The 72,089-nt window shown below is 36.4% G+C and overlaps 1 long non-coding RNA gene across 1 annotated transcript; it reads left to right on the top strand.

Moving 5' to 3' along the window:
* Positions 1-62,148: 62,148 nt before the first annotated feature.
* On the top strand, positions 62,149-64,043 carry LOC114370260. Its single transcript, XR_003657801.1, has 3 exons — positions 62,149-62,214; positions 63,763-63,816; positions 63,939-64,043. It is a non-coding gene; the product is annotated as an uncharacterized LOC114370260 (long non-coding RNA).
* The last annotated feature ends 8,046 nt before the right edge of the window (positions 64,044-72,089 follow it).

The following is a 72,089-nucleotide window of genomic DNA, read 5'->3' as shown; positions in this document are numbered from 1 at the left end:
TGGCTAGAGGCTTATAAGATCAAGATGCCTAAATCATCTCCCAACATGCATGTGAAGCAAGAAGTATCAACAAGAGTCAAGCCAAGGCTATTGTGCAAACAATCAATGGGGCAAAACACACCGAATAAAATAGATGATGATGGCTCAAATTCTCACTAAGGGTAAATCTATCACTTCCAATTCAAACTTTCAAAACTAACTTGACATGCAGAGAAAAACAAGGATTTCAATTCACAAAATGCCAAGAAACTCCTATTTCAAAAGCAATTACCCATTACCTATACATAACCTATAATTCAAAGAGAAACATGCAATGTTGTACATAAAACATAAAACCAAAATAACAAAATTAACCTAGAAAACCTAAAAGAATTAAGCTAGAAAACCCAACAAAATTAATCTAGAATACCCAACAAAATCAACAAAATTAAAGAACAATCTCCCCCCCCCCCCCACACTTAAGCAACACATTGTCCTCAATGTAGCACAATCACAAGATCAAGAGCAATCAAAACAATCAATAAAATTGGACAAGTGCAATAAAAGTAAAGAAGGAGACAGAAAAAAAAAACTCCCTAAGTCATGGCAGAAGAGAAGTAGGGTGAAGTAAGGAGGTCTCCTCCACCATTACATCCACTAAGGAAGGATTTGTGAGGAATGGTTTCAGCTGGTGTCCATTGACCTTGAAGCTCTTATCTGTGGATTCACTTTTGACTTCTTGGTCTTTTCCTTGTAGAATTTGGAATTCTCATAGGCTTCTAAACGGATCTCATCTAGCTCACTTAGTTGCAACTTCCTTTCCTCTCCAGCCTGATCAGTAGAGAAGTTGCAGGTCTTTACAGCCCAGTAGGCGTTGTGCTCTATCTCTACAGGAAGATGGCATGCCTTGCCAAAGACAACCCGATAAGGCGACATTCCTATGGGTGCTTTGTAGGCTGTCCTATGTGCCCAAAGAGCATCATCCAGCCTGGTGCCCCAATCCTTTATGTTCGGCTGCACAATCTTCTCTAAGATCCTTTATATCTCCCTGTTTGAAATCTCAGCCTGCTCATTAGTTTGGGGGTGGTAAGGTGTGGAAATTTTGTGCACGACCCCATACTTTTTGAGCAAGGCATACATGGATCTGTTACAAAAATGGGTGTCTTGATCACTAACGATGGCTCTAGTGACTCCAAACCTGCAAAACAGATTAGATCTAACAAAATCCACAACAACCTTAGCATCGTTAGTTCTGGCGGCTTTGGCTTCCACCCATTTTGAAACATAATCAATAGCAAGGAGAATATAAACAAAACCAAAAGAGACAGGGAAAGGCCCCATAAAATCTATACCCCAGACATCAAACACCTCACAAAAAAACATGGGTTGTTGAGGCGTTTGCTGTCTCCATGAAAGTGAGCCGCCTGCTCTCTGACAAGGCTCACAAGTGCTACAGATTCTCCACGCATCCTTAAAGATGGTGGTCCAATAGAAACCACAGTCAAGCACCTTGCGAGCTGTCCTCTGTATGCCAAGATGGCCACCATGTGCAGAAGAATGACAGAATTGCAGGACTGAGTCAATCTCATGGTCTGGAATGCATCTCCTAATAACCTGGTCACTGCACAACTTCCACAAAATAGGGGTCATCCCAAATATAATGCTTAGCATCGCTCTTAATTTTATCATTTTGATCTTTAGATGCTAAGGGAGGAAAAACAAAAGCAACCAAATAATTCACAATATTAGCAAACCAGGGAATGAGGAAGGAATCAGAAATACTATACAGAATGTACAAATGGTCATCCGTAAAATCATCCCGAATGGGTGAGTCCTCAAACACGCGCTCAATCCTACTCAAATGGTCAGCCAAGAGGTTCTGTGCACCGCTCCAATCACGGATCTCCAAATCAAACTCTTGGAGCCAAAGCATCCATTTGATCAATCTAGGCTTTGATTCAACCTTCTTCAACAGGTACTTCAGAGCTGCATGGTTAGTATAAACAATAACACGACTACCAAGTAAATATGAACGAAATTTCTCAAGAGCAAAAACTATTGCTAATAGCTCCTTCTCTGTGGTAGTGTAATTTGCTTGAGCAGCATCCAAAGTTCTGGAAGCGTAGTAGATCACCCGACGCAACTTATCAATCTTTTGAGCAAGGACAGCCCCCAACGCATAATTGGATGCATCACACATTAAAAGCCTCTTTGCATTAAAAATACAGTATCTAGGAAGTGATCCTAGGTCGTCTCCCAACGAGCAATGGTCAACCAACGTTCATAATAGATAGTGATAAAACAGTAACGAATTGGGGGGTTGTTTGTTTTTGTAAATTAAACAGCAAGAAAATTTGAATTAGAAAATAATAGAATTAAAACATGTTGTTTCCCCTTGATTCACAAGCAAGTCTCTTATCCTAGGTTACGAGAATTTATCCTTAATCAATTCAACCATTTCATCCAACCCTGAATTAAATTACTAAGTGAAAATTAACATAAGGCTGTCATTATGTGATTAAGCAACACATACACCAATTAATCATGAACGAAACTGATCATTAAGCATGAACGTAAATTAAGCATAGAGACAATTAATCAAGCACTAAGCATGCATGGATTAATAGCAACAAATACAGAGTAACTGGTGAAGAGGAAAAACTGATCATAATTCAATAGTAATAACAAAACCTCAAAGAGAGTTGTGCTTGATCCTCAAGAGAAAACAACGCTGGAGACTTAGCCTTCCATTAATCAGTAGAAAATGAAATTGTAGATTGAAGCAGAAACGAAATTACAGAAAACGAATTTTATTCTACGTGAACAGTGTGCATGAACAGTAATAAAAACTGGAATTGCGAAACCCTAAAATTATTCTCCTTTCCAGAAAACTCTAAAAACTAAAACCCTGGTGCTGTTATATAGGTCCTCAACCCCAAAGCTTACAAATCTATTTTAAGTCCAAGCCCATAAACGAAATAAAATAAAATCTGGACAAAATAAGATAAGATTGGATGAAATAAAATTTGGACGAAATAAAATCTAGATGAAATAAAATCTGGATAAGATAAGATTTGATAGAATAAAATTGTATGTTATCTTCAAGTCCAAGCCCAATTCCGGATTCAAGCCCAATTGCTTATAATTCTCCTGAAATTAAATTAAAAACAAAAAATTAGTCAAGTAGGCCCAAATGATAAAACTGCATAATTAATTTGACAATTAAGGCTAATCATTAATTAAAATGGTGACAAAAAGGGTTAAGAAATAGGAGAAAATAATGATACATCAGGAACCCCTTGATTACTATTTAAAAAATTAAGGAAAGTAATGCAATAAAACATACCTTTTCCTTTATTTTCATGTTGATTACTCCTACAAAAAAGTACGACAAACCTAAGGTGTCCCATATGAGCACCTAGGTTTGTATTGAAACCAAAAATAAGAACAAAACTACCTAATGAGTCCCTATGTACATGAATCATAAGGATGTTGGGTGCATAAGTGATTTTAGAAAAGATGGTTGCACCACTCAACACATTCGTCATATCACCTATTTTAGGGATTTGGTGCCTAATAATACCTATTTTGGACACCAACAAAGCACAAGGATTTAAGCTTTTATGAACAAAACCCTTATCCAATAACTCCTTTATTTGAGGAATAACCTCAAGCCCAAGAGGTGTAGCAGTACTAACAAGTATCTTTTTACAAAGGAGAAGATGTAGAGGTTGTCTAAGAGGGGAAGTTTCTTTAATGTTTGTCTTTATTACAAAATGACTTTCCTTCTTAGCTAACCTCTTGGAGGAGACACTTACCTCCTTAGACTTCTCCTTAACCATTAAAGGTTGTCCTTCTTCTTGGGGGTACATTTCTTCTCTATATTCTTCCCATTTTGCTTCTTCACTTTCACTAGAGAAAGGTGAAGTAGTAGTGACGTAGCTCCATGTGGAGCTTGTAGGCCTTGGATCTGCTTCATCAATGGAGTCCTTTGCTTCTTGAAGATCAATGGCAGTGGAATAGAGATGGATGAAAGATGATTGGAGACACCACTTCAACGAGAAGATGAATCAAGAAGAAGCTCACCATCATAGGAAGTCATGGATAAGAGCTTGAAGGTAGGAGAAGATGAGTGGAAGGAGAAGGAAAGAAGGAGCATGAAATTTTATGCCTCAAATGAGGTCTGAACTTTGAAGTGTAATTCTCAAATGATCAGTTGAAAAAAATGCACCCACATGGCCTCTATTTATAGCCTAAGTGTCACACAAAATTGGAGGAAAATTTGAATTTCTATTCAAATTTCACTTGAATGTGAAATTGAATTTGTGGAGCCAAATTTTGGAGCCAAAATTTCACTAATTATGATTAGTGAATTTTAGCTATGGTTCAGCCCATTAATCCAAGATCAAGTCCAAGATTCTTCACTAAGTGTGCTTAGGTGTTGTCTTACCCTAATTTCATCTGGGGACTATCGTTGGTTGATCTTTTGATCCTTGCTAGTCGACTTGTGTTGTTCAACACCAGTTACCACACAAAACGAAAGATCATTCAATGCTTTGATCAAGAATGCGAAAGATACCAAAAATGGGGGCAAAATGGTCTTTTCCTTGAGTTTCCTGGACCCTAGGTCGCCCAGGCTAGCCTGGGCCACCAAAAGACTTCAAGCTGAAGGAACCAGCTCGCCCGGACAAGCCAATTACTTCATAAGTAAGTCTCAGCTCGCCTGGGTGAGCTACCATTGCCCCCAAGTGCTTATTTTCCTATAAATAGGCATGCTAAGGAAGCTGAGGGGAGGTTCCAGGATCCAAAAGGTGAGGGAATTGAGAGAAGAGAGAAAGAAGAAGAAGAAAGAAGAGGAAACAAGGCCGAGGCGCTATCAAATCATGACCGCGATCATTCCTTATTTTGTTTCTTGTTTTGTGTTCTTTGTGCGACCGTCGGTTAGTTTGTTTTTGAGTTTTGAATGTGATCTATGTACCCCTAGGGGTCCCCCTTGTTATATTGCACTTTCATCTTCTCCATCTATCATCGGTGATCTCATTTTTCTTTGTAAAGTTCAATCTTAACCGATCACTAAGTGTTGTGAAGTTGTCTTTTAAAAAATTGAAAGTTAATAAACAAAACCAAGATAAAACCAACTCATAACTAATTTCTTTTTATCAAATATCACTTGAGATCATTTAAGGGTCCCACGCCTTAACGATTCTCTCTGCTTTTCAAATTGAAAAGATCGTTTCAAGGTCCAACGTCTTAACGATTCTCTTCGCTTTTCAAAATTTAAAACATCATTTCAAGGTCCAACACCTTAAACGACTTTTTCGATCGCAATTAAAATGAATCGTTCAAAAACATAAAAATCCAATTTAACACATAAACATTCAAACTTAAAGAACTACATAGGTCTGAATTCCCTATTGCACCTAAGGATACGTAAGAGCAAGGGAAACACCCTTTGTTGGATCGAGTGGCCTCAGAATAATTAAGAAGGGGGGGTTGAATTTATTATTCCTAAACCTTTACTAATTAAAAAATTACTCTTCTAAGGCTTTTACTTATGTTGTTAAGTTTCTCTTCTACTCCTTATTCTCTTAACAACTTAGTAAAAGCCTTAGAAAAGTAAATTTTTAATTAGTAAAGGTTTAGGAATAATTAATTCAACCCCCCTTCTTAATTATTCTGAGGCCACTCGATCCAACAAGTGGTATCAGAGCAGGTTTCTTGTAGAAAGTCTAACCACTTTAAGATTAATGGCCTCTTTAGATTCTTTGTCTTTCAAAAGTATTTTCAGGAACAGGTTACTCAAAGATCATGATGAAGACCAAGTCAACTTGCGTCTCATGACAAAATCTGATGAGAATAACAAAGAAGATTCTGTAAGGAAGAAATGGTACATAGACAGTGGATGTTCCAAGCACATGACGGGTGATGTATCCAAATTCACAACTATTTCCTCCAAGAAAAGTGGACATGTTACATACGGAGACAACAACAAGGGTAAAATTATTGGAGTCGGTAAAATAGGTACGAGTTCTTCTACTCCTATTGAAAATGTGTTGCTTGTAGAAGATTTGAAGCATAGTTTATTAAGTGTTAGTCAATTATGTGATAAAGGATATAAAGTATCTTTTGATTCTGAAAAATGCATTATTAAGCATGAGCATGACAAAGATATTGAACATATAGGTTTTAGAGAAAATAATGTTTACATGATTGATCTAAAACAAAAATCTGTAAATGATAGATGCTTTTTAAGTAAAGATTGTGATCCATGGTTATGGCATAAGAGAATTGCTCATATTAACATGGATCATCTAAATAGATTAATTTCAAAAGATCTAGTTATTGGATTGCCTAGATTAAAATTTGAAAAAGATAAATTATGTGATGCATGCCAAAAAGGTAAACAAACAAAAGTATCCTTTAAATCTAAAAATATTGTTTCTACCACTCAACCATTGCAATTATTACACATGCATTTGTTTGGACCATCTAGGGTCATGAGTTTTGGTGGAAGTTACTATGCATTTGTAATTGTTGATGATTATTCTAGATATACTTGGACTTTATTTCTTACTCATAAGAATGATGCATTTCATGCATTTAGAGGACTTGCCAAAGTCATTCAAAACAAAAAGAATCTCAAAATTATCTCCATCAGAAGTGATCATGGAGGTGAATTTGAAAACAATGATTTTGAAATGTTTTGTGATGAGTATGGCATAGAACATAACTTTTCTGCACCAAGGACACCCCAACAAAATGGAGTAGTAGAAATAAAAAATAGAGCCCTAGAGGAAATTGCTAGAACTCTTTTAAATGACACACGTCTTCCAAAATACTTTTGGGCAGAAGCAGTTAACACCGCATGTTATATTATGAACAGAGCCTTAATTAGACCTATTCTTAAGAAAACCCCATATGAACTTTTCAACAATAGAAAACCAAACATTGCACATTTACATGTTTTTGGATGTAAATGTTTTGTTCTAAACAATGGTAAAGAAAGTCTAGGAAAGTTTGATGCCAAGGCTGATGAGGGTATCTTCCTTGGGTATTCCTTACATAGTAAAGCATTTAGAATATACAACAAAAGAATTATGACAATTGAGGAATCAATACATGTTACTTTTGATGAAACTAATATTACCTCCCCAAGAAAGGAGTTTGTTGATGATATTGCAGATACTTTGGAAGATACTCAAAATGAAGAAAGAAATCTGAAAAGAAAGAGATGATGTATGGGAATTGTAGAAGCAAAGCTTCATGGTGAATCAAAGGTGATTCAAAGGTGTTTTGATGACAACAAAAGATGATGACAAAGGTGATGACAAAAAGCTCAAAGATCAATCAAAGAACAACTCAAGTGAATCAAGAATAATTCGAGAGTTCAAGAAAAGAATCAAGAAGAATTCAAGACTCGAGAAGAAAGCCTAGAATCAAGAATCAAGATTCAAGGTTCAAGATCTCAAGAATCAAGATCAAGATTCAAGACTCAATATTCAAGAATGAAGAAAAGACTCAATCAAGATAAGTATTAAAAAGTTTTTGAAATCTTTGAATAGCACGTGAGTTTTTGACAAAACCTTTTACCAAAGAGTTTTTACTCTCTAGTAATCGATTACCAGATTGTTGTAATCGATTACTAGTAGCAAAATTGTTTTGAAAAAGTTTTCAAATTGAATTTACAACATTTTATATTATTTTCAAAAAGCTGTAATCGATTACAATGTTTTGGTAATCGATTACCAGTGCCTTTGAACGTTGAAATTCAAATTCAAATGTGAAGAGTCACATCCTTTCACATAAAAGCTTTGTGTAATCGATTACACTTATTTGGTAATCGATTACCAGTGACTATTTCTGAATAAATCAAAAGATGTAACTCTTCAAAAGGTTTTTGACTTTTTCAAATTGGTTTTAAATTTTTTCTAAAAGATATAACTATTCTAAATGGTTGTCTTGACCAGATATGAAGAGTCTATAAAAGCAAGGCTATGTTTTGCATTTCAAGTATCTTGAATACTTTTCCAATCATTTCATTACAATCCTTTACAAGCCTTGAATCTCTTTGAACTTCTTCTTCTTCTTTGTACCAAAAACTTTCTGAAGTTTTCTGGTTTTCTAAACCTTGAAAACTTGTGCTATTCATCTTGTCATTCTCTTCTCCCTTTGCCAAAAAGAATTTGCCAAGGACTAACCGCCTGAATTCTTTTTGTGTCTCTCTTATCCCTTTTCCAAAAGAACGAAGGACTAACCGCCTGAATTCTTTTGTGTCTCCCTTCTCCCTTGTCAAAGAATTCAAAACGACACAGTCTGAGAATTCTTTTGATTCTTCCCTTTCCCTAATACAAAAGTGTTCAAAAGGACTAACCGCTTGAGAATTCTTTTGTATCCCCATTCACAAAGTATCAAAGGTTTAACAGCCTGAGATCTTTGTCTCAACACATTGGAGGGTACATCCTTTGTGGTACGAGTAGAGGGTACATCTACTTGGGTTTGACTTAGAACAAGAGAGGGTACATCTCTTGTGGATCAGTTTTAGTGGATGGTACATCCACTAGGTTCAAAGAGAACAAGGGAGGGTACATCCTTTGTGGATCTTTGCTTGTAAAAGGATTTTTACAAGGTTGAAAGAAATCTCAAGGACCGTTGGTCGCTTGGGGACTGGATGTAGGCACGGGTTGTTGCCGAACCAGTATAAAAACTCTTGTGTGTTTGTTTCCTTCTTCCCTACTTTTTTAGTTTCTACTGTGCATTTAATTTCCGATTTTACTTTCTGTTAAGTTTCTCTTCTACTCCTCATTCTCTTAACAATTTAGTAAAAGCCTTAAAAGAGTAATTTTTAATTAGTAAAGGTTTAGGAATAATTAATTCAACCCCTCTTTCTTAATTATTCTGAGGCCACTCGATCCAACAAGTGGTATCAGAGCAGGTTTCTTGTAGAATGGCCTCCTCAAATCCCTTGTTTCCTGAAGGAAATTCCATTCACAGACCACCCATTTTCAATGGTGAGGGTTACCATTATTGGAAAACCCGCATGCAGATATTTATTGAAGCCATAGATCTAAATATATGGGAAGCAATAGAATTAGGACCACATATACCTATTATAGTAGATGTAACCACAAGCACTACAAACCAAAAACCTAGAGATCAGTGGACAGAAGAAGATAGGAGAAAATCCAGTATGATCTCAAAGCCAAAAATATCATCACTTCAGCCCTAGGGATAGATGAGTACTTTAGAGTGTCAAATTGTACTAATGCCAAGGATATGTGGGATACTCTTCAGTTAACCCATGAAGGAACCACAGATGTAAAAAGGTCTAGAATAAATACCCTTACCCATGAATATGAATTATTTAGGATGAACCCAAATGAAAATATCCATAGTTTGCAAAAGAGATTTACACATATAGTAAACCATCTTGCATCTTTAGGAAAAATCTTTCCCAATGAAGATTTAATTAATAAAGTCTTAAGATGTTTAAGTAGGGAATGGCAGCCCAAGGTAACTGCTATTTCTAAAAGCAAAGATCTCTCTTCCATGTCTCTTGCCACTTTATTTGGTAAATTGCAGGAACACGAGATGGAACTTCAACGCCTTAATCAGAATGAAGAAAATGACAAAAAGGAGAGAAGCATAGCCCTTAAAGCCTCATCTTAAATACAAGAAGAAAACGAAGAAGAAGATTCAGATGATGAAGAAGAGTTTTCTTTCTTTGTTAAGAAATTTCAGAAATTCATCAAGAAAAGAAGAATTGACAGGCGTCAGAATTTCAATAATGGAAGAAAATCACAAGATGATTCTCAAGTCCTTAGGTGCTACAAATGCAACCAAATTGGTCACATCAAGGCCAACTGTCCGTCAAATGAAGAATGGTCGGATAAAAGTGAAAAGAAAAGATTTGACAAAAGAAGAACTAAGAAAGCATACATTGCATGGGATGACAATGATTCATCCGATGGTTCAGAAAAGGAGGTTAATCTTCTAACCAAAGATTATGAAAGTGACGAGAACATCTCTCAATGATGAAAAACAAGGAGAAAAAGCATGATCCTCATATTTGAAGATCTAGACACTTCAATCCTGAAAAAGGTAATGTCAAAACCATTATCTTATTAAAATTTCTCTTAAAGTTGAAATTTTTATTCAAACAATTTGATTATGATGACTAACAATTCTTTATTTGTTTGTCTTTTGATTGTTTGAAATCATGAGTATATTTGCTTGATTGATTTCATTTTATTTGCATGAAATATTCATTCATATATTTAAGTAAAATCAATATTCTTCATACTTGTGTTTTGATTGTTTTTTGATAAAATTGATTATCTTCATGTTTTAAATATTTTTGCATGACATGATATGTAAATTACATGATTGAAAATTATTCATAAAGTATTTTCAAATATAGTTTTCATAAAAAATACTTTGATAGTAACTCAAAACTTCTTCTCTCCTAGAAAGCCTTCTGTTTTTGTTTTCTGGCTAAAATAACCACTGGTAATCGATTACTATAATAGTGTAATCGATTACAAGCAGTTATTTCTTGCAAAGTTGCTCTCTGGTAATCGATTACCATATTTGTGTAATTGATTACAACACGTCCCTGCACCTATATATTCAAATTTCAAATTCTGAAACATGCAACCTTTCTCTCTCTCGAAAACCCTCGCCCCCAATTTTTCTTCCAGCCATATCTCACTCAATTCTTGTCCAAATCACTCCCCGCAAAGCCCAAACTTCATTTTTTTTCAATCTCTTTCATTTGAACCAATTGAAATCCCGAAAAAACTCCTCAAATGGCAGAACCATCGAAAAAGCGAAAAGGAACCTCGAGTCGAAGTCAGCGGCATTCAGGGTCACAAGAAGCCCCAATTCCTCTCTCCATTCCCTTTGGATCATTATTCTCATCAGAGGAACAGCGTATATGGTCCACAAACCTCTTTTCCTCTCATTCCATTGTAGACCCAAAATTCATTGATATGGAGTTCTTCTCAAATGATAATTTTGAATGCTTCCAAGCATTTGAAAACTCCAATCTTATTCCATTCATGTCTCTGAAATTACCTGTCTATTCTGAATTAGTCAAAGCTTTCTATTCTAATTTAGAGATCCATGAAGGTACCCTAATGTCTGAAGTTTATGGGATTAAGATGGTCATTGACCAATCCCTATTTTATGACTTAACAAAATTGCCTAGTGAAGGTGTACCTTTTGAGGGTGCACTGATTGATGAATGGAAATTTGATTTCTCTGTGCATGATGCCCGCCGGTTGGTTTGCACCAACCAAGCGGATATGACCGGAAGACTTCTTTCCGTTTCATTGGCTTTTGAGAGCCGCATCTTCCATTACCTTATTGCTCGCATCTTACTCCCTAGATCTTCAAACCTTGCTTAGGTTTCTGAAGAAGATCTCATTGTCATGTGGGCCTTTCATAAAGGTTTACAAATTGATTGGGCACACCTTGTTAGATATCGCATGCATAAGGCATTGCGATTGAATGCCCCATTGCCTTATCCTCATCTTGTTACCCTTTTCCTTCAACACTTCAACATCCCTCTTGATTCTGAACCTTATGTTCCAATCATGAGATCATTCCTTACAGGCGCTTCAGTCATAGCATCCTTTGGTTACATAAAGGAGCATGATGGCTCTTGGGTGAAGAAAGGTGCTAGAAATGTTGGTGAAGAAGGACATGAAGGAGAAGATTCATCTCTTCTTTCGAAGATTATGGAAAGGTTTGATGGTCTTCAAACCTTTGTTGGTGAGAGGTTTGATACCTTGGAATTGCAAGTGGATATGCGCTTCAATGAAATGGAGTCAAGAATGACAAAGGTTGAAGAAGATGTATCTTACATTCGGTCAAGCTTTGATCCTCCACCACCGCCGCCACCATCATCTTAGACTTATATTATAATATTATTAGTACTTTGATTTTCAGCCTTGTATTTTGGCTATATTATTATGATATTTGAACAATTTACTATTTCCCTATTTGCATGATATGTTTGAACAAATATTAAGTATGTTATTTGACTATATGGATTTTATAGTTAATCTATTCATGGTTGTTTGCTTCATGGTTTTTATGGTTCTTGCTTCTTGCTTCATGATTTGGTTGATATTTTTTCATGAACATTGTATGGATGTTTAGTTATATTTTGATACGCACTTTGGCTTTTTGTTGATGCCAAAGGGGGAGAGAAATGGGATTAAATCAAGAACTCACATGAGTAATCAATTTAATTTTAAGATAAGCATAAATTCAAAAAAAAAGGGGGAGAATTTATGAGAGTGATCGACTAGGAAAAAGTGTGTGTGTGTTTCTTGATTTCAGAAGTTGTCATCATCAAAAAGGGGGAGATTGTAGAAGCAAAGCTTCATGGTGAATCAAAGGTGATTCAAAGGTGTTTTGATGATAACAATCATGATAACAAAAGATGATGACAAAGGTGATGACAAAAAGCTCAAAGATCAATCAAAGAGCAACTCAAGAGAATCAAGAATAATTCAAGAGTTCAAGAAAATAATCCAGAAGAATTCAAGACTCAAGAAGAAAGCCTAGAATCAAGAATCAAGATTCAAGATTCAAGGTTCAAGATCTCAAGAATCAAGATCAAGACTCAAGACTCAAGATTCAAGATTCAAGAATGAAGAAAAGACTCAATCAAGATTAGTATTAAAAAGTTTTTCAAAACTTTGAATAGCACATGAGTTTTTGACAAAACCTTTTACCAAAGAGTTTTTACTCTCTAGTAATCGATTACCAGATTGTTGTAATCGATTACTAGTAGCAAAATTGTTTTGAAAAAGTTTTCAAATTGAATTTACAACATTTTATATTATTTTCAAAAAGCTGTAATCGATTACAATGTTTTGGTAATCGATTACCAGTGCCTTTGAACGTTGAAATTCAAATTCAAATGTGAAGAGTCACATCCTTTCACATAAAAGCTTTGTGTAATCGATTACACTTATTTGGTAATCGATTACCAGTGACTGTTTCTGAATAAATCAAAAGATGTAACTCATCAAAAGGTTTTTGACTTTTTCAAATTGGTTTTAAGTTTTTTCTAAAAGATATAACTCTTCTAAATGGTTGTCTTGACCAGACATGAAGAGTCTATAAAAGCAAGGATTTGTTTTGCATTTCAAGTATCTTGAATACTTTTCCAATCATTTCATTACAATCCTTTACAAGCCTTGAATCTCTTTGAACTTCTTCTTCTTCTTTGTACCAAAAACTTTCTGAAGTTTTCTGGTTTTCTAAACCTTGAAAACTTGTGCTATTCATCTTTTCATTCTCTTCTCCCTTTGCCAAAAAGAATTCACCAAGGACTAATCGCTTGAATTCTTTTTGGGTCTCTCTTCTCCCTTTTCCAAAAGAACGAAGGACTAACCGCCTGAATTCTTTTGTGTCTCCATTCTCCCTTGTCAAAGAATTCAAAACGACACAGTCTGAGAATTCTTTTGATTCTTCCCATTCCCTAATACAAAAGTGTTCAAAGGACTAACCGCTTGAGAATTCTTTTGTATCCCCATTCACAAAGTATCAAAGGTTTAACTGCCTGAGATCTTTGTCTCAACACATTGGAGGGTACATCCTTTGTGGTACGAGTAGAGGGTACATCTACTTGGGTTTGACTGAGAACAAGAGAGGGTACATCTCTTGTGAATCAGTTCTAGTGGAGGGTACATCCACTAGGTTCAAAGAGAACAAGGGAGGGTAAATCCCTTGTGGATCTTTGCTTGTAAAAGGATTTTTAAAAGGTTGAAATAAATCTCAAGGACGACAGGTCGCTTGGGGACTGGATGTAGGCACGGGTTGTTGTCGAACCAGTATAAAAACTCTTGTGTGTTTGTTTCCTTCTTCCCTACTTTTTTACTTTCTGCTGTGCATTTAATTTTCGCTTTTACTTTCTGTTAAGTTTCTCTTCTACTCCTCATTCTATTAACAATTTAGTGAAAGCCTTAAAAGAGTAATTTTTAATTAGTAAAGGTTTAGGAATAATTAATTCAGCCCCCCCCCCTTCTTAATTATTCTGAGGCCACTCGATCCAACAGGAATTAGTTGAAAAACCTTCAGATTATCCAATCATAGGAACTAAATGAGTATTCAGAAATAAATTGGGTGAAAATTGTATAGAAATCAGGAATAAAGCTAGACTTGTAGCAAAAGGATATAACCAAGAAGAAGGTATAGACTATGAAGAAACTTTTGCACCTGTAGCTAGATTAGAAGCCATTAGAATGTTATTAGCATATGCATCTATTATGAATTTTAAACTATATCAAATGGATGTCAAAAGTGCTTTCTTAAATGGTCTAATTCAGGAGGAGGTATATGTGGAACAACCTCCTGGGTTTGAAGATTCACAAAAACTAGACCATGTCTATAGATTAAAAAAGGCACTTTATGGACTAAAACAAGCACCTAGGGCTTGGTATGAAAGATTAAGTAAATTCCTATTAGAAAAGAATTTTACTCGAGGGAAAGTAGATACTACCTTATTCATAAAAAAGAAGGATAATGATATCTTGTTAGTACAAATTTATGTTGATGATATAATTTTTGGATCTACTAATGAATCTTTGTGCAAGGAGTTTTCTATTGATATGCAAAGTGAGTTTGAGATGTCCATGCAAAGTGAGTTTGAGATGTCCATGATGGGTGAGTTAAATTACTTTCATGGACTACAAATCAAACAAACAAATGATGGGATCTTCGTCAATCAAGCAAAATATTGCAAAGAACTCATTAAAAGATTTGGAATGGAAAACTCAAAACACTTGGCTACCCCTATGAATACAAGTTGTTATCTTGACAAAGATGAATCCGGTCAACCTGTTGATCCAAAGCAATACAGAGGTATGATTGGATCTCTACTTTACTTATCTGCAAGTAGGCCAGACATTATGTTTAGTGTATGCATGTGTGCAAGATTTCAATCAGATCCAAAGTTTTCACATTTAACGGCAGTAAAAAGAATTATAAGATATTTATTAGGAACAATGAGTTTAGGATTATGGTATCCTAAGAATTCTTTATGCAACCTAGTAGGATACTCAGATTCAGATTTTGCTGGATCAAAAACAAATAGGAAGAGTACTAGTGGTACATGTCAATTCATAGGGTCTGCACTTGTTTCTTGGAATAGTAAGAAACAAAATAGTGTAGCATTATCCACAGCAGAAGCAGAATATATTTCTGCTGGTAGTTGTTGTGCACAGATTTTGTGGATGAAACAACAACTATCTGACTATGGAATAGTATTAGATCACATTCCCATAAAATGTGACAACACAAGTGCCATAAACATATCTAAGAATCTAGTTCTTCACTCTAGAACCAAGCATATAGAAATTAGGCATCATTTTATTAGAGATCATGTTCTAAAAGGTGATGTTGTTTTAGAGTTTGTAGATACTAAAAATCAACTTGCAGACATCTTTACAAAACCACTAAGTAAAGATACCTTCTATAACATTAGAAGAGAATTAGGACTAATAGATGTCAGTGATTTATCAAAATAAATCTCTATATTATTATGGTATTTGAACAATTTACTATTTCCCTATTTGCATGATATGTTTTGAACAAACACTAAGTATGTTATTTGACTATATGGGTTTTATAGATAATTTATTTATGATTGTTGCTTCATGATTCTTGCTTCATGGTTTGGTTGTTAGTTTCTCAATGTATGAATTTTTAGTTATGATTGATTATTTCAAATTTGTTATGCACTTTGGCTTTTTGTTGATGCCAAAGGGGGAGAGAAATGGGATTAAAATCAAGAACTCACATGAGTAATCAATTTAATTTTAAGATATGCACAAATTCATAAACAAAGGGGGAGAATTTATGTGAGTGATCGACTAGGAAAAAGTGTGTGTGTGTTTCTTGATTTCAGAAGTTGTCATCATCAAAAAGGGGGAGATTGTAGAAGCAAAGCTTCATGGAGAATCAAAGGTGATTCAAAGGTGTTTTGATGATAACAATGATGATAACAAAAGATGATGACAAAGGTGATGACAAAAAAGCTCAAAGATCAATCAAAGAACAACTCAAGTGAATCAAGAACAATTCAAGAGTTCAAGATAAGAATCAAGAAGAATTCAAGACTCAACAAGAAAGTTTAGAGTCAAGATCAAGATTCAAGACTCAAGATTCAAGAATCAAGAGAAGGCTTAATCAAGATAAGTATGAAAAGGTTTTTCTCAAAAATTGAATAGCACATGGTTTTTCTCAAACCATGTTTACCAAAGAGTTTTTACTCTCTGGTAATCGATTACCATATTGTTGTAATCGATTACCAGTAGCAAAATGGATTTGAAAAAGTTTTTAAATTGAATTTACAACGTTCCAATTAATTTCAAAAAGCTGTAATCGATTACAATGTTTTGGTAATCGATTACCAGTGCCTTTGAACGTTGAAATTCAAATTCAAATGTGAAGAGTCACATCCTTTCACACAAAAGCTTTGTGTAATCGATTACACTAATTTGGTAATCGATTACCAGTGTTTGTTTCTGAATAAATCAAAAGATGTAACTCATCAAAAGGTATTTTGACTTTTTCAAATTGGTTTTAAGTTTTTCTAAAAGTTATAACTCTTCTAAATGGTCCTCTTGGCCAAACATGAAGAGTCTATAAAAGCAAGGCTTTGATTTTCTTTTCAATACACTTTTACACTTATTCAATCAATCCTTTACAAGCTTTGAATCTCTTTGAACTTCTTCTTCTTCTTTTTACCAAAAGCTTTCTGAAGTTTTCTGGTTTTCTAAACCTTGAAAACTTGTGCTATTCATCCTCTTCATTCTCTTCTCCCTTTGCCAAAAAGAATTCGCCAAGGACTAACCGCCTGAATTCTTTTTGTGTCTTTCTTCTCCCTTTTCCAAAAGAACAAAGGACTAACCGCCTGAATTCTTTTGTGTCTCCCTTCTCCCTTGTCAAAGAATTCAAAACGACACAGTCTGAGAATTCTTTTGATTCTTCCCATTCCCTAATACAAAAGTGTTCAAAGGACTAACCGCCTGAGAATTCTTTTGTATCCCCATTCACAAAGTATCAAAGGTTTAACAGTCTGAGATCTTTGTCTCAACACATTGGAGGGTACATCCTTTGTGGTAAAAGTAGAGGGTACATCTACTTGGGCTTGACTGAGAACCAGAGAGGGTACATCTCTTGTGGATTAGTTCTAGTGGAGGGTACATCCACTAGGGTTTCAAAGAGAACAAGGGAGGGTACATCCCTTGTGGATCTTTGCTTGTAAAAGGATTTTTACAAGGTTGAAAGAAATCTCAAGGACCGCAGGTCGCTTGGGGACTGGATGTAGGCACAAGTAGTTGCCGAACCAGTATAAAAACTCTTGTGTGTTTGTTTCCTTCTTCCCTACTCTTTTACTTTCCACTGTGCATTTAATTTCCGCTTTTACTTTCTGTTAAGTTTCTCTTCTACTCCTTATTCTCTTAACAACTTAGTAAAAGCCTTAGAAGAGTAAATTTTTAATTAGTAAAGGTTTAGGAATAATTAATTGAACCCCCCTTCTTAATTATTCTGAGGCCACTCAATCCAACACCCTTGTCGACCCAAAAAAAATATATAAAAAGGGAAAATACATAATTTTGAAGTCATGTTTTGCACACTCGATTAAAGGCTACCATCCCTTGTGACGGGCACATGGGGTGCTAATACTTTCCCCATGCGTAAACAACTCCTGAACCCTTATGTTCAAAATTCGCATACCCCTTTTTGGTTTTTCTAACGTTTTCCTCGAATAAACATTGGTGGCAACTCCCGCGCGTTTTGCTTTTTGGAAGACGCTCCTTTGGCTTTTTGCCTGCACTCTCGTTGAAAGGTAGGTTGCAACAGATGGCGACTCCACTGGGGACCTGTTAGAGAGTTAAGCCATTTGATCAGTGTGTAATTTTAATATCGTGACTTCTTCTTTATTTATGTTCCCTTTTCCCTTTTATCTTTTGTTTGTCCATGTTTGTATATAACTTTTGCTATGTTGTTGTGTTTGGTGTGTGTTTGTCAATCTATTACATTCATAGTTAGAAATATTTTTGTTTTATGCACACATGGTACCTTCACCTCGCATACATGTTTACATATTAGGCCCTATACCCGGGTCTATGTGAACCATAAGGAGTGAAGGTCGATCTATGGTCATGTTGGGTCTCTGATTCGCTTGATAACAGTGAAGCCTCATCTAGAGTTTTCCTTTTTTGGTGATGCACTATCGCTGATAGTCCCTATCGCCACAATGTATTACCTAAGAGGATGATATCTCTAGAAGCCAGTAAAGTTACATGAAACCACCCGTGGGAGTTATCACTAGAAATGGACTTTTGGATCCTTTCCATTAGGTTCCTAAAGTAGGGGGGCACATAGCAAACTCACTCTGGCTTGTTCCCTGATTGTATCATGCATCTCTTCATGGCATCGTAATGGACATATCATTCCTGCATTTCTCTTGAAAAATGATTGAAAATCACGTGAACATGGTACCTAATGCATTATTAACTAGGAAAGGATGGTTCTTCGGGTGTCTCATGTCGATCTCATCCTTACATTTGTCATGCATAGCATAAGTATGCCCTAATCATTCATTTCTATTATAGGTTGTCGATGTATTGACAATCAAAATTTATATTCCTTGGGTTATGGGGTCGAACCAAGCACATGCTTTTAAGAAAAGGGTTTCATCAAGTCAAGGTCAAGTATGGAAGTAACCAGCTTGCAAAAGTTGGGGCAGAAGATGGATTGAGTTTACATAGCTTCTTTAGCTACTGCCAACACCTGATTGAGCTAAATAATTTACAAAATTAGGGACTGTTGATGTCCATGTTTTATTTTCGGTTGCACTTTGAATTTGACAAGATGTGATGAACAATGTTGTTTTAATGAAAATCTGAATTGATTCGACATTATGTTCTACTAAATGTCTTGTGTAAAATTTGCAATACTTCAACAATGTGACATTCACATACATCCATGCTTTTCTCTTTTCACATTAGTTGCATTGCTCATTGTATTCTTTCCTTGAAATCAGAGTTGTAATCATTGTAATCAAAAGGAAAGAATGTGCTTTATGGTGCGCTTACCGAACGCGTGCCAAATCCAGAATGATGAGTGAAATAGAGGAGGCGCATGAACAAATGAAGGCCGACATGGTGGCCATGAAAGAGAAAATGACCACAATGATGGAAGCCATGATGAGTATGAGGAAAATGATGGAGGTTAACACGGCTACAATCATTTAATGATGGGGGCATACTTGAAAAATGAAAAATTGTTGATGCATTTCTTCCAGGAAAGTCTTACTGGGGCAACCGTCACCTGGTATACTAATCTGGAACCTTTTCGAGTCCATTCTTGGAAGGACCTAATGGTTGCCTTCATTAGACAGTATCAGTACAATTCTGATATGGCTCCGGATAGAATGCAACTATAGAACATGTGTAAGAGGGAGCAAGAATCTTTCAAGGAATATGCCCAAAGATGGAGGGATCTGGCAGCTCAAGTAGCGCCCCCGATGATGGAGAGGGAGATCATAACCATGATAGTGGACACACTATTGGTGTTCTACTATGAGAAGATGGTGGGCTACATGCCTTCAAGCTTTGCAAATTAAGTGTTTGATGGAGAGAGAATCAAAGTGGGTCTGAAAATAGGCAAGTTTGTCGTTCCTACAGGGCCAAATTTTCCACTATCTCAACAATATCAATACTCAGCCAACATCAGTCCTTCTCATTACCCGCCACCCTACCAGCCAAGAACACCCAATCATCCACAAAACCCTCCTGTTGCGCATCCGAGGCCAAACCCCCCCCCCCCCCTTAATACCAACCAAAACACCAACCAAGGAAGGAATTTTGCAGAAAAGAAGCCTGTAGAATTCATCCCAATTCCAATGCCATATGTTGACTTCCTCCCCTATCTGCTCAATAATGCAATAGCAATCATAAGCCTAGCAAAAACTTCTCAACCTCCGTTTCCCAGAGGATACAACCCCAATGTGACATGTGCTTATCATGGGGGAGTTTTGGGGCATTCCATTGAGCATTGTATGACCTTGAAACATAAGGTGCAAAGTCTGATTGATGCAGGTTGTCTGAGATTCAAGGAGGGGAATCACTCGTGAGTTCTGATGTCATCAAGAAATACTATGTATGATGCTTGGGGAAATTTGAAGGTTGTTGTTAGATGTCTCCAATGAGTCCTTAGGCTTTTCGGGTTTATGCCATTACTGTAAACAACAGTCACAATGCTAATAATATGGATAAATTTGATGTCCTTGTCTCTCATCCTCTCACAATTACATCTTTGCTTATTTAACTATCACTGAAATATGAATGTAAGCTGTTGGTTTGTTTGCTCAAGTGACCTATTGTTAGTCGATGAATACGACTAACTTTTGTGTATAAAACCTGTGTAAATTGTATCAAACTTCCTCAATTTATGGTTATTTTGTAGTGTTATAAGTACTTTCTATTAAGTATAGGTATAAATACTTAGTACTTCCATTTTGTGTGTTTAATAATCATTTTCTCTCAATTTCAGGTTAATTAGGCGACTTTGAAAAGTTTTGTTTTTCACCTTCTCGCTAAGCCAATATGCTGGCTTAGCGAGCGTCCGCTAAGCGCAACACTCATTGGCTAAGCGCGAGGAAGAATCTAGAAGAAGATGAGTTGTACAGGTTCGCTGAGCGCACCACTTCGTCTCACTAAGCGCACCGCTTCAGTCCATCCGCTGAGTGAGAAATGCACGCGCTAAGCCTAAATTCACTAATGTGCGCTAAGCGATTCAGAATTATGCTAAGCGCATGAGCACAAACAAGGCCACCTATTTAAGCCTAAAATCAGATTTTCTGAAGGGAGTTTGGGCTGAGAGCTAAAGCTTTGCGTGTCTAGTGATTCTAGAGAGAGAAAGGTCCAAGTTCCATAGAGTTTTGAGAGATTTTGTTGTGTGAAGATCTGCAGAGACCAGAGCTTGAAGAGGAAGCTGTTCTGAGAGCTTGAGATGAGTTTGTGAGTGGTTGTAAGATCCTAGAGATAAAGGAGACATCCTCACCACTTGTATTTTTGCAATCTTTCATCTTGTTCTTTTCTTTGTTGTAAAGGAGACTTCTTGGTTATGGAAAGCTAAAATCCTCTGTTGGATCTTCCCTGTAGGTACTTGATGTAAATATCTTTCTATCTATTTAATGATGTTTTGTGTGTTCTCTGTGCTATCAGCTTTTCATTCTAGTATGCATTTACCTTGATCACATAGATACATGCTTTGTTAGGGTCATTCAACAGTGGAAATTGGTCTGATTCTGATGACCTTGATAGGACAGGGCTAAGTTGTTGTACTATCACGAGGAATCGGGGTGCGATAATTTAGTTGTAGTATGTTTGTCTTAATGCGGTCCTAGTTGAGTTTAGTCCAACAAGAGGAATATGAGGAAGATGCTTGATCCGGATTAGGCTAAACTATCATGAGGAATCGGGGTTTAGCATCTCAGGAGACACCATAGGAACACATGAGCATTGTTAGATAGAAAATATCCTTTTAGCATCAGGCACCTATTAGGAAGACCAACGCGTTTTCTACTTGTTTTTACACATCATTTCTCTCACATGATTTTCCTTTTTGCATAGATAGTTTACATACCTGCTCATATTCACACTTAGATTTTCACATCAGACACCTATTCACTGAAATAGCTTACCAAGTAACAAAAGTTCCTTGAGAGTTCGATACTCGGTTCTTACTGTTTTATACTACTTGTGCGATCCAGTGCACTTGCCGGAAGCGAACACCTGCGCTCTTGAGTTGATCTCCAAGTTTGTTCAATCAGAAATTGTTGGTTCTCCACGTTTGGTAAGAGTGCCGTAAACGACGAGTAAAGTAAAAAGTTCAAAAAAACATTGATTGATTGTGTTTCAAATCAAAAATAAGAAGTACAAACATTCATGTGACCTCATTTTATCGTTCTTAAAAGTTGTCTTTTTGAGAGAAAAGTGAGTTATCAAGAACAAGAGTCATTTGACTTAATCTACCAATTGAAAATCCTTTAAATATTTCTCGTCCTTGAAAATTCATTTTCAAGAACCTGCACAGTTTCTTTCATTTTTCCTTGCTACAAGGTCATGACAAAAGACAACAATAGATGCCTCAGAGCCCTACACTAGGGCAATGAGAGGCACCATGCATGAGCCTCAAGTGAACCTAGGGGCAGATAAGAAGTTCTCACCAGGTAGGTCGAAAACCAGAAAGGGCGGCCTAGGAAAAATTAGGGTTGATAAAAAAAGAAAAAAAAAACAATCAGGAGCATGTTTATTAGAGGTTTTGTCCCAAAATCCAAACTACAAAAGTATCTGGTCAAGATTTGAAATGGCACATGGTCATGTTTCAACATCCCAAACACTAATTTATCCCTTGCTACCCCCTCCGAGCCAAAGCATATTTGTTTTGTAAAAATAACACAAAAAAAACAAAAACAAAATAGGAACCCTGAGTAGGAACCACAGCTAAACTGGTTGGAAGAGCAATGCAAACAACACATGCATGAAGTTGGGCAACAATGAAACAAAAAAAGAAAATAAAATCCGTCGAAGGCGAGTGAAGAAAAAAAGAGACAAAGATCTCTAGATTTTACAAGGAAGGCACAAAAGTGCAATAAGGATTAATGTATAAAACAAAAGGAGTAGGGTCCAACCCAAAAGTTGAAAGGAACAAAAGTACAAACAAGGCTCTCGAGGTTCTTACTCAATGTAACCCTTAAACACTCTTCGAGCCTCTCTGATCCTTTCTTTCATAGCCCTCTTACCCCCTGACAATGTTACAAGCCCAATAAAGCCCATGTGGATCAAGGAATGACTAATTTTGCTTTTAAGTTGGGATTCTGGAATGAAACCTGCACATGATTTTGATTGTTAATATATATATATATAAAGAGACAACCTAAGGTTTGCACTTGCACGTTTGAGAAGAAAGCTCATTTGACCAGGAGTTCATGAAAGATGCCCAAAGATAATTGTGATAGTGGGATACATCTGATGTTAGTCGCTCATGCAAAACTCCTTAGGATTCCTTTTAAATCTAAGGGTGACCTTTATTGTAATTTCGGGAGCAGCCCATGTCATAAAGTTTCGGCGGGATCAACTGACCCATGACATCACTCTATGATATTAAATCAGGAAAGTTTCACTTGGTCACATACCAAAGTGTGACAATTCATTTCCACCCTTCAATAGGGCACACGATCGATCCCAAAGCCATATATTTTCTTGCTATGCAGAATAATCAAAGTTTTTAAACAAAAATAAAGGGACAAACCCTAGGATCAATATTTCAATTGATTGATTAAATGTCAAACGGCTCCATTGTCGTCACTCCAAAATTGTCAAGTGATTAAATCAAATAAAACATACACTTTGAGGGAGTCCCCGAAGAGATTTGCAAAAAGATAGGATGAGCTCTCATGAGTTATCATGTCTTTTAGAAAAAGACAGTCAATCTGTGTTTTCCACAAAAAGAAAGCAGGAAAAAATCAAATCAAAATCAAAATAATAAAAATAGGAAAGAATTTCATGAGCATTACGCAATTTTCATGATTCAAAATCTTTTGCATTACTAGCATTTGAAGATGAAGGTTGCATGCATTTGCATCCTAAAATCATGTTCATATTAGGCAATAAGTGAGTAGATATCTCTTTACATACCAATTTCCCAAATCTAATGAGTTTAAGATGAGAGGCCCTCTCAAAGAGTCAACCTCTTGCTTTCTGATAAGGTTGAGCCCTTTGGTACTAGTACCTATTGGCTTGTTTCATAGGACTCAACGTCCTTAGCTTTATAATTTCTAATGCAATCCTACCCCCCAAGGGTATTAGATAGAAGACTCCAAGAGGATTAGGCTAGAGCTGCTAAAGAAGGCCTTGGGGTTCTCATGAACCCCAGGATAAATTTCTGAGCCCATGGACCAAGGCTGGGTCCTCTCTACTTTGTAAATATTAGAATAGGTTTTTCCTTCTTTTGGGCCTTGTATTTTGGCCATTCTAATAGTATAGGGTTTTAGCCTTGTATTTCAGGTCATTTTGAGTAGTCTTTGTAGTAGGGACTTTTTTTTTATATTTTCATGTATTTTGGCATGGGGTGAGCTTAGCTATTATAGGGGGTGTGTGTAGCTAAGCTGTAGCTTCTTTAGGAATCTTCTCAAGGAAGCTTCTCAAGAAGGTGAGCTTAGTTATTAGAGGGGTGTGTGTAGCTAAGCTCTAGCTTCTCAAGGAAGTTTTCTCAAAGAAGCTTCTCAAGGAAGTTTTCTCAAGAAAGCTTCTCAAGGAAGCTACCAAGTCTATAAATAGAAGCTTGTGTAACACTTGTTGTAACTTTGATGAATGAGAGTCTTGTGAGACACAACTCAAAGTTCAACTTCTCTCCCTTTTTCTTCCTTCAATTTCATGCTCCCCACTCTCTCTTTCTCTCCCTCTTTCTTTGCCTCCATTGAAGCATCCTCTCCAAGCTTCTTATCCAAGGCTCATCTTGGTGGTGAAGCTCCTTCTTCCATGGCTTATTCCCTAGTGGATGGCGCCTCCTCTCACCTCTTCTCCTTTGTCTTCTGCTACATCTCCATGGTGGAAAATCACCATTAAAGGACCTCATTGAAGCTCAAAGATCCAGCCTCCATAGAAGCCCCCCAAGCAAGCTTCCATCAATTTCATAGGACTCAAAGTTCTCGCTTTTATCTTTCACAGGACTCAAAGTCCTCGCTTTTATCTTTCACAAGACTCAAAGTCGTCACTTCTATCTTTCACAGGACTCAAATTCCTCGATTTTATCTTTCACATGACTTAAATTCCTTGCTTTTATCTTTCACAGGACTCAAAGTCCTCACTTTTATCTTTCATAGGACTCAAAGTCCTCGCTTTTATCTTTCACAGGACTCAAAGTCCTCACCTTTATCCTTCATACGACTCAAAGTCCTCGTCTTTATGCTTTCATAGGACTCAAAGTCCTCTATCTTTTACATTTCAAAGACTTCAATGTCTTTAGTCATTTACGCTTTCAAAAGACTACAATGTCTTCTTTTACATTTCAAAGACTTCAATGTCTTCAGTCATTTACACTTTCAAAAGACTACAATGTCTTCGTTTACATTTCAAAGACTTCAATGTCTTCAGTCATTTACGCTTTCAAAAGACTACAATGTCTTCATTTACACTTTATAAGACTTCAACATCTTCTGTCTTTTATAGGACTCAATTTCCTTGTCTGTGTGCTTCTTAGGACTCAACGTCTTCTATTTCTGTGCTTTGAAAAAAAAACAACTCCAAATGTTTTCTGCTTTACAGGACTTCAATGTCCTCCATTTTACGCTTTATAAGACTTCAATGTCCTCTTCTTTTTTTTTCGGTTTCACTTCCTTGGTTTTTTCCAGTTGCCTGGTCGAATAGCAAGGTTGCTCGAACGAAATAAGTGTCCTTACCTTTACTTCCCTTTTATTTCCAACAAAAGATAAGTAAAGAGGGACAACTGTCATACCCGAATTTCGTCTGGGGACTATCATTCGTTGATTTTTTGATCCTTGCTAGTCGACTGGCGTTGTTCGACACTAGTTACCGCACAAAACGAAAGATCATTCAATGTTTTGATCAAGAATGCGAAAGATACCAAAAATGGGGGCAAAAAGGTCTTTTTCTTGAGTTTCCTAGACCCTGGCTCGCCCAGGCTAGCCTTTGGCTCACTTGGGCCACCAAAAGACTTTAAGCTAAAGGAACCAGCTCACCTAGGCGAGCCTATTACTTCAAGAGGCTGAGGGAGGCTGAGGGGAGGTTCCAAGGCCTAGAAGGTGAGGGAATTGAGAGAAAAGAGAAAGAAGAAGAAAGAGGAAACGAGGCTGAGGCGCTACTGAATCGCGACCACGATCATTCCTTACTTTGTTTCTAGTTTTGTGTTCTTCGTGCGACCGTCAGTTAGTTTTGTTTTTGAGTTTTGAATGTGATCTATGTACCCTTAGGGGTCCTCCTTGTTATATTTCACATTCATCTTCTCCATCTATCATCGGCGATCTCGTTTTTCTTTGTAAAGTTCAATCTTAACCGATCACCAAATGTTGTAAAGTTGTCTTTAAAAAGATTGAAAGTTAATAAACAAAACCAAGATAAAACCAACTCATAACTAATTCTTTTTATCAAATATCACTTGTGATCGTTTGAAGGTCCAACGCCATAACGATTCTCTCCGTTTTTCAAATTAAAAAGATCATTTCAAGGTCAAACGCCTTAACGATTCTCTCCACTTTTCAAAATTTAAAACATCATTTCAAGGTCCAACGCCTTAAACGACTTTTTTGTTTGCAATTAAAATGAATTTTTCAAAAACATAAAAAACCAATTTAACACACAAACATTCAAACTTAAAGAACTATGTAGGTCTGAATTCCTCATCGCACCTGAGGATACATAGGAGCAAGGGTAACACCCTTGTCAATCCCAAAAAAATAAAAAAAATATAAAAAGGCAAAATACACAATTTTGAAGTCATGTTTTGCACACTCGATTAAAGGTTGTTGTCCCTTGTGATGGGCGCGTGGGGTGCTAATACCTTCCCCATGCGTAAACAACTCTCGAACCCTTATTTTCAAAATTCACAGATCCCTTTTTGGTTTTTCTAACATTTTCCTCGAATAAACGTTGGTGGCGACACCTGCATGTTTTCCTTTTTGGAAGACACTCCTTTGGCTTTTCGCCTGCACTAACGTCGAAGGGTAGGTTGCGACAGTTGTCATGAGGCATGTAAAGCATGCACAAAGTGTGACTATATGATGTGGCAATGGGCTGTAGCAAGCAAATTCTCACCTCCCCCTCTAAAATTTAATTGGATTGGGCTTCTCTCAATTCAGTTAAATTTAATTCCCAACACATACATCAAATATTCACTTAATGTATGTGAAATTATAAAACTACCCTTAATACAAAAACTAGTCTAGGTGCCCTAAAATACAAGGGCTGAAAATCCTACATTTCTAGAGTACCTTAACAACATTATGGAGTCCTAAATACAAGGCCCAAAAATAATGAAAACTTAATCTAATATGTACAAAGATAAGTGGCTTCATACTTAGCCCATGGGCCCAAAATCTACCCTAAAGCTCATGAGAACCCTAGGGCCTTCTCCTGCATCTCTGGCCCAATTTTCTTGGAGTCTTTTATCCAATGCCCTTGGGGGGTAGGATTGCATCATTCCCTCCCCCTTGAAACTTTGGGCTTTTTCCCTCAATACCTGTAAAAAGAATAAAAACATATATATTAGTGGTGTTTGGTATGTTGGAGTAGGGTAAGGTCTGAAAACCCCTTCCTGGGCATCTTCCCATGAGGGAACATGGTTCCTCACCAACTCAATGAGTAGTGCTACAAGTATAGAAAAATATGGGAAAAACCTTTTGTAAAAGTTTGTTAAGTCGTGGAAACCCCAAATTTTCCTTATACTTGGTGGAGTGGGCCACTCAGGAATGACCTTTATTCTCTTAGGGTCCGTGAGAACCCTTTGATCACTATATAAAAAATTAAGGAAAGTAATGCAATAAAACATACATTTTTTTGTATTTTCATGTTGATTATTCCTATCAAAAAGTATGACAAACCTAAGGTATCCAATATGAGCACCTAAGTTTTTATTGAAACAAAAAATAAGAACAAACCTACCTAAAGAGTCCCTATGTACACAAATCATGAAGATGTTGGGTGCATGAGTGATTTTACAAAAGAGGGTTGCACCACTCAACACATTCATCATACCACCTATTTTATGGATTTGGTGCCTAATAATACCTATTTTGGGAACCAACAAAGCACAAGGATTTAAGCTTTTACGAACCAAACCCTCATCCAACAACTTCTTTACTTGAGGAATAACCTCTTGCCCAAGAGGTGTGACAGTGCTAACAAGTGTCTTTTTACAAAGGAGAAAATGTGGAGGTTGTCTAAGGGGGGAAGTTTCTTTAATGTTTGTCTTTATTGCAAAATGACTTTCCTTCTTAGCTAACCTCTTGGAGGAGACACTTACCTCCTGATAGAAGCTTGCTTGTGGAGATTCTATGGAGGCTGAATCTTTGAGCTTCAATGAGGTCCTTTAATGGTGGTTTTCCACCATGGAGATGCAACGGAAGACAAAGGAGAAGAGGTGAGAGGAGGCGCCATCCACTAGGGAATAAGCCATGGAAGGAGGAGCTTCACCACCAAGATGAGCCTTGGATAAGAAGCTTGGAGAGGAGGCTTCAATGGAGGAAAAGAAAGAGGGAGAGAAAGAGAGAGGGGAGAGCACGAAATTGAAGGAAGAAAAAGGGAGAGAAGTTGAACTTTGAGTTGTGTCTCACAAGACTCTCATTCATCAAAGTTACAACAAGTGTTACACATGCTTCTATTTATAGACTAGGTAGCTTCCTTGAGAAGCTTTCTTGAGAAAACTTCCTTGAGAAGCTTCTTTGAGAAAACTTCTTTGAGAAGCTAGAGCTTAGCTACACACACCCCTCTCATAACTAAGCTCACCTCCTTGAGAAGCTTCCTTAAGAAGATTCCTAAAGAAGCTAGAGCTTAGCTACACATACCTCTCTAATAGCTAAGGTCACCTCCTTGAGATGAGAAGCTAGAGCTTAGCTACACACCCCCTATAATAGCTAAGCTCACCCCCATGACAAAAAACATGAAAATACAAAAAAAAGTCCTTACTACAAAGACTACTCAAAATGCCCCGAAATACAAGGCTAAAACCCTATACTACTAGAATGGCCAAAATACAAGGCCCAGACGAAGGAAAAACCTATTCTAATATTTACAAAGATAAGCGGGCTCATACTTAGCCCATGGGCTCGAAAGCTACCCTAAGGCTCATGAGAACCCTAGGGCCTTCCCTCCTCATTAACAATTAATGGTTGTCCTTCTTCTTGGGGGCAAATTTTTCACTAGATTCTTCCCCTTTTGTTTCTTCACTTTCACTAGAGGAAGGTGAAGTATTTGCCTCATCTTGGCTACTGTAAATGTCTTGGCCTCTCATAATCATGGCTTTCTTGGTGGGGCATTGGGAAGTAATGTGTCCTATTCCAAGACATTTGAAGCACTTTATAGAACTAGTCTTCTCTTGCATACTAGCCTTAGGGGGTTGATTGTCTATTGTCTTCCCCTTATCATCTTTTGGCTTAGAAGGTGCTTCCTCTAAGATGCCTAGACCTTGGTCTTTCTTTGGATAAGAGTGAGAGCCATAAGATTTTGAAGTAGACTTTCTTTTAAGTTGTTGCTCTACCCTTATTTCCCAATCTAACTAAGCCTTTACATTGTCCTTCCCATGGAAGTATGGGAGGTTAATGTTAGCCTCTTGAGGCTTTCTTTCCTTTTCACTCTTATGGGAGTGAGGTCTAGGATGTGACCTATGCCTTCCTCTATAATAGTCGCTAAGTTCTTCACTTAGGCTCTTGCAAGAGTCATGACTACTATAGGAGGCATATTTTTCTTTCTTTAACTCTTTCAGTATTTTGGTTCTTTCTTCTTCCCTTATCTGTTCCCTCTCATCTTAACATAAAAGCAAGCACGAAGTTCTTTCCTTTTAGTATTTTCCTTCTTTCTTCTTCCCTTATTTGTTCCCTCTCTTCTTGATTTATGACTACCCTCTCTTTTACTTTTTCTTTTCTTTCTAGTTTTTCTTTCCAAAACATGAGGTAACTCAACTCATCTAAGATTCTAGATAGAGGTTCCTTATGACTAGTACCCTCACCATTAACACTAGATGAATTATGACTCATGTTGGTTCCTAAGTTGTGGTTCTTTCTTGTTGGGGGTTTGCAAAAGGTAAAAGCTAGGGTTCCAAAAGAACTCAAGATAAGCGTGATAAGAAAGAAAAAAGTATGATGCAATAACAAGATAAACTAGGTGTGACTAGTAAAGAAAATAAGTTATGAAAGTATGCAAAAAATTTAAACTAGGCGGATCCTAAGAGTTTTTGGATGACCACATTTAAGGTTCCCAGCAAAACACTCACTATCCTAAGGGAAAATTTCCTAAAATTATTACACACAAATGGAAGTTTGGTAACCTATTGAAGGCTCCCAACACACTTCCAATGAAAGACCTTTTTGTTACAAAATTTGAAAGCAATAAAGGTAAGTAAATTGTCAATTACAAAGTTACAAAAAAGTCCTCAATTTTGGTGGTTGTTCTCTCTTTGGTGTTTCAATCAATTTGGAGTGCTTCTTAGTCCAATAGCTCTTAAGGTGGTTGGCCCCTTGCTTCTTAACTCAAATTCTTCAAGGGATGGCACCAATCCTCCTTTCCAATTCCTTATATGGCAACTCACAAACAAGGAAACAAATAGACAAGCAATAACCAAAGACCAAAAAATTAAATGAAAGCTAAACCAATAGAGTTTTAACAAGACAAATTTTCAAGGATTATTCAACAATTAAAGCACATAAAAGCAAGCTAGGACTCAAAGAGAAACCTAGAATGGCTCTAGAGTAGAGTAAAAATACTATAAAAAAAGACTCAAGAAACCTCTAGTTTTGACACTTTTTTTCACACTACTTCTCAATTGAAATTTCAGAACTAAGATTGGTATAAAATAGGCACCAATTATAAAACAAATTTTGAGCCAAAACAACAAGCACACTTCCCTTTCACTTTTTTTTTCTTGGACACTGATTTTCCTTCCAACTTGTGTGATTTTTCTTATTTTTTCCTTTCATCCAAACCACTTGGTTCTTTTTTTCTAATTTTTTTCTTGATGTCTAGAAACTTCAGTAATCATTTAAGCATGCTATATTGATTGCCTTAGGCTTACTTTCAACCTTCCTATGTATATTTAACTCACTAGGCTTGCTTACCAAAGTTTTAGGAGTTAAATGTTCACTTAGGATCAAAATTTGAGCCAGCAATTCAATCACCAAAACTCAAATTCACAATAGACACAATCATAAGGAAACCTAAAAGTTCAAGAAAAGGTTCACAATCAAAGACTCTCTAAGAATTTTGCATGAACATGTTAAGGACTAATTAACATGCAATATTTGACTCAAATCAACTAATAGGCTAAAAGAATTTCATACACTCATGAACAAATGAGTTAGACAAAGAAACAAGAAAAATAAAATTCAGCACAACATAAGAAATCTTATGTGACAAGTTTCATGACTAGACATGACTTCTATGACAAAACTACAATAGGTGAACAAGTCACTCTAGATTTTTGAGGTTTTCTTCTACTTTAATGTTTTTATAAGAAATTTATGTTTTAGGTTTCAGCCACAAATAATAGCAAGACAAAACTCAAAGGAACCTAAACTCAACACAATTCATGGTTCAAGAACAAGAACAAGAAATTTGAACCATAGAAAATCAAATCTAGCTTCTATGGCAAGTTTAATCGGTGGAAATTCTAAAGAATCATGTTAACAACACTTAGCATAAGACATGTGAGGATATACTTGGAGAAAAATGAAGAAACAACAATGGAGGAGAAGGAAAAGCTGAAAATTGATGGAGGTTTAAGAAGAACCTACTTGAAGCTCTTGTGCTCTGATACCACTTGATGGAAGCTTGCTTGATAAGCTTCTATGGAGGCTGGATCTTTGAGCTTCAATGAGGTCCTTCAATGGTGATTTTCAACCATGGAGTTGTAGCAAAAGATAAAGGAGAAGAGGTGAGAGGAGGCGCCATCCACTAGGGAATAAGCCATGGAAGGAGGAGTTTGACCAACAAGAAAGTGTCTTGGATAAGAAGCTTAGAGAGGAAGCTTCAATGGAGGAAGAAAATGAGAGAGAGAGGGGGGAGCACGAAATTGAAGGAGAAAAAGAGGGAGAGAAGTTGAACTTTGAAGTGTGTCTCACAAGTTTCATATTCATCAAAGTTATGACAAGTGTTACACATGCTTCTATTTAGAGCCTAGGTCATTAACTAAATGAAAGCCTCCTTGAGAAGCTTCCTTGAGAAACTTCCTTGAGAAGCTAGAGTTTAGCTACACACCCCTTCTAATAGCTAAGTTCACCTCCTTGAGGAGCTTCCTTGAGAAATTTCCTTGAGAAATTTCCTTGAGAAGCTAGAGCTTAGCTACACACACACCCCTCTAATAGCTAAGCTCACCCCCATGCCAAAATTCATGAAAATACAAAAAAGTCCCTACTACAAAGACTACTCATAATGCCCTGAAATACAAGGCTAAAACCCTCTACTACTAGAATGGCAAAATACAAGGCCCAAAAGAAGGAAAACCTATTCTAATAATTACAAAGAAGAATAGACCCAACCTTGGCCCATGGGCTCAAAAATCAACCCTGAGGTTCATGAGAACCCTAGGGCCTTCTTTAGCAACTCTAGCCTTATCCTCTTGGAGTCTTCTATCCAATACCCTTGAGGGATAAGATTGCATTAGGTTCTATCCTTTTCAGTCATAATCTTCTTGTGCTAAATGTTTGGATCTCAGTTTTCTTGAAAAATATTGATTAAAAAAGAAAACACAAAAATCTAAGTGTAATTCACTTCATTCATGTTGTCTTAGAGTCATGTTTAGTCATAATAATTGTCACATTATGTTCTAAGTTTTTGTTGAATTTTGATTTTGTTGATTGAATTCTAGATACATTAGTTCATGTATTCTTGCAATCCATAGCCTATCATTTGAATTTTGAGTCTAATTCATGCATGTTATTTAGTTATTAACATGTTCTAAATCAATTCCTAGAAGTAGTCTTGTTGTAGAACGTTTTTTTTTTTTTTGTTTTCTAAGTTTCCTATATGATGCCTATGAAGAAATTGAGTTGTGGTGTTGAGTTGTGGCTGGATTTATGAATCAAAATAAGCCTTAAGATCTTTTTAATTGTGTTATCCAAGACAATTGAGCATAAGCAAACAAAAATTGTAACTATCCAAGTCAATTCTGGCACATTGTCTTCTGAACTACGCTATGGCTTGAATACTTTGATTTTTGAGCTGAAATTTTAAATGGATAAAATAGACATATGGATGAAAACAATGAAAAAAGAATGAACAAAAACAAAAAAATAAATGAGCAAGAAAAGGTGATAAAGATTAACGTCAAAATAAATTGTTCATTATTTTGAGTTGTATTACAAGCCTATTTGACTTCTTGGAGTTGTTCATCTTTTAGATATGTTGCCAAATTGACATAACTAGAATTTTTCTTTGAGTCTTGTTTTTAATTGACATAATCTAGTGTCATTCAAGGACTTTCTTTGTGTTCCACCATGGCATGTGGTGCTGTTATTTTGCTTTATTTTTCCTTGAATCTCATTGAATTAATGTCATGTTAAATTTACTTTTGGTTTAGCTTTCATTTCATCTTTTGGTTTCTTGTTTTTCTTCTTTTTTTTGTGTTTAAGTGTTGCCTACAATAAGGATTGGAAAAGGAAATTGGTGCATTGCTTGAAGGAAGATTTTTGAGTCTTGGAAATTAACCATCCTAGGAGCACCATTGGATTTGAAGCGACCAAGGCCTCACCAAATTTTGAGTGAAACACTTGAGAAAATAAATAAGCATTGAAGATAAATTTGAAGACCTTAATTGTTTTGTTAAATTTGTTGTAATAGAACAATTGAGTGTTGAATTTTTTCTATTGCAATTCCTTGTATTTTGGACATTCTTCAGGGGTGTATTGAGAGTCTCCAATAGACCACCCAAATCTCTATTTGTGTGTAATAGCTTAGTGTAAACCGTGTAGACTAAGTGAAGAGCCAGTTGAGACCTCTAAAGGGTCATCCAAGCCTTCACATGGGAAACCGTCTAGCTTGCTTTAAATTTCTTTTACCTTCCATTGTCAAACCGCCTAGATAGCTTACTTTTTACCAATTAGTTTTTACTCCTAAGGACCCCATGTATAGGATATTAGATGAGTTGAGATTCCTTAAATTATGGAAAGAAAAACAAGAGATAAAAGAAAAAGGAAAAAAAAGAGTGGAAGAAATAAGTCAAGACGAAAGAGAGAATATAAGAGAGGAAGAAAGAAGAAATGAAAAGAAAAAAAAACATGTCTCCTATAGTAGTCGTGATTCTTGCAAGAGTTTAAGTGAAGAACATAGCAACTATTATGGAGGGCGACATAGGTCACATACTAAACATCACTCCCAAAGAAGAGAAAAGGATAGAAGGCCTCAAGAGGTTAACATTAGCCTCCTATATTTCCATGGAAAAGATAGTGTTGAGGCCTACCTAGATTGGGAAATGAAGGTTGAACAACTCTTTGCTTGCCATCATATTAGTGAAGAGAGAAAGTTCCATTGGCTACCCTTAGATTTCAAGGGTATGCCCTCTATTGGTGGACTTCCCTTGTTAGGGAAAGAAGGATTCATGGGGATCCTCTAGTAGAGTATTGGAATGATCTTAAGAGTGCCCTTAGGAAGAGGCACATTCCCTCATACTATGAAAGGGAACTTATGGACAAGCTCCAAAGGCTTAGACAAGGGAGTATGAGCGTTGAAGAATATAGACAACAAATGGAACTACTTCTTTTAAGAGCTGGACTTAGGGAGGAGGAAAGAACAACCATAGCTAGGTTCCTTAATGGACTTAATATGGAAGTAAGGGACAAGGTTGAACTCCTTCCATATAGGGACCTAGATGAGCTAGTCCCACTTTGTATAAGAGTGAAGCAACAACTTAAAAGAAAGTTTTCTTCAAAATCTTATTGTTTCACTCTTATCCATGGAAGGACCAAGCCCAAGGAATTTTGGGGGCTGCACCTTCAAAACCCAAGGAAGATAAGGGTAAGACCATAAAGAAATCCACCCCTAAGACTAGTTCCCAAGCAAGGACTAGCAACATTAAATGCTTCAAATGGCTTGGGAGAGGTCGCATTGCTTCTCAGTGCCCCACAAAGAAAACCATGATTATGAGGGGTCAAGATATTTATAGTAGTCAAGAGAAGACTTCTTCTTTCCCTTCCTCTAGTGGAAGTGAAGATGAAGTAAGGGGTGAAGAGTCTACTGAGGAAGTCTACCCCCATGAAGAAGGTGACCTCTTAATGGTTACAAGGCTCCTTGGAGGCTAATCTTGTGATCTATCCCAATCCAAAAGAGAGAACATCTTTCATACAAGATGCAAATTTTTAGATAAAACTTGTTCTCTCATTGTGGATAGTGGATCTTGTTGCAATTGTTGTAGCACAAGATTAGTTTCGAAGTTGAACCTCACTATCATTCCCCACCCAAAACCTTATAAACTTCAATGGCTCAATGAGCAAAGGGAATTGTAGTTAACCAACACGTGATGGTACCTTTCTCAGTTGGTACATATAAGGATGAAGTTAATTGTGATATAGTTCCCATGGAGGTTAGGCATATTCTCTTAGGAAGGCCATGTCAATTTGATAGAAAGATCATTTATAATGGCCTAACTAATGAGATTACCCTCACCCATCTTGACACTAAATTTGTGTTGCATCCTCAAACACCTTCACAGGTAGCTAAGGATCAACTACAAATAAAACTAAAAGTGTGTGTGTGTGTTTCTTATTTCTTGATTTCAAAAGTTGTCATCATCAAAAATGGGGAGATTGTAGAAGCAAAGCTTCATGGTGAATCAAGAGTTATTCAAATATGTTTTGATGATAACAATGATGGTAACAAAAGATGATGACAAAGGTGATGACAAAAAGCTCAAAGGTCAATCAAAGAATGAATTCAAGATGTTCAAGAAGGAATCAAGAACAATTCAAGACTCAAGAGGAAAATTTGAAGAACGCTTCAAGATTCAAGAGGAAAGTTGAATTCAAGAATCAAGATTCAAGACTCAAGATTCAAGAATCAAGAGAAGACTTAATCAAGATAAGTATATAAAGGATTTTTCAAAAACTGAGTAGCACATGGATTTTTCACAAAACATGTTTACCAAAGAGTTTTTACTCTCTGGTAATCGATTACCAGATTGCTGTAATCGATTACCAGTAGCAAAATGTTTTTCAAAAAGTTTTCAAATTGAATTTACAACGTTCCAATTGATTTCAAAAAGTTGTAATCGATTACAATGTTTTGGTAATCGATTACCAGTGCCTTTGAACGTTGAAATTCAAATTCAAATGTGAAGAGTCACATCCTTTCACATAAAAGCTTTATGTAATCGATTACACTGATTTGGTAATCGATTACCAGTGATTGTTTCTGAAAAAATCCAAAGATGTAACTCTTCAAAAAGGTTTTTGACTTTTTCAAATTGGTTTTTAAGTTTTTCAAAAAGACATAACTCTTCTAATGGTTGTCTTGACCAGACATGAATAGTCTATAAAAGCAAGGCTTTGTTTTTCATTTTAAGTATCTTGAACACTTATTCAATCAATCTTTTACAAGCCCTAAATCTCTTTGAACTTCTTCTTCTTCTTTGCACCAAAAGCTTTCCAAAGTTTTCTGGTTTTCTAAACCTTGAAAACTTGTGCTATTCATCTTTTCATTCACTTCTCCCTTTGTCAAAAAGAATTCGCCATTGAAAACTTGTGCTATTCATCTTTTCATTCACTTCTCCCTTTGCCAAAAAGAATTCGCCAAGGACTAACTGCCTGAATTCTTTTTGTGTCTCTCTTCTCCCTTTTCCAAAAGAACAAAGGACTAACCGCCTGAATTCTTTTGTGTCTCCCTTCTCCCCTGTCAAAGAATTCAATAAGACACAGTCTGAGAATTCTTTTGATTCTTCCCATTCCCTTATACAAAAGTGTTCAAAGGACTAACCGCCTGAGAATTCTTTTGTATCCCCATTCACAAAGTATCAAAGGTTTAACTGCCTGAGATCTTTGTCTTAACACATTGGAGGGTACATCCTTTGTGGTACAAGTAGAGGGTACATCTACTTGGGTTTGACTGAGAACAAGAGAGGGTACATCTCTTGTGGATCAGTTCTAGTGGAGGGTACATCCACTAGGGTTTCAAAGAGAACAAGGGAGGGTACATCCCTTGTGGATCTTTGCTTGTAAAAGGATTTTTACAAGGTTGAAAGAAATCTCAAGGACCGCAGGTCGCTTGGGAACTGGATGTAGGCACGGGTTGTTGCCGAACTAGTATAAAAACTCTTATGTGTTTGTCTCCTTCTTCCCTATTCTTTTAATTTCCACTGTGCATTTAATTTCCGCTTTTACTTTCTGTTAAGTTTCTCTTCTACTCCTTATTCTCTTAACAACATAAGTAAAAGCCTTAGAAGAGTAAATTTTTTAATTAGTAAAGGTTTAGGAATAATTAATTCAACCCCCCTTCTTAATTATTCTGAGGCCACTCGATCCAACACCCAAAACCTTATAAACTTCAATGGCTCAATGAGCAAAGGGAATTGTAGTTAACCAACACATGAAGGTACCTTTCTCAGTTGGTACATATAAGGATGAAGTTAATTGTGATATAGTCCCCATGGAGGTTGGGCATATTCTCTTAGGAAGGCCATGACAATTTGATAGGAAGATCATTTATAATGGCCTAACTAATGAGATTACCCTCACCCATCTTGACACTAAATTTGTGTTGCATCCTCAAACACCTTCACAGGTAGCTAAGGATCAACTACAAATAAAACTAAAATGGGATGAGGAAAATAATAGAAAAAAAAACAACCTTTAATGGTTAAGGAAAAGTGTAAGGAGGTAAGTGTCTCATCGAAGAGTTTAGCTAAGAAGGAAAGTCATTTTGCAATAAAGACAAACATTAAAGAAACTTCCCTTCTTAGACAACCTCCACATCTTCTCCTTTGTAAAAGGACACTTGTTAGCACTGCCATACCTCTTGAGCTTGAGGTTATTCCTCAAGTAAAGGAGTTGTTGGATGAGGGTTTGGTTCGTAAGAGCTTAAATCCCTTTGCTTTGTTGGTGCCCAAAATAGGTATTATGATGCACCAAATCCCTATGATAAGTGGTATGATGAATGTGTTGAGTGGTGGAACCCTCTTTTGTAAAATCACCCATGCATGAAACATCTTCATGATTCACACACATAGGGACTCATTAGGTAGGTTTGTTCTTATTTTGGGTTTCAATACAAACCTAGGTGCTCATATGGGACACCTTAGGTTTGTCATACTTTTTGGTAGGAGTAATCAACATGAAAATACAAAAAAAGGCATGTTATATTACACTACTTTCCATAATTTTTTAAATAGTGATCAAGGGGTTCCCACGGACCCTAAAAGAATAAAGGTCATTCCTGAGTGGCCCACTCCACCAAGTATAAGGGAAATTTGGGGCTTCCATGATTTAACAAACTTTTACAAAAGGTTTGTCCCATATTTTTCTATACTTGTAGCACCACTCATTGAGTTGGTGAGGAACCATGTTTCCTCATGGGAAGGTGCCCAAGAAAGGGGTTTTTAGAACTTACCCTACTCAAACATATCCAACACCACTAATATATATGTTTTTATTCTTTTTACAAGTGTTGAGGGAAGAAGACCACAGTTTCAAGAACCTTTGGATTTGAGGTTAAATCCTTTTCAAGGGAGAGGGGATGATGCAATCCTACCCCCCAAGAGCATCGGATAGAAGACTCCAAAAAGATTGGGCCAGAGATGCAGAAGAAGGCCCTAGGGTTCTCATGAGCCTTAGGGTAGATTTTGGGCCCACGGGCTAAGTATGAGCCCACTTATCTTTGTACATATTAGATTAGGGTTCCATTATTTTTGGGCCTTGTATTTAGGGCTCCATAGTGTAGGGAGGGTACCCTTGTAATGTAGGATTTTTCAGCCTTTGTATTTTAGGGCACCTAGACTAGTTTTTGTATTAAGGGTAGTTTTGTAATTTCACATGTATTAAGTGCACTATTTTATATGTGTGTTGGGAGAGAAATTTAATTGAATTCGGAGAAGTCCAATCCAACTAAATTTTGGACCAGCCTAAGGGGAGGTGAGCATTTGCTTACTACACCCCATTACCACATCATATAGTCACACTATGTGCATGTCCTTCATGCTTTACATGCCTCATGACACCTAAGCATACTTAGTGAAGAATCTTGGACTTGATCTTGGATTAGTGGGCTGAATCATAGCTAAAATTCACTAATCATAATTAGTGAAATTTTGGCTCCAAAAATTCAAATTCAAATTCAAGTGAAATTTGAATTGATTTCCCTTCAATTTTGTGTGATACTTAGGCTATAAATAGAGGCCTTGTGTGTACATTTTTTCAACTTTGATCATTTGAGAAATTACACTTCAAATTTCATACCTCATTTGAGGCATAAATTTCGTGCCCCCCCTCTCTCCCTCTCCCTCCACTCATTTTCTCCTACCTTCAAGCTCTTATCCATGGCTTCCTATGGTGGTGAGCTTGTTCTCGACTCATCTTCTCCTTGAAGTGGCGTCTCCAATCACCTTTCCTCCTTCCCCATTCCTCTACCATTGATCTTCAAGAAGCAAAGGACTCCATTGATGAAGAAGATCCAAGGCCTACAAGCTCTACATGGAGCTACATCAACATCAATAGATAATAATAATTACAATAATAAAAAAAATAATTCGCCTTTGCCACCCTTCTTGCCACCATCCTTGGCCTTGGCCATCTTTCTTTGCCTCTCTAAGCTACACCTAAATACTAAACCTTGTTGTATGAGCTGATGTTGACTTTTGCCCATTGGCATAACTCTAAGGTCCAACAAGCTCTGCATAGAGCATGACACCATCCAAAATTGATTGTACAATAACAATTACACTTAGTAACTATTTTTTTCAATGACAATTTATGGAAAAATATCAACAAAATCCAATTTGCATTATTTGACAGGTAAAGTCTCCACCTGGTACATAGTCTGCTAATGCCAGCCAGGTTATGGCGATACTAGGATGAGCTATACATGTACAGGACAACATGGTGGTTGTCCCTCCTTCAACAAAATGGCATAGGGGTGGGAAACCTTGTAAAACCAAGACAGATAGTCAGGGGTGCAAACCCAAGGACTCCTACATGGCACAACATCACCCAGAGGAATGATGTATTGCTGCCACTTCGCTCACGCCTAATGACAAAGCTGATATGTAGGAAGGTGAGGTGGCTGGCATGGAATCCACTATACATGGCCAAAATGCCTCAACACCATCTCTAAACGATAAGGTCAGACGTCAGTCCCGCATTTGATGAAGTCAGAGAAAAGGGTCTCTTGTGCGAAAGGCCTCACACCCCTATGTAGCTCATAAGGACACTTGACAACAATATCCTTCACATAAGACCCAGGTAGGGGTGTTCACAGGTATGAGTCACCCGCGAACCCGAGTTGACCCAAACCAACTCAAATAGTTTGGCTTGGGTAATTTTAGTGTTTTAGGTTAGACTTGAACCAAACCAATCAAACTCGTAGAGTTTTTGGTTAGGTCACGGGTTTTAATATCTAGATCGGTTATCCATTGACTTGACTCGTTGACACATTAATTTGTATTAAATTATTATTATTATTATTATTATTATTATTATTATTATTATTATTATTATTATTATTATTATTATTATTATTATTATTATTATTATTATTATTATTATTATTATTATATTTTAAATTTAAAAAAATCAATTACTAATTTAACTATGAATGAGTGAGACTGTGTCCACTCTCTTCTCTTCTTTTCTTACTTAGTTCTCACAAATCCAAATTTCACTAACAAAAATTAGGGTTTAAAATATTTTAGATTTAGTTGAAATTTTCATCTGTCTCACTCATTTGACTATTTGAGAACATTGGAATTTTCAAATTATGATGTAATAGTATTAGTTTTTCGATTTTTAGGCTTCATGGGTGTGGTGCTTGTTTATTATATTTCAATTTTTAAATCATGTTTAACATAGTATGCTAGCCTATATGATGATGACAACAATAATGGGATTTCTCCCATGATCTTTTTCTTTCACTATTTGATTACACGTAACAATTAAAACAAGTAAGAATAAAACACGTAGTAAAAAGAGAAAAAAGTGAAGAAACAACCACAATGTTGTTATGAGAATACCCAGTTTGAATAACCAATGTTGGACTTGGTTTCCCCCCTTTTCAATGTAACCACATAAATCAATATAGTTATTCATGTAACATATCTTCAATTCACAATAATATTCTAACCTTAATGTCTTAGGCTGAAGAGTCTAAGTCCTTTAAATTAATTCTCAATGTCTTGGCAAATTACTCTAAATGACCATCACAAACATTCAAGAATTTAAAGGAGCCTAATTGGTATTGACCTATGTCTAGAATCAATCTCAATTAGATACTTTTTTCAGTTCGGGAATCAAACTAATGTTTGTCAACTAAACTATAAATTTCTAAGATCAAGCAATAAGTGATCAATCTAGAACAAATATTAAGGGAATAATAATAATAATAATAATAATAATAATAATAATAATAATAATAATAATAATAATAATAATAATAATAATAAAACTGAATAACTGTATTAAAAGAAAAGTATTACATGAAATATGGTTCAACTGTTTCCAACCCCAACAGATGAGGAGATATGCTACTCATAGCTTGATTACAATAATCAAATTCAAACATACAAAAGGGTGTAATGATTCAAAGCTAAGAGCCCTAAAAATGGTTCTCTCTCACACAGAAAGTTGTAGTCCAAAATGCTAAGGATCCCTTCCTCTAGTGTGCCCCAGGTTTTTATATTCTGATGTGGGCTTGGGTCTGATGCGACTACCTCACTTAAGCATGAGTAACTGTGTCGCAACCTACCCTTTTGCGGGCGGGCGAGGCGAGGCTCACGGATGAGTCTTCCATGGGAGGAAAATGCGCGGAGTCGCCACCAACGTTTATTGAAAGGAAAATGTTAGAAAAAACCAAAGGAAACCGGCCATAAAGAATATTCCAGATTCGGGAGTTATGTTTACGCTTGAGGAAGGTATTAGCACCTCTCACGTTTGTCCCAAAGGACATCAGCCTTAGATTAGAGTTGTGTGAAATCATGTATCCTAAATTTTTTGTCTCTTTTTATTTTTGAGGTCGACAAAAACGTGGCTTTTACTCCTACGTATCCTCCATCGAAAAGGAAATCAGACCTACGTAGTTCTTTCAAAAGGTAGTAAAGTGATGTGTTGATTTTTATGCTTTTGAACAGTCCATGTTAACCGATAAAAGCAAAGAGGACCGTTTAAGGCGTTGGACCTTAAAACGGTTTTCAGTGATTTTTGCGGACAAAGCTTGATTTGTGAGTTGATTTTAGCCTTAGTTTCACTTTGGTTATTAGTCAATTCATTCGAGGAAACTTCCAAAGAAAAAATGTCCGATCGATTTTTTTATTATTTTATTTAAAGGTATTTTGATTATTTTATTATTATTTTGCTTTTTTTTTGTTTAACTAAGGTTACAGCGTGAACGATCGGTTAGATTTTGTTTAAACAGTGATCAAACGAGATTACAATGCAAATGATCGGTTGAAATTCATTTTATCATTTATTAGGCGAGAAAACGACTTAAACGATCGGTTAAAGCTCGTTAAAAACGGAAGAAAAGAAACTGAAATTGAATGAAATACAGATGAAAGCCAAAAAAACAAGACATGAATTAAAAGTCTCGGATTTGGAAACTTACCCGTTGAAGAACGAAGAACAGATGAAGAACGGATGAAGAACGGATGAAAACCTTCATAGATTTGCTTACGGAAACCTCTAGGAAGCGTTACGGAAGCACCTCGCCTTGGATTTTCTTCACGAAAACAATTTTTTTCACCCAAAACAGTTGAAATGCCTAGCCAGGGGAATCAGGAACCCTTAGAACAACCCCCTTCTGCCTATTTATAGGAAAAAGGGGAAGAGGTTGCCGCCCAACTCGCCCAGGCGAGCTGGGTTGCTTCCTCCAGAAGCAATCCAGCTTCGAAAATACTCTGGAAGGCCCAAATTCAAAATTTCAAAATTGCTATTTGCGCCCCCCATTTTGATAAGATCACCCCCTTCTTTCGTAATTTACGGAAAAGTTACGGAAGCCGATAGGACTTAGTTTTCTTCTTTTTTCTCTTCCTTCTCACCCATATTAAGTGAAATATGCTTATTTAAGGTTATGGGAATTTTACGGAAGCATTACGGGTGTCCCGGAAGCCCCGGAAGCCATTTTTAACAAAACAGGGGAGGTGGTTGCCACCCAGCTCGCCCAAGCGAGCTATGTTGCTTCCACCTTAAGCAAGAAAATGCCCAGAAACCTCTAAAAGGGCCCAGATTTGAAAATTGCTATTTGCACTCCCTATTTTACTTAATACACCCCCCTTTGCCCCTTTTTTGTTGATTCTTTTTCCTTAACGTTACGGAACCTCACGAATTACGTAACGATACTTTTTTTCTTTCCGTAATGTCACGAAACTTTACGGATTACGCAACCATCCCCTCTTCGGCTTCGGGAATGTTATGGAACTTTACGGATTGCGCAATAATGTTTCCTTTCGACTCCCGAGATGTCGCGGAATTTCACGGATTGCTTAACAATGGGTGTCAAGTTCCTCGAAGCGGTCAAGTGAAGGTTGCATGTCATCAAACAATGGTCCCCGAACGAAATTAGGGTATGACAAACTGCTTGCTTAAGCGAGGTCTTCTGATCTTGAATTCCTCAGCTTCTGACTCTTCTTGCTTAAGCATACAAAATGTCACGCTTAAGCGTAGGCCTTCAGTAATCCCATAGCTACTCACTGAGTTTGCTCGATTAAGCACATAGCATGTCAGGCTTAAGCGAGCTTAACTCCATCACTCAACTTCTGATTTCCTCTCGCTCAAGTGGAAGGCTCGCTTGATTGAGGCGTGTCAGTGACTCCTCCAATTGGTTTTATCATGACTCGCTTAAGCGCACAATAAGTCGTGCTTATATGAGTATAACTTTAGTTGTAATTCTAACTCCATTTCCTGCAAAACTTCACAAAAACATCAAGAAATTCTAAAAACTAGCGATCTAAATATTCTAAGTGTTAATTCCAAATTTTGAGGTAAAACAAGGTTTATTGTACCAAAAATGTTAGATAATCGCCTCAAATTATGTGTGAATTTAAAGTAAATTTGGTGATTATCAGTACAACACTTCCTTCTTATTCGGTTGCCCCATGAATTCATTCCAGTGGATGTTAGAGACAATTTGGATAGGAAATTGTGACTATTTGGATAAGACAAACCAAACTCAACAACATCATTTAGTTCAAGTTCAAGTAGCTAAAGGTTTTCAAAATGAAATCTTTTCTTAAAATGAATCCCGCCACCACCATTAAGCCTAAGAAGAATTAACGTATGATCAAATTTCCATCTAACCACATTGAGAAGCTTGAATCAAGAAAACATATTAATCCATTCAGGAGGGGTGAGAGCTCGGTCTAGCTTTCCCTCCACTGCATCGAGTTCTCCTCTTCTTCTAGCACATATGTACTAATAACCTTCCATTAGAAGATCATGGAGGTTAGAATCAAAAGTAGCTTCTCCGAAACCTCTGATGAGCTAGTTTGAGTGATCAAATATGTTTACCATCCTACGAGAGAATATCATTAAAATCATCAAATATGCACCAAGGGAGATTTGATAAGCCAATAGCAATAGATCTTAAGAGATCCCCAAGAGTTTCTTCTTCAATGGCTCTTATGAATTATGATAGCCATAGAATCTAGTTAAGTACCAAACAGGATTCCCATGGCAAAGAACTTTCACAAAAATAAAATTAGAAAATAAGTTTATTAAATGGAAGAGTTTTTTCCAAAGCAGAGCCAAACCCTTACTCCTACTATTAGAGTCAACAGAAAAAGAAAAATCAAACCCTAGCTTGACTTTGATGTCTACCATACGGCTTGAGTGAACCAATGTCTCACAAAAGGAAAACAATGATTGGATGGTAAGCTCGAACTAGGTCATTAAGGACATGAACTAAGCTCAAATTTCATTAATTTTCTGTAACTATTTTTGCTTTGCTCGTTGTCATGGAGGACTAACTCCGTCACCATGAAGGTATTTTGCAGCGCTTGCTCTGGTAGTTGTTGGATGCATTTCAACTCGTAGCTCTGAACTCTAATGTCTAGATCCATCATTTACTGTAATGGTGAAGAGATGATCATATAACTCATCTACATGACCCATGATACCACATAAGTAGCTAAAGGGTCCAAGTTTTTTATAATTGAAGAAAACTTCAGTAGAGTTTTTGCCTTTCTTCTTGACCTTGTTTGACTTTTTTCTATGGCTTTTGAACATCAAATAAGACCTTGATGCGCATGAAGGAACCTAACATATTGGAATTATTCTTTTCATTGTACTCTAAGAATTTTCAAATGTAGTTACCTATGCTTTGCCCAACTTCTCGAAGCATAAACCCTAAAGGCATATTGTGTAATTGAATCTAGAAGGAAACCAAGAACAAAGGGATGGTTCTTGGATTGATTCATTCTTTGATGACTGCAAGAATCAAAAGATGCTTGTTAAAACTCCAAGATCCACCTTTGAGAATTCTCCGAACAACCAAGTAGTGAAAAAATTAAAATAGGAAAACTCCACTTTAGACTTATGTAATTTCCACTCCATAGTTGGGTCTTCATATCAAAGTCATTCCTTCTTTCATTATTCAGAAACCAATAACGCAATCAGTGAGGAAACTACCAACCAAACATAGTGACTAGTGTATGACATCTTCAGGTGTTAGGGAAATGTTGAATTCTATATCTCCATCATCATCTTGTATGTTAAGACCATTGGCATTCGGTATTTCCATAGAGATGAAAGAGAAGGAAAAGTATGCATGCAGCTGTTAAACTAAGGAAGAGGGAATGCTCAAGAAAATAGAAGACTTAAAAGCTCATAAGAAAACTCATCTTGGAACACCCCAAGTTTTGAGTATGAGGTACATATCTCAAGGATAATCCTCATTAGGTTATTGTTATATTGTTCGTAATTTAATTGTTATTATTTTTATTTTCATCTTGGAGTGTTAGATACACTTGAAGAGTGTATGTGTTAGTCGGTTAATACGACTAACTTTTGTGTAAAAAACTGTTGTAAATTGTATATGACTCCTCCCATTTATGGTTCTTTTTGTAATATTGTAATTACTTTTTGATCATTTAGGTAATAGGTACCTTGTATCCCAATACTGTGTATTTAATGATCATTCCACTTCAATTTCAGGTAAAACAAGCAAGATTGGTGAAGTGCAGATTTCATGAACTCGCTAAGCCACTTATCTTTTGGCTAAGCGCGTCACTCGCTAAGCGCACAATCTAATGGCTAAGCTCATGGACAATTCTGGAAGGAGGTTGAGCTGTATAGAGGCACTGAACGAAGGCCAATTCGCTAAGCGTACCGTCTGCACCTTCAAACTGAGCGAGTGTGACTGGCGCTAAGCCAGAAGTCACTTACGTGCGCTAAACAAGCTCATCTTCCGCTAAGCGCACGTCCACCGACAGGAGTGCCTATTTAAGCTGAAATCACAATTTCTGAAGGGAGTTGAGTTTTTTGGGAGTTTTTGGTTGTGGAGCAACTAAGAAAGAACTAAGCTTGAAGAGGAAGCTGTCTTGCAGAACTTTGGATGAGATTTTGAGAGATTGTGAGGTTTCTAGAGGTGGAGGAGACATCCCCACTACTCGTATTGCTTCTATCTTTCATCTTCTCTTCTCATTGTTGTAACGGAAGCTTGCCCGCTATGGAGAGCTAAATTCTCAATTGGTTGTTCCTATGAGGTACTTGATGTAAATACTTTTATATCTATCTAATGATGTTTTATGTGTTCACTGTGCTATTAGTACTTAATTCTAGTGTGCCTTTGCCTTGATCATGCACTTGCATGCTTAGTTAGGGTCACTCAACATTGGGAAATGGTTTGATCCTTAGAACTTGATAGGACCAGGCTAGCTTATCATATTTTCACGAGACATCGGGGTACGGTAGCTTAGTTTTCGTTATGCTATGTCTTAATGCGGTTCTAGTTAAGTTTATTCCAACAAGAGGGATATGAGGACGACGCTTGATTAGGATTAGGCTAAACATGCACGAGACATCGGGGTTTAGTAGTCCAGGAGACAACATAGAACACATGAACATTGTTAGATGGAGAACATCCTTAATAACATCAGTCCTCCAGTAGGAAGACCAATACGTTATTTATCTGTCTTCACACACCATTACTCACGTGATTTACTTTTGAATAGTTTAGTTGCATACTTGTCCATACCATGCACCAAACTTTCATCCAAAGGCACTTATTTACTGAACCACAAATTTACAAAGTAAAACAAGTTCCCTGAGAGTTCGATACCCGGTATTCACTTACCATTTTATACTACTTGTGCGATCCGGTGCACTTGCCGACCGTCGAACAAGTTTATGGCGTCGTTGCCGGGGAACTTTTTTCTATTTGGGGAGTTTAGTTCAGTTCTTTAAGTGTCTATTTGTTATTCATTTATTACTTGTGAATACTTGTTTTGTTTATAGTTGTTTTCTTCTTGAATTGGATAACCGCTATTCCTGTCAGTGTTTTGTATGCATAGATCTCTTACAGGTAATTTAGTTCCTCTGGACTTGGAAATTGAAGCCACATTAAGAAGGAACAGAGCCAAAAGGAGAAGGAAATTGTTGCAAGACAGGACAGTAGCTTCTATTCTGGAAGAAAAAGCTCAATCCTATGACTCTACATTGTCTTATTCACCATCATCAAGGGAATCCACTACATATTTACCAAAAGCCTCTGTCATGGCTGATGAACATCAACATAGGGTTACCTTTGAGGATTATTCTAGTAGTTCAGTGCTGCAATTCTTTACAAATATTGCAAGGCTAGAAGTCCAAGCGCATAATATAAACTACCCTCATTCTTTGATTCATCTGATACAGGGGAACCTATTTCATGGATTACCAAATGAGGACCCCTATGCACACTTAGCAACATACATAAAGATTTGTAACACTGTAAAAATTGTAGGAGTGCCAGACGATGCCATCAGACTCAGTTTATTTTCATTTTCTTTGGCAGGAGAAGCCAAGAAGTGGCTTCATTCATTCAAAGGTAACAGTATGAAGACATGGGAGGAAGTTGTTGAGAAATTTATGAAGAAATACTTCCCCGAGTCTAATACTGCAGAAGGGAAAGTCGTTATTTCATCATTTCACAAGTTCCCTGATGAGTCCTTGAGTGAAGCATTGGAGAGGTTTCGGGGTTTGTTAAGAAAGACTCACACACATGGATTCTCTAAGCTAATTCAATTGAACATGTTTATAGATGGGTTGAGACGGAAAACCAAGCAGTCGTTAGATGCTTCAGCAGGAGGGAAGATAAAGTTAAAAACCCCTGAAGAGGAAACTGAATTGATTGAGAATATGTCTGCTAGTGATCATGCCATTTTGCTAGATAGAGTGCATCAACCCACCAAGAAAAGCTTGTTGGAGTTATCATCACAAGATGCTTTGTTGGCACAAAATAAGTTTCTTTCTAAGCAACTTGAGATCTTAACAAAAACACTTGGTAAGTTGCCAACTAAACTGTCTACCGGTCAACCTTCATATTCTTTTGTTTTGCAGGTTACAGGTTATACCATTTGTGGTAAGGCTCATGAATCAGGTCATTGCATTCCCATTGAAGAGCATACTCAGGAAGTTCATTACATGGGAAATCAACAGAGACAAGGATACAACCAAGGAGGATTTTCGGAGTTCCAGCAAGGTCCCTATAATCAGCAAGGGCAATGGAGATCACACCCTGGCAATCAATTCAATAAGGACCAGGGTGGACCTTCCAATAGGTCACATCAACAAGGGCCAAATATTTTTCAAAGGACCACCAAACTGGAAGAGACACTAGCTCAGTTTATGCAGGTGACCATGTCCAACCATAAGAGTACTGAGTCAGCCCTGACAAACCTTGAGATCTAGGTGGGTGAACTGGCCAAGCAATTAGCTAAGAAGTCATCCAGCAGCTTTGGAGCAAATACCGAGAAGAATCCCAAAGAAGAGTGCAAAGTTGTTATAACAAGAAGCAGGAAGCTTGTGGCGGCTGAGGATGAGGATATTGTTTCTTTGAAGGAGCAAGTTGCTTTGAAGGACACTACTGATAAAAAGAAGAATGAGGTAAGAGATGAGAGGAGTCATTGGAGAGAAAAACCAATAATTGTTGGAAGGGAAGAAATAAAAGACAATGAAAAAGAAATAGAGGGAGGAAAACAAAAAGAAAAAGGAGAAAAAGAAAAAGTTGAAAAAAATAAAGAAGAAGAAAAGAGTAAGAGTGAAAAAGCAAGAGAAAAAAAGTAAAGAAACAGCTTCAGATGAGGGGAAAGAAGTGCCATACCCTTTGGTACCTTCCTAGAAAGATAAGGAATGCCACCTGGCGAGATTCCTAGATATTTTAGGAAATTGGAAATAACTATGCCATTTGGAGAAGCTCTACAACAAATGCCACTCTACTCAAATTTTTTAAAAGACATGTTGACAAGGAAGCTCAAGTACATTCACCAGGAAAATATAGTTGTGGAGGGTAATTGCAGTGCTGTGATTCAGAAAATTCTTCCACCAAAGCACAAAGACCCTAGGAGTGTGACCATTCTTTGCTCAATAGGTGAAGTCACAGTGGGAAAATCTCTCATTGACTTGGGAGCCAGTATCAATCTAATGTCACTCTCCATGGGCAAAAGACTGGGAGAGTTGGAAATCATGCCCACTAGAATGACTCTACAGTTGGTTGACCGCTCCATTACCAAACCATATGGAGTAATTGAAGATGTTTTGGTCATAGTAAAACATTTTATCTTGCCAGCAAACTTTGTTGTAATGGATATATGTGAAGATGATGACATTCCCTTAATCTTGGGAAGGCCATTTATGTTAACTGCAAGCTGTGTAGTTGACATGGGAAGAAAGAAACTGGAAGTGGGCTTTGAAGATTAGAGAATTGATTTTGATTTATTTGTAGAAGACTGCCTGTGCTAGAACAAAATGTTTGCTTACAGGTAAGGGAGGTTGAACAGGAGGTCCTAAAAAGGAGGGCCAAATTTGATATCACCTATTAAGTTATATGCGTCAAGCTAATGACGTTAAAAGAGTGCTTCCTAGGAGGCAACCCAATTCTAATTCCTTTCATTTTGTTTTTCATGCATTGCATAAGATGGAATTTGCTTTATAATCATTAGAAAAGAGGGATATCGGCTTATAATGATTCATAGATATTAGGGGGTTGTTCTACATGTTTTGAGAAAGTGGACTAAAAATAACCTAAAAACATTTTCATGAAAACAGTCCACTTGCTAAGCGCATCTCCTTCTTTCACTAAGTGAAGCTAGCCTGTGCTAAGTGCTCAAACCCTTGCATCTCAAGGCGATTGGCTCGCTAAGCTAGCCATGGGCGAGCTTATCCCAATTCAATTCGACCTGAATTGGGCTAAGCGAGAGTACACTCGCTAAGCACATTGTGTTTGTTGGCTAAGTGCGATTTACCCATGCTAAGCGCTATTCCTTGCGGTCAAATTACTAGTTTAATTGAGCTAAGTGTGATGTACCCGTGCTAAGCTCAATTCCTTGCGGCCTAAATAGCGCTAAGCTAGCAACCACTCGCTAAGCACAGGCCCCCCTATATATAGGATGCATTATATTCGCTAAGCCTGCAATGAGCCAGGCTTAGCCAGAGTTGGAGGTTTCCTTATCTGCACAATTAGCTTAGCGTGCTGCTTTGCATTCAGCGCAATTCAAAAAAAAATAATTGAATTTTAAATGGGCCCATGTCGGCCCGCCAAGAGAGGAGGCGGAAAGCCAAACACCTCTCTCACTTAGCGGATTGACTCGCTAAGTGAGTTGCTCGAAATATGGATAAGTAAAGTGTAACAATAGTTACACTGACACTTACCCCATTTTTTTCAAAAGCTTTCCTGCAACCTCTCTGTCTTCTTAAATTCATGCATTGCATCTTCGAGTTCATCTTGCATTGTGCATTCTATTTTCACAAAGCATCTTCAATCCAAGTAAGTTCACAACTTCATTTATGCTTTTTCTTTTGTTAATACCTTAGGATAGAAGACATTAGGTTAGCAATTTGATTTTTAGGTTTAGATTGTAAGTAGAATAAATAAAAATTAGGACTTTGTTAGGAGTTCAATGTGTAGATAATGTAGACAATGTTGCATGTTTGATAGGGGCCTATTAGAGGCCTAAAAGAGGAAGTCGAAAGACTTCTCCGTCTGTGTTTTTCTGGAAAACATGACGAACTCGCTAAGCACAGCTGATGCGCTAAGTGAGTTCATCAATTAAGCCTTGAATGCATACATTTCCAGACGAACTTGCTTAGCCAGCATGCATGCGCTAAGCGAGTTCAACCAAGTTGTTGAATGTTCATCTTCATTATGAACATCGCGGCTAAGCGGCATTTGTGTGCACTAAGCCACTGTACACATCATTAATGACAAACCTATGGCTAAGTGAGTGTTGTCTCGCTAAGCCCAGGTACCTTAGACAGATTTTTAGTTGACTGCCTCATGCTAAGTCGTGCCTATCCCGGCTAAGCGCTATTAGTTGCGGCAATGGTTGGGCTAAGCGAGCCTAGTCACTAAGCCCACTTAACTTAGTCAAATTTTTTAAGTGTTGCTCGCGCTAAGCGCCGCCCCTGTGGGCTAAGTGCTATTCGTTGCGGCATGCATAAGGCTAAGTCGGTGCTGCTCGCTAGGCCATTGTGTGAAATAAAATTGCTCTGCGCTAAGCGAGTGCCTATCTCGCTAAGCCAATTATGTAGAGAAATTATTTTGTCATGACTGGCTAAGCGCAACTCTGTTGCGCAAAGCCAGTGTGTTGTTTTTCCTAAGGCGCGCTAAGCTAGCGCTGTCTTGCTAAGCGCACGATGCCAATTTCAGTTTTTATTTTTGTTTCAATTTTGATAACTTCTGGTCTAATAAACTGATGGGTTCTTATTATTGTAAATGGCATCCAGGAAAAGGAAGAGCACTGCTTCCAGACCTCAAGCTCAGTATGATACTAGGCGATTCCATTCTTTGGACGCTTGGAATAGATACCCCAATAACATTCTCGGCTGAAATATCCTTCCGGAGAGAAATGTGCAGATTTATCATACTGAGTTTGACGAGTTTAAAGCAGAATTGGAGAGGCGGAATTTACACAAACGCCTCGCTAATCTTCAAGATGGAAGCATAGATGTAGCTATGGTGAAGGATTTTTATGCTAATTTATACACCATAGAGGATCAATCCCCAAAGCAAGTCAAAGTATGAGGACACCTGATCAAAATAGATGCAGACAGCCTGAATCAGTTCCTTCAAACTCCAGTGGTATTAGAGGAGGGGGAATCTTTACCCACCTACTCTAGATTTTGTAGGTTGAGGACTAATCCTCAGGAGATTAAAGCCAGGCTCTGTATTCCTAGCCATGGAAGCTTCTTAGAAAAGACCTGATGACACTGGCCCAGACATCGAGTGTCTTCTCTTACTCCAACCTAGCTCCCACATCCCACACCTCAAATTTGAATATGGACAGAGCTAGGTTGGTCTATGACTTGGTAACCAACATGGACATGGACATTGGAGCCCTTATCTCTGGTCAGATTTCTTCTATTGCTCAGAGTAACTCCTCTAGGCTTGGATTTCCAGCCTTGATCATTGCCCTATGCAGAGCTAGAGGAGTTACCTCTGATAGTCTGACCTATGAGAGCCTGAGTCCGGCCATTAACTTGGCTTACATTAAGAAAAACTGTTGGAATATGGATGATCTAACAGTTAACTTCAGAGGGGCAAGGAAGGCAAGGGTTCGACTAGTTGATGTTCCTTCTTCTTCTACTCTACCAGCTCCTTGCACTTCTGCTACTCCTACACCAGTCCCTCCAGGCTCATCTACTCAGGACTCTCAGCGCTTTGAGTCCATGCTTTAGAGTCTTCATAAAGGATAGATTTTGTTAATGCAGAGCTTGCAGGTTGTAGCTCCTCCAGGATCCATTCTGACAGTGGAGCAGTTTTTAGAGAAGGTATCCTAGCCAGGAACCCTACCTTCTCTTGAGAGAGAAGGTGGGGTTCCCAGTGCTCAGGTACCTCAGCAGGTACAGGATGCATCATTCGAGGCCACCATCCCTGAGCCATTCATTTTTGAAGCAGGTAAGGCAGGAGGATGCTACTCGAGAGAGATCACCACAGATTTCACCAGATCCACCCTCTCCAATGGTGGATCAATCTTCTCTTCAACAGCCAGTAGACCCTCCTACACCAGTGCATGAGATTCCAGCAGACCCGTCTACACCATTACTTGATCTTCCAGAGGACCCTTTTACACCAGTCTTGGGATTGACTACCACTCCTCCGGCCACTCTTGTGCTACATCTTACAGATGAGGAGGGCACTCAGGATGAAGACACTCAATCACAGGACATGTCACAGGAATTTTAAATTCCTGCTTTTGTTTTTATGACAATTATAATTATTATACTTATGTCTTTAGTACACTTTTCTTTTTTGTGATTATATTGGGTTACTTTTGATTGTGAATAGTAGTATGCATGTCTTGAAGCATACTGAACAGTTTGACTTGATTATCTTAGTATGCAGTGCAAACATAATTATTTTTTGTGAAATTGGTGTTGTGAATTGGTTGCATGAAAGGGTGAAGCATGTGTTGAAGTCATGAGTTTTGAATGAGCATGTATGTAGATGAGAAACAACAAGAAAGTAGGATCACAATTAGAAATGTTAGTCAGTGGACAGATTGATTGAGAAAGAAAAGCTTGAACCATAACCCGGTGAGAGTGTGAACTTAATTGTTGAGAGAACGACTAGCATAGAGATGATTTTTGTATCAATCTCTGAATTTAGAATTAAATGCATAAATATGGATATGATATCATTTGCACCCATCTTTGACCAAAAGCTTACCTGTTTATCAATGATGATATCATTTGCACCCATCTTTGAGCTGAATTGTAATTGTCAAATTGAACCCTAAGCTTTGAAATTATTATCTCCATTTACCTTGCTTAGGTTTTAGGAGAGCACATTGGTTTAAGGCAATTTTGCCCCAAATTTGGGGGAGTTTGTTGGATGGATAAATTTAAAGGTAAGAAACTACAACACACATAGCAAATTAATAAAATTTTATGTGTTCGAAAAAAAACTGATGTATTTAATGAAAAAAAAAATTGTGTAATGGTGTGTGAAATTCAAATGAGTGTGTGCTATTAAAACTAATCAAGTGAAAGGCTGGTGAATGGGCTAAGCGGATTGAAAATACAAACTAGGTTAGTCTAGGATTTGTGCTTTCTTAGAACTCAAGCTTTTGCATCCTAGAAAAACCAATATTTTTGTAGCCCAACCTCATTACAAGCCAATAAAAGTCCTTATGATTCAATTTGTGTATTTGGACTTTATGGCATGAGATGAAGTACAAAGATTGGACCTATTGTTAGTTGTTATTGCTAAATAGCTTAAACACTTGTGTGTGAGTGATACAGTGGCCGTGAGAATTTGGTTAAGTATCTTTCCATGAAATTTGTCTCCTGCCTAGCTTCATTTTGTTCTGTTCCTAAAACATGTTCTTTTCTCTGTAAAATTGCATGTCTTGTGAAAAGCAATTGATAAAGGCATTTTTGTTTCATTTGTTATCATGCAACTAATATTTTGGGAATTACACACCTTTGTACATAATCACTGCATGTTTTGTCACTTGGGGACCAGTGAGTTGTTCTTTATTTGCTTGAGGATAAGCAAAGCTGTAAATTTGAGGGAGTTTGTTAGTCAGTCAATACGACTAACTTTTGTGTAAAACACTATTGTAAATTGTATATGACTCCTCCCATTTATGGTTCTTTTTGTAATATTGTAATTACTTTTTGATAATTTAGGTAATAGGTACCTTGTATCCCAGTTCTATGTATTTAATGATCATTCCACTTCAATTTCAGGTAAAACAGGCAACATTGGTGAACTTCAGATTTCATCAACTCGCTAAGCCATCTTCTGGCTAAGCGCGTCACTCGCTAAGCGTACAATCTAATGGCTAAGCTCATGGACAATTCTGGAAGGAGGTTGAGTTGTATAGAGGCACTGAACGAAGGCCAATTCGCTAAGCGTACCATCTTCACCTTCAAACTGAGCGAGTGTGACTGGCTCTAAGCCAGAAGTCACTTATGTGCGCTAAGTGAGCTCATCTTCCGCTAAGCGCACGTCCACCGATAGGAGTGCCTATTTAAGCTGAAATCACAATTTCTGAAGGGAGTTGAGTTTTTTGGGAGTTTTTGGCTGTGGAGCAACTAAGAAAGAACTAAGCTTGAAGAGGAAGCCGTCTTGCAGAACTTTGGATGAGATTTTGAGAGATTGTGAGGTTTCTAGACGTGGAGGAGACATCCCCACTACTTGTATTTCTTCTATCTTTCATCTTCTCTTCTCCTTGTTGTAACAGAAGCTTCCCCGCTATGGAGAGCTAAATCCTCAGTTGGTTCTTCCTATGGGGTACTTGATGTAAATACTTTCATATCTATCTAATGATGTTTTATGTGTTCACTGTGCTATCAATACTTAATTCTAGTGTGCATTTTCCTTGATCACGCACTTGCATGCTTAATTAGGGTCACTCAACATTGGGAAATGGTTTGATCCTTAGAACTTGATAGGACCAGGCTAGCTTATCGTATTTTCACGAGACATCGGGGTACGGTAGCTTAGTTTTTGTTATGCTATGTCTTAATACGGTTTTGGTTAAGTTTATTCCAACAAGAGGGATCTAAGGACGACGCTTGATTAGGATTAGGCTAAACATGCATAAGACATCGGGGTTTAGTAGTCCAGGAGACAATATAGAACACATGAACATTGTTAGATAGAGAACATCCTGTTGGACAAGTGGCCTCAGAAATTTTAAGAAGGGGGGGTTGAATTAAGATTTCGTTGACTATTCCTAATTGAAAATTTCCCTTTCTTAGATATTCTCTAGATTCAATTATTTCTTTAATTGTAAGTTACTCGAATAACAAATAAGGAGAAGTAAACATAAAAAAAATATAAACACAACAGAAAGTAAAAGAGATTAAGGAAAGAGAGAATGCAAAACCGGATTTATACTGGTTCGGCCACAACCTGTGCCTACATCCAGTCCCTAAGCAACCCGCTTGAGATTTCCACTATCCTTGTAAAATCCTTTACAAACAATGAACCACAAAGGACTTCCCTCCTTTGTGTTCAGTGATTACAACCAAGAAGTTATTCCCACTTCTTGCAATGAACCCCGAGGAACGTTGGTCCCTTGTATCCAGTGATAACAACCAAGAAGTTATACCCACTTCTTGCAATGAACCCAAAAGACGTTGGTCTTTTGTGTCCAGTGATCGACCAAGAAGCAAATCTTGCTTCTTGCAATGAACCCAAGGAATATTGGTCCCTTGTGTTCAATGTTTGTAACCAAGAAGACCTTCTCTTGAAAATAGTCACCAAGAGTAGGTCTCTTGAAAAGCTTTTTGTAAGATTGGAGGAGAGGAAGAAAATAGAATAGCACAAGTTTTTGTCCAATGAACTTTTCTTGACAAAGCAAGTGTTGAACAAAAACTCTTAGAAAGATGTTGAGAATAAGCATTTTGAAATTCGTGCCATGGTCACATATTTATAGCTATTTGATGGCTCTTGAAGAAACCATGTTAAAAGTTGTGACTTTTGGCAATTTCTTCAAAACCAGTCACTTTAAAAAAGTTATGACTCTTGGCAATTTCTTCAAAAACCAGTCACTTTAAAAGTTGTGACTCTTGGCAATTTTTCAAAACCAGTCACTTTAAAAGTTGTGACTCTTGGCAATTTCTTCAAAATCAGTCACTGGTAATCGATTACCATAATGGTGCAATCGGTTACACAATTTATTTTATCAAAAGTTGTCACTCTTCATGTTGAGGTTTGAAATCCAACGTTCAAAAACCACTGGTAATCGATTCAAATATTGTGTAATCGATTACACTATTTTGAAAATATTTTTGAACATTACAAGACAATGGTAATCGATTACATGCCCATGGTAATCGATTACTACTTTGTAAATCAGTTATAAAATGTTTTGGGCTTCTGGTAATCGATTACTACCTTATGGTAATCAATTACCAGAGAGTAAAAATTCTGGTAAAAGATTTTTCTTTGAAAAATTCTTTTGGACAAATTGTGCTATTCAATCTTTTCTTTAAAAAAATCTTTTTATACTTATCTTGATGCTTTTCTTGAGGTTCTTGCATATCTTGAGTCTTCTCTTGAATTTTCCATTGAGTCTTCTTGATTCTTTAATCTTGTTTGAATGGATCTTTAATAATCTTTGGCATCATCAAAATAATCTAGGAAGCTTTGCTTCTACACATCATTAATAACATCAGTCATCCAGTAGGAAGACCAACACGTTCTTTATCTGTCTTCACACACTATTACTCACGTGATTTACTTTTGAATAGTTTAGTTGCAGACTTGTCCATACCACGCACCAAACTTTCATCCAAAGGCACTTATTTACTAAACCACAGTTTTACCAAGTAAAACAAGTTCCCCAAGAGTTCGATACTCGGTATTCACTTACCGTTTTATACTACTTGTGCGATCCGGTGCACTTGTCGGTCGTCGAATAGTATGTCTAGTGCAGTTTTATGATGAAAAACCTAAACAGGCTATGTCATATCTTAAGTGTATGCATCTGTTTAAGGCGTCATTTGTGTTGTTGGAAAGCTTGCTATAAAATCTATAATTCATCGCTACACCTTAGAAACCAAACTTATATGATAATAACTTAATTTTGGATTTTATGGTGTAGGAAAAATTTGAAAAAAAAATGAATTATCCTCTCAAAATTCCATATTCATTTTGGCAGAGGATGGAATTGACAGCCAACCATCCAATGATCACTTGCCTTTTGACTTGAAAGTATGGGTACGTACAATTGGAAGAAAAAAAAAAGGAGTGTTTGGACTTGGATATGTGGGAAGATCATTACTTATGTCTTCAAGTCAACCATCAAAGTGTTCTATTGATGATGTTAATGTTTTAAGGTCTCAAATCCATGCATTAAATGAACCATTGCATAAATAAGAACAAGATAAACTACAAATAAGAGAAAAGTTGAGTGACACCAAGAAAACATTACAATCTTTAATGGAACACTTGGGATTTGCTCCCACTTCTTCTCATTCACCTTCATCACCTCAACATTATTATGACAGTGAAGACGATGAAATTAGTGATCATATTGGATGGGATTGTATTTCACATCTTGCTTTATTCTTTTTCTTCTTTTTTTTTTTGAAAGAGGTTTGTCTCCTTAACATACACTACTACAAAAGTAGTTTTTTAAGTCGCGAGATCTACGACGGTTCTGAAGAACCGCTTTAGTATAAGGCGCGGTGGCAATTTTGTAATTAGGGGAAGAAATTCTGTTTTTTAAGTCGCACATTCTAAGGCGGTTACAAATAACCGTCTTAGAATGTTACGTTAATGTAAGACAACGACGGTCATACGGTAAGCCCATCTTTGTTCCTCACCTGCCCGTACTACGACCTTTCGAATTAAACTCTTGAACCAAACACTTTTGTAGCTCCAGCATTGTTGTGCCCTAGGTCTAACCCCTCTCTCCCTGAAGCTCTATTGCCTTAAACCTCAAGGTCTCTCCCTAGGTCTCCCTCAAACCTCGCTCTCCCTCAAACCCATCTCTCCCTATCTTAAACACCACTCCCTGAAGGTCCCTCGAAACGTCGCTCTCTCACCAACGTCCATTGTGTGCAGTGGAACTCGTGTCGTGAGTACGCATAGTGAGGTCGCCCCTGTCTGACCTGTGTGCCATCTCGAAGAAGTGTAGCTGTTGTGCGCCTTAGGTCATTGTACCTGTAAGTTTATGAATCTCGTAGCCTGAACATGCTATGATGAAATGTTAAGTGTTTTTGCAATGATTCTAGAAATTAACTTAGATTGGTGGGTTAGTTCCACTTAATAGTTATGGCTCAGGGGTTGTCTATGGCTTTGTTTTAGGAGCAATAAGGGAAGTGTATTTGTATTACATAAGTCAGTGAGAAATGAATCACTTAGCAAAAAAAGTACATCGAACATTGTTAAGTATTTCAATATGCAGTTTGATCATATGTAAGTTTACTTCGTTAGAAGAATGTTTCTAATTAAGTTGAGAATAAAAAAATACTTATATATACCTTTTCATTCTCTGCTTCATGAAAGGAGGAATTTCAGAATTGGTGTTAGGTGTGAAAAATTGAAGGGTGTCACCCAGAAAGGGGAAACCCATTGAACCTGGAGGGAATTTGCCATTGCAACTGGAGAGAGAAACAATGAGAACCGAGAGAAAGAATTATCCAAAATAGTTGTGTCAGTGGGTGATTCAGTACTTTGACAAAAGTATTAGATATAGAACACGTGCTTTAATATGTTTATTAGCTAATGATGGAAAACATGTGTTAGAGTTTCATTAATGACAATTGATAATCATGTTTCATCATGTACTACAAATTCATGTTGAACAAACTTCTTCCTCAGTTGGGACATGTTTAACAAAGTTCTTCCTCGTACATGCTGGTCTTTTCTTTCTCTATTAAACTTGAGTTTGTCTATTGTTGTAAAATTGTAAAATTCTTAGCCACAAACATTTCAAGTGGACCAAAATTATGCTGACTTTTTTCTTGAAAATTAAATGGTCTTACAAATGATTTCGCAACTACCATGTAGTAACAAGTTTGAGGTATATTTTTCTGTTAACAATCAAGTGTAACCAATATTTTTTAAGTTAAGTCTTTGACTTGCTCTCTTTGAACATAGCATTCACACCACTCTCCGAGCCTACGGCACAGTGTTACTTGTTTCTTTCATTAGAGCTATTAAGTGATTAAAAATGAAGCAAACAACATATAAAATGAGGCTATGCTGAAATAGTAGAGAATGAAAAGAAAGGGATTTCATAATTAAGATGGCAAATGACCTATGGGGTAATATAAGAATACGATATATGAGCTACAATTGGAACCTGCTAGAACAACAAATGATAGGGGTTGTACATAGGAGAGGGGAGAGCTGAATCAGTAAAGGACTAAAGAGGAACATAACAGCAGTAGAACAACTCCAGGTGCTCTGTAGTCTGTACACAGCCAATAGTGTGTCTATTTCTTTCTTTGTAAAGTCCTTTTTGAACCAAATATCAATGCACCCCTCTTACTTTTCTGTGAAGAATTGAAGTAAAATCTCATGTGTAATATTTTCTAGCTCTCCCTATAATCTAGCTTATGTAATTAACATTACTAACTTTATTTAATTACAGTCAACAGGTGGTCATATTTGGCTAACAGAGCGTGAGTTCATTATCAATTAAATATATGCTGATCTGGCCTTCCCCTACCATAGCCCTTGAAAAATCTTGTTCAGTTATTAGTGGAATGGTGATTAATTTATTGATGTGAAACAGGATTGATGTGAAACGGTATTTGGTTGCGGTAGCTGACTTTGAAATTGACAGTGATGTAACAACTTTCAAGATTTGCTAAATCTATTTCTGATGTAACAGCTTGTGAGTTTGCTGGTTATTTACTATGACAATTTGCTATAAGCAATGTCTTAGCAACCACACTGACGGAAAAACTAGCAACTTCCTTAATTATGATGAAATCACTTATTTCATTTTTATAATTTTGGAATTTTCTTACAATATTAAGGGGGAAATCATTTAAGAAATAATATAATAATAAAGATGAAAAATTGCACAGGTTTAACAAGTCCAAGACCAAGTTGTGTTGAGTTTTTTCTTATTTTGGAATTTTCTATCAATTCTATTGACACTATGAAAGTCTGAAAAGTTTCTCATTCTACTTTTACTTATTAGGAATTTACTTGATGAATCTGTTTATTCCCTATGGTCATTTGCTTGAACTTCTTTCTAACTGCTTCTTTGGGATAAAGTAATTTTTTATTTCTGGAAAGGTGGTTTGTATATTGATACTAGGGAAAAGATGGTCTGTATTCTGATTTTGAACCAAGTAAATAAGCAATAGCACAGGCACTATCAACCTAGCTATTTCTGTTAACATAACTATCTCAGCTATACCCAGAAGTTGATAACTATTACGATTTATGACACAACTTAACAATGATGTTGTTCTAACTTATAAATTCTAATCATAGTATAATCACCTAAGCATGACAAAACATAATTAATTTCTATTATCGGTGGCAATAGTTGGAAAGGATCAATTATGGCCATTTCTGGCTTTCACTCTATCTCCAGGAGGAAGATAATCATATTTTAATTCTTGAAAACACAACCTACAAAAAGAATATAGTTTTTCATCATACATTGAGCTTAACATTCTTTTATTGTGGTACAATATTGTTTCTTGAATTGATTCATTTGTGCGTATGGCTAATAGACTATTCTTCCTCTCTTGTAGTTCTTCGGCAATTTTTATTGGTGTGCAAAGCAGCAATTGCTAAAGTCATTGGCTGAAAATATCAATGTTGTGGCTCATTTTGTAAGTTGCCTCTCTTTATTAAAAAAGACACAACCTTTTAAAATTATGTATGTGGTGACATTATTTGCCATGTGGCACCAACTTTCACCTTAGATATTGTTGTAATGATGCATTTTCACTCCAGCCACCTGCAAAATTCTTATTTTACCTTATTATGTTAGTTGATAAATCCTAGGATACACAAACCAAGAGTGGCAGGAAGGTCGGTACATGACCAAAAAAAAGAAAGGTTAATAGTAGAAAAACTCATCTTTTATTTGTAAAAAAAATTTAAGATCCCTTTAGAGTGCGATGATTGTATGTTTAGGTGAAGACACGTTGTATTACCTTCTTTGTTTATGGTGTCTTATCTGAAGGAGGTTATTGACTCTAAGCTCTTCTTGCTTGTTTTCTTATTGTTCATTTTTTCGTTAAAATGGACATAAATTGTAATAGTTAATATCTCTTGGGATGATATTAACACATGTCCTGGATGGAGTACTAAAAAAAATTGGGGATAAATTTTCCCAGTCTATAAATGATGTGCTTGAATACTTCTTATCCTTATTCATATGGTAATGGATGGTTATTTTAATCCACCTCATAACTTTATCATTACAGTGGCCAAATTTTGTTCTCAAATATATGATGTTTTCTCCTTTGTCACTGATTGTTGAAATTTTCAATTTTCTGACTTACATAATGGCAAGATCAAATTCTTAATAAAAGTTATGATTATTTTATTTCTGCCACAATTTCTGAACTTCTTTTCTTTATATGACCAGAAAGGAAAACTTATTTCAAGGGAGGAATTTGACAACATTATGGCCAAGGAAAAGACTGAACAAATTGAGGTAAGGAAGTTTGAACTTTATAATACTAATTGAGTGGATTGTTTTGCAAACAGATGAGTTTCATTTAGGGAATTACTTTCTTGAAGAGATTTATTGTTTAGTTTTATATGATTTGCCTTAACTTGGGTGTTGGAAAGTGAAATGCAGTCATCTTATTTCCATTGTTCAGGTCTCTTGTATAATTTGACAGGTGCTAGCCTTTTTGGATGAGGTCTATTGTTTTATTAATTAAAGGTTATCAGTTGGGTGGCTTAATAGCTTAAAGGTTTTAAAGAAAAGTGATGTTTTTGTTCTATCAATTTGTTGTTGTCAATCCAGATATCTAGACAGCCTTATATATAAAAAAGGAATAATGTCTTTCATAAACAATATTTTAAACTAACATGCATCAACCATTCATTGCCTTATGTGAAACTTCTGGTTTCCTTTCCTTTGCCTACTTTTATATTGCTAGCTTCTCTTCCGGATTCCTTTGAAGCTGATAAAGAGCAATTGGGATAAAGACATATTAACATAATTTGTTTTTTAAATCAAAGCTTGTAAAATGCAATCCCATGTTTTTTTTCTTCCTTTTTTCACTTGTGAGATAACTAACTTATTTGAAATAAAAAAAAAACTTAACAGAGAGATTAAAATAAAAAGAAAATTGAAAGTTGGCACTCTACTCTCAACTAATGTTGTTGAGGGGCAAGAGGTTAGAGTTTCTATAGACCCAAGCATGGGAATTTTAGTTGGCTGTTTCGAACTGAGTTTAGTGCACATAGTCAAATAAGCAAAGCTTCAGACCAAATTTCAGTTTATAAATAATGACATGGTTTGAGTTGGAAGCACCAAGGAGTGTCATTTAGACATTTACTTGTCTTTTTGCCAATCCAATATACCAATTTTGCCTAATGGGATGGAAACTGTCATTTTATTGGTAACCTTAAAGTCTCACCACTTATAAAGAATGGTCTCTATCAACACAATACAAGGGGAAAGAAACTCATGAAATATAGTTTTGTATGTAAATTGACTTTCATTAGGTTTTCTGCTTGCCACTTCCATCAGGTTGACTAGAGTACTAATTGGAATCTGGATGGAAATAAAAAAATGGTAGAGAAAGCTAGAAATCCAAATAAGAAAATTGTCTCTTTTTTCTTTGATTATATTTGTTAAACTTGAGCCATAAAAGGGGAAAGAGCCTTTTGAAAGTAAATATTTAATAAGAGTATGTTTTCTCTCTCATGCCAACCTATCATCTGATCCTTATATCTTATTTATAACTAGATAGATCATAGATGTGTGACCTTTTTGAAATTTTTCAAAAGTTGTTCATGGATTTATAATTCATTGACAATAGAATTCTTATGTAATTACTTAGTATTGTGTTGGTTTTCTCCCTTGAGTTTCATACTTTACTCAAAGTGTCAAGTTATAAAGAGCTTCAGATAATGAACCTCTTAAACAATTAATTTCTTCTTTGTATACTCCTCCTTCATTCAAATACTACCTTTGACCTATCATTCTATTATATAGTCTGATACCCTTTATTTTGCACTATGGCAGTCGACGGAGATGGATGAAGCTAGGGCCAAAGCTGTTGACATTGGAGAAAATGATGTGAGCTTTTATTATCCATTTTATAGTATTTCGTTTACAATGGTTGTCCAGTGAGTTCTATTCCTGAATGATAGGTTGTAAGTAACATCCCCCCTCCCCTTATTTCTCCCTTTATTAAACAGGATGAAGAGGATAGTGATGTTGACGGAGAGGAAGAGGGAGAAGAAGAGAAGCTTAGTGATTATTGGATTGTGTTGAAAAGTACTCCTGAGCTTCACCAGTCAAAGGTATTCTTGTAAATCAAATATTTCCTAGTAGTTTTGTATCTGCAGGTTTAATGTCTTTTTTTTAGTTTAGTAGCTTTAGATGGATCAAAGGCTTTTTGGTATCTCCTATTATTGGGATGACTATCAAATCAGAAGTCTTTGAAATATATTTTTATATTTCCCATGTTTTCTTTTATCAATGCTTCATGTCTTTTTTGTATCAAGGGTAAATAGTCATTTTGGTCCCTGAAAGTGTAACTCGCTGTCAATTTGGTCCCTGAATCGAGATAAATTACAAAATAGTCCCTAAAAGTGCAATCTGTTAGTCACGTTAGTCCCTGCCGTGAATGGAGTAGTTAACGCCGTCAGTTATCGCTGATGTGGCTCGTTAAGTGCCACACAGACATGATTATGTAGATTTTTTATTTCTAATTTCGTTTATTTTAATGAAATGAGGGACCAAAACGAAAGTAAAAAACCCTCATATATCCTCCTCCTCTTCTTCTTCTTCTTTAACATAACCCTTAAACAGAACCTATGCCCTCTTCTCCTCCTCCTCCATATTTGCACTTCTAATCATCTCAATAGACCTCAAAAATCGCACCATTTCGTTCTCTCTTACTATCAACAATGTCGCAGAGGAGCAATGCATCATCATCTCGAACAAGAGTTTCATCACAAGTTGTTCTTTTTTGTGGTTGTGGTAGAAGGGCTGTTAGGCGTGTTGTTGGAACAAATATTAACAGAGGAAGGGCGTTTTTCACTTGTTCAATTAATAAGGTATGTCTATTTCACATTTATTGATTTAGGGTTTTGATTTCACATTGGGGGTTTTGATTTAGGGTTTCTATTTGGGGCTTTTCAGGATGAAGTTGGATATTGTGGGTACTTTATTTGGGTTGATCAATTGATTGAAGCACTTGGAGTTGATGATTCACTTGGGACATTTTCCATGGAACAAAGAAGACAATTTGGAAGAGATGAAGATAAGACAATGTGGAAGGCTCAAGTTAACTCAAAGCTTGATTGTATGGGGATTGAAATGAAGATGTTTAGAACAATTGTCTATGGAATGTTCTTAATCCAATTGTTGTCAATGGTGGTGTTTGTATGTAACTGTCATTTTAGTCCCTGAAAGATATACGTTTATATTGTTTTAGTCCCTGTAAGTTGTCACTTACTGTCAACTTAGTCCCTAAAAGTTACACGTGAAATCAAAATAGTCCCTGCAATTTAACCAGAATTTTACCAACCTCACCAGAAACTTAACCAAGAAATATAGTCCCTGCAGTTTAACCAAAATTTTACCAGAAATTTAACCAGAATATTTCAATACATAAATTGTTCAAAACATATGCATAATTGCATAAGTGGTTCAAAACATATCCTAATTACTCTATTACAACTTCATAATTTGTTCAAAAGATATGCATAATTGCATATGTGGTTCAAAACATATCATAATTACTCTATTACAACTTCATAACTAGTCTTCAAAAGATATGCATAATTGCATAAGTGGTTCAAAACATATCATAATTACTCTATTACAACTTCATAACTAGTCTTCAAAAGATATGCATAATTGCATAAGTGGTTCAAAACATATCCTAATTACTCTATTACAACTTCATAAATAGTCTTCAAATTTCTTCAACCTTGATTCTGACCATGTCCGCTTGGGGGAAGTCTAGGAGTTGGCATGAATGTCATCATCACAAGCTGACTACTTGGCATGGGACACGAAACCATAAGTGGTGTAACATCCTTATCGGGTGGTGGTGGAATCCAATTGGGTGGTCTGTGTGAAACACCTGGATAGCAACATCCATTTGTGTTGTGACCTTGATGACCACATCTATGGCAAGTTATGATTGGGTATGATCTCTTTAACTTTGTAGTTTGTGAAGGGTTCTCAGTAGTGTCCTTCCTTCTCTGTTTCTTAGGTCTCCCTGGGCGCCTCTTAATTGGTGCAGGTGTTGGTCTATCATATGAAGTTGGTTCTCAATATTCCTCACCTTGTGTTGGTTTGATGAAATGCTCATATGTGGCATTGTATGATCCCATTGTCAGCCACCCATGACAAAAATCCTTAGGTTTTCTTACCTGATGTGCAATGCATGCAATGGCATGTTCACATGGCATACCTAATGTCAAAAACAAGGGAAGGGCAGAATCTTTTATGTGTCAAAAACAGAATATTAAACAAGTTCTATTCTCTGAACAGGTAAAAATAAGCAATGCATTAAGGGTAGGCAAGTTCCTGTATACAAAATGAAAGGCTACCATTAAGGATATTTGTGCAGACTTAACACTCAATGCATTGTTTTCATTGTTCTCCAGTAGGCAAAATAATTATTTGGAGCAAAATAATTGAGATTATGAAAACTAAGTATTTGGAGCTTCAAAATAATTATTGTTCATGTATATAAAATTATTGTCATATAATTATTGTATATAGTGATATAATATTCCTAAGACAGTAGGCAAAAAATAATTATTGTATATAGAATAATTCCAAGATAGTAGACACAAGTGATATAATATTCCTAATTCATCCAAAGTAAGAATATTAGCATAATATTAACCTGTAAGCTCCCAGAATCTACAAGTGCATGTTTGTGCCTCCACGTCAACCTTTACATGCGACCTCCAGTTGCAATGTACTTCATATTTCCCATCTCCCGTCCAGTGTGGTGTCCATTTGTTACTTTCAATCTTCAACTTGTCCAACCTAGAGTGTTGGATTGGGCATAGTGGACCTTGTCTATTCAATAACTTCAATTTGTTACTAGACATTGTCCTAATGATGTAACATCTAATCTCCTCCGCCAATGACAAAATGTGCTTCGCCCTATACTTCAAGATGCTTGCATTAAATCCTTCACACACATTGTTGGTAATGTTATTGGTCTTGCACTCAGTGCTGAAATATGCTTTGGTCCAAGCCTCCTTAGGCCACTTACCTAAATAACGCCAAGCCTTTTCATTTTTCACCTTTAACCTCTCCATCACAGCATTGAATTGAGCAGGTGTGGTTGCCCTTGCACATTTCCACACTACACCCCTCAAAGGCTTTTATATATGTGATTGTTGGCTACTGCCTAATCTTTGCCTCAAGCTTCTTAGAGATCCACTTTTTCTTTGCTGTTTTGTTTTTGAAAACTCTAGCACATGAGTGTTCACTATTGAAAGTTTTGACTTGGAAACATTTTTCACCTTTGTTCCAAGAACAAAAAATCTTCCACTTACACTCTTGTTCCTTACACTTCGCTCTAACCCTTTCACGATCATTCTTCTTCCAAACAAATTCCCTTCCTAGGTGAATTGTGTAGTCTCTAAGCGCATCCTTAAACAAGTCAAGGTTTTCAAATTCCATCCCCAACTCTAGGTGAACTTGACCAAAGGTTGAATTTGGATTAAAAATTGGGAAAACAACCTTTTCATCATCCTCATCATCTGTAATAATTGGGCTCTTCAACTCCTCTGAGTGCCACGGATCTTTGTCTAACTGCTTATTATCTTCATCACTTGGAGGTTTCACACTTGCCTTTGCTTTTTTTTTAGACATAAACGATGCTAGAGTCTCATCATCCAAGTATATATCGTCATCCCCACTTAAATATGAAGGTGAATAAGTAGGATCAGCCTCACCCTCACTATCAGCTTGTATCACTTGTGATTGAGTTTGAACTTCAATATCAACCATTCTACAATAACATAAACACATATATGCAGTAACTATAAGTCAAAATCACAAGCATTAACAATTCCATAATAACTTTTAAAACTAATATTCAGCTTCATATAACCCACTGTCTCAGTAGAAGAAGAAAATTAAACCAAGTAATACAAGCTTAACTGAAACAGAGAACAACACTTTTCTTCAAGGCAATGCATGCAACTATTCATATTTCTAATGAACATATCAGTGAAACATAAATAACAACAATGAAAGGCTCCAAATGATAAAAGCCCCAAATTTTCCCTAATTTGTAACCCTAAAATCCTATCTGAAACATAAATAGAATCAAACCAACTAATAAAGTTCCAATATCAATGCAATACGAAACTAACAACAATGAAGTGCTAAAAGATTAACTTGCATCTATATTTGAAATGGGTATTTCTGTAAACCTTAGAACTATGAAACTGTAGAAGAAAAATCAGAATGGAAGAAAAAACAATCAACAATGAAGCTCAACGATGAAAATGGAGAAGAAAAAACGATGAAGATTATGGAAATTTTCAGAAACAGAGAAGGCGCAACATACCTTAAACCTCGTTTTCGAACGATCAACAATGGAAGCCGAGGACGAACGATGAAGAACGAACGATGACGAGAAGTGATCAACGACGATGGATGATGATAGTCGAGGAAGAAGAAGGTTGATGGTTGAGGGTTGATGGTGGTTTTGTCTTCTCCAGAGAGTTGAAATGGGTTGTGGTCCCTGACAGTTGAAAAGGTGAGAGAGTGGGAGTGTTTTTGTTGTTTACTGAGAGAGTTGAAAAGTTTTTGATAAAAAAAAACCTAAAACGTGACTTTTGATTGTTTTTTAATTAAAAAAACATTATTTAAATAAATAAATATTTAATGTCACTTTGGTCCCTCATTACGTGGCATGTCTGTGTGGCACTAAACGTGCAACATTAGCGAAAACTGACGACGTTAACTACTCCATTCACAGCAGGGACTAACGTGACTAACAGATTGCACTTTTAGGGACTATTTTGCAATTTATTTCGATTCAGGGACTAAATTGACAACGAGTTACACTTTCAGGGACCAAAATGACTATTTACCCTAGTATCAATTGTTACACGGGTAACCCTAGCTTTAAAATTATCCAAAAGGACGCTCCCTCTAGTTGTACGTGTAGATGGCACTACTACACAAAAATCAAGTAAAAAGTCTTGAAAGCCACTACCAAGGGCACTAAAAAAATCAAAAATAAAATTTTGAATTAAAATAAAATAAAAAAATATGAGTCCTACAAATAGATTACAAAATTTGTCTATTATTTCTCTCTACCAAACACCCTAGAAGAAAGATGAATTCCATTACATGTTAGTTCCCAGTAGACTACCTAACAGAACTCCAAAATATGAGAAATTACATACACACTGTTTCATGCATAAATTTGGAAGATTTTTTAAACTGAATCTAAGATCCATTAATAAGAATAATTTGCCTACATCCTTTAGTGGGAAAAGTTGGCCATTCATTGATGTAGCTCATACTAACAATTCTTTTCATTTATATGTATCTTGAGTAGTATGTGATTGCCATGTGGCATGGTTTGTGGTCAAGATGTAACACTCTAGTCATTCTTTGCTCCAATATACTTATGAAATCAACGGCTTGACTATAATTGACATTTGATGAATTATCATTGGCAAGCATTTGGGAGTTTATTGTTAAAATGAGTTATTGTCTGGATTAGTTTATTTTGGAGAAATAATTATTTTTCTTGCTAGCTTCTTGAGAGAGCTTTTAAAAATTGATTATTTCCCCAAAAGTATGTTGAAAGAAACATAACATTGGTGGTCTTGAAGAGCTTGCACTAATGCTTTATCACTACCTTGTACCCATGATATCTTTATATTTCTTCTCAGTTGCAACAGCTTCCTTTGCAGCAGCACCATCTGGGTCCAATAATTTTGATCAGGTAGGTATTTGCTCCATTGCTTTTACTTTTTCTATGTTTTGACATAGTACTAAAAAGAATGGATTTGTACTTGACTTGGAATTCTTATAGTTGTCAGCTTTAATTTATGCCATATTTTTTTGTCCCTTTTGATTTAGCATGTGACGATATTACTTAAACCAAAATGATGGGTGATAGAATTCTGAGAATTATTTTGTATTTCTAGAAAAGGCATATCTATCTCATAACTTGGCTTTGAATGATCTTTTAGATACATCTGCATCTTAGTTTGTATAAAACAGTCTCTGTTACCAGAAATGGAAAACATATGAACATGCATTATGATTTAGGATATCGATAGAAAAAATGAACAAACAGATGCCATACTGAAAATGCAAGGGGCTCAATTATCAGAAATGGAAACACTTTATAAGGAAGAACAAGTTTATGTGTATGTGTTGACATACATACATAATTGATTACATATTCTACCTTGGAACTTAGTTTTGTTTCAGACATGAAGGGCAAGATTAGAGTTTACTATCGACTAAGGCCTCTTAGTGAAAAAGAGATTGTTGAGAAATCATGAAGAGAATTTCTTACTACCACTGATGAGTTTACAGTTGAATACCCATGGAAAGATGATAAACTAAAGTAGTACATATATGACCGAGTTTTTTATGTTTATGCAACTCAAGAAAGCGTATTTGAGAATACAAAGGCAAGTCATTTATCATATTTATTAACTTGGCTACTAGGCCAGCTATTAGCCAAGTTAATAAAGCATGTACTTAGTTCAGTTGTTGTTGTTATATTTGGTTGTTATCATCAAAATGTTTGTTAGCAATCTCTGCTAATTACTTCATTTTACTATAGAATAGTTCCAAATCAACCTGATTTGTTAGGAATCTTATAAATAGATAATTTTGTTCATTGAATATTCACTTTATTAAATCTTTCCTCTCTACAGTAAATACTAATCACAAAATTCTTAGTTTTTCATTTGTTTTATCTCATTCTCTTATTTAGCAGTTCACAAAATGCATTTATGTCACATTTGGCCAAGGGTAATTTTGAGCATAGCAGTTAGGAAACAACATTTCAGGTAAGTCCTACAACACTTTCTCTTTTATTTTCTCTAAGTTTAGTTAAATGAAAATTTGTTATTTACTGTATGTGTTTTGTACTCAAGTCTGTGTACATGCCCCGATTAAGTTGACAAACAAAACCTGACATTTCTGAATTTCTCCTATTATTGTTCCTCTTCCATTTATTAAATATTCCTCCATTTTTTCTCTAATTTTTGTAACATGAAGCTTCCATGCATGTTATCCCTTATTCCACCAGGTTCATAGTTCACATGCACTTAGCTTAGTTGATAAAGCCCAACCCCTACTATGATATACACAAGCAAAATAGTTAAACACCAAAATTAGAACATACCAAAAATTTGACATTGGAAAATCCATCACGATTACCAAGGCGTTGAGCAAGGTATTTTCATACAATGCAGTGTTGTAGTTTTAGTTGACATTTTGCAGATAACCTGGTATTTTCATACTTTGCTGATAATACTCTCTGCTGTGTAACTGACACACAAATTCAGTTATTTCTGTTGTTTTCTTTTCCTTTCAAACAATGGGAGGTTTTAAAATTTATTTCATATTTTGCACTATAATATATTTCATGTCTGATATGCAAGTAATTTATTGTATGACAGGAGAAGGAGGCACAAGACATACAGATTCCAAACATTACATGGGAGGTTTTTGAGCTGATGAAGAGGTCAAATAAATCCTCCATTCATGTGCTTTATGAAAGTTGTGTTGTGAAAGTTTGTAATTTATGGACAACTTACAACTAATGTTAGCAATGTTACATTTTGTAATTTAAATTCTGGCAAAATTGTAGCCTATCATTATTTATGTAAATAACTAATGTTAGCAATGTTATATATTGTATAGTAATTTAAATTTTTGCAAAATTGTAGACTATCATTAATTATGTAAATGATTTTACAATTGTTGAAAATGATGAGTACTTTTGCTTCAAATCAATGTTTAGAAAAATTAAAACACCACCTAAAAAAAACTACAAATAATAAAACCACACCAAAAAAATTAAAAAAAAATTATTCTAAGATGGTTATTGGAAAAACCGTCTTAGTATATCTTACTTTCTAAGACGGTTCTAAGAATAACCTTCGTAGAAAGTCTTACACACAAAAGCAATACTAAGACGGTTACGGAGAAAACCGTCTTAGTATGTCTTACTTTCTAAGACGGTTCTATGACTAACCATCGTAGAAAGTTAAACTTTTTAAGACGGTTTTTATTGTAACCGTCTTAGAAAGTTGTCCTACTACAACGATTAACAACCAAAAACCGCCTTTAATACACGACACATTCTAAGATGGTTT

This window comes from Glycine soja, chromosome 10, assembly GCF_004193775.1.
Source record: "Glycine soja cultivar W05 chromosome 10, ASM419377v2, whole genome shotgun sequence".
Taxonomy (NCBI): Eukaryota; Viridiplantae; Streptophyta; class Magnoliopsida; order Fabales; family Fabaceae; genus Glycine; species Glycine soja.
Note: the sequence above shows the minus strand (reverse complement) of the source record. Positions and strands in the feature narration are given on the sequence as shown.